This window comes from Salvelinus namaycush, chromosome 15 (genome assembly GCF_016432855.1).
Source record: "Salvelinus namaycush isolate Seneca chromosome 15, SaNama_1.0, whole genome shotgun sequence".
Classification (NCBI taxonomy): Eukaryota; Metazoa; Chordata; class Actinopteri; order Salmoniformes; family Salmonidae; genus Salvelinus; species Salvelinus namaycush.
The window spans coordinates 11,761,438-11,833,526 of NC_052321.1; the positions used below are offsets into that span (position 1 = coordinate 11,761,438).

Below are 72,089 nucleotides of genomic sequence, written 5' to 3' on the forward strand. Positions count from 1 at the left end.
AATATCAGAAATATTGCCAGAAAAAGGCAAATAATTAAAAACATTGTCTTACTGATGTGACAATGGAAAGATGACATAACATTAAAAAGGTCCAATGCAGTCATATTTATCTCAATATCAAATCATTTCTGGCTAACAATTAAAGCTGCAATATATTCGTTTTTTGGGCAACCCGTCCAAATTCACATAGAAATGTGTGTTACAAATCTGTCATAATTGAAAGCAAGTCTAAGAAGCAGTAGATCTGTCCTAGGTGCACCATTTCTATGCTTCCTGTTCTTAAGTTTCATTGTTGCGTCCTGCTTTCGGTTCTGTACACCAGCTTCAAATAAAATACTTTGGGCAGTGGTGTAAAGTAAAAAATACTTGAAAGTACTACTTAAGTTGTTTTTTGGGGTATTTGTACTCCACAATTTGACAACTTTTACTTTACTACATTCCTAAAGAAAAGTATGTACTTTTTTACTCCATTCACTTTCCCTGACACCCAAAAGTACTTGTTACATTTTGAATGCTTATCAAGAGAACATCTCTGATCATCCCTACTACCTCTGATCTGACGGACTCACTAAACACATGCTTCATTTGTAAGTGATGTGTGCACCTGGCTAGCCGTGTAAAAAAATGTAAATAATAAAAATAACAATCCTAAAAAACGGTGCCCTGTGGTTTGCTTAATATAAGGAATTTGAAACTATTTACTTTTAATACTTAACAATTTTGCTAGGACTGTCTGGGTGTGGTCTGAGTAGGGAGGGAAAAACTGAAAACTAGCTGTTGGCGGAGAGGCTTGGAACTCTTTCTTATTGGACTATTAACTAATTAACTGCCAGGCAGGACAAAACTCAATCCCACCAAAACAGGCTGACACTTCAGGCTGTCTTTTTAAACAGCTCTTACACTAAAAAGGATATCATAATTTTCAAAGTATTATTCCAACCTCAGTGTGGAAATACATATAAAACACAGGAATATCACATTGTTGACTGCACTGGGCCTTTAAAAACATTTAAAATAACACATTTCAGTTATTTGACCTTAGCATGATTCCTTTTAACACGGGCACTCTAACCCACCCACATGCCTAACCAATAGCCGTAAAGTCGCGGCAGTGGTAAATCAACTGGCCCAGCTGTCAATCAATCAACCCATTCTGACAGCTGTTAGTCAAGTCATTCAAAATAACACCTCCAAAGACTGTCTGGCCTGTATCGGAGTGAGTGGTGCCAAATAAAGCACTTGGCTTTGACTCTTGAAACGAACAAGGCACAAATGATTTCTTCCCCACAACACACACACAATCATTCAGTATCTAGGGTATTCTAAACTGCAGTCACTTGCATCAGAGCACTACTACTCATAAGCACCTACTGTTTTGGTTGTATGGGAGTCTTCAAAATTGACTTTATAAAATCTAGGATGTAGCCAACCCCACAGTGCTTTATTTAAGAGCTCTACTAGCAACGGTGTTGTTCTATGAACCCCAACCAGTGCTGTGTAACCAGTATTCCAGTCCCTTCTCTTCTAGGAGTGGATGTTTGTGTGTACTATAACAGTGTGTGTGTACTATAACAGTGTGTGTGTGTACTATAGTTTAGTCATGTATGCATGCCTCTTCTATATGTGGTGCGTGAATGCATGCATCTACCTACTCTAGACTATGTTCTCTCGTGTAAAATTGTGTGTGTGTACGTGTGTTTGCATGTACATGCCCGTAGCTGTGTGTATGCGAGTACATATACAAACATGTTCCCTCAGCACTGGGTCTCTTTACTGTTCACCATACAGGTTTGCTTCGAGACGGGGCTTGTCGTGGCGGTCCGATCGCGGCGTGCTCCGCTCTGCCGTCAGGTCCTCGTAAGACGACTTGGTGGCGTTGGAGCTTCCGGGTGGAGGGAAGTCGTCTTCATCCGGGTCGAGGTGAGAATCGCAGCTGGGATCCTCCTGGATAGTGGCCATCCGCAGGCCCTCCCCCACCACGACCACCCCGCTTCCCGGGGCAGGGCCAGAAGCCAAGCCTGGGGCACTGATGCTGCCTGAAGCAGGTGGGCCTGTTGGGGGTAGAGAAGGGAGGGAGTGGGGAAGGATCCGAGTGCCGGAGGTGGTTGGAGGCGTAGGTGGCTTGATGACGACAACAGAGGCCGTCTCGAAGCTGCTCAGCATCTCTGCTTTCTGAGGGGGACAGGAGGACAGCAGGGTCAGGTTTGTGTTTGACTAATCCACTGCCTGACTGTATCCTTTTCGAACTCAATTCAGTTGATCTTTAATGGTCTGGTCACACCATTACAACTGAATAGCCCAAAAACAAACAACTCAGACACTCTGGCTCCAAACAAGGTCTACACTCTGCCTTTTATAAAGACAACACGGCTCTTCTCCTCACATACATCGCGCATCCTTGTGACACGCCGGCAGCGTGCACCCTGGCCCCACCCCCCCAAAGCCTCACCCACTCCCCTAAAAGTTGGAGCTGTACCAAATACAGGTACCTTCACCATCCGCTGCAGTTCCGCGAGGGGCCAAGGCTTTGGGGGTGCAGAACAGGTCATTGTAAACGAATTATCCCAGTTTACTATTATTTATCCTTTATTTCATCAGGGAAGTCATATTGAGATTTATTTTTCAAGTGAGCCCATCAGACGTACTACAGTCTGAACTCATTCATGCCGCTTCTGGGCCAACTACAGCCCAGTTTCAAATTCATTCCTAAACTCTTGCCCCTAGGCACTTCGTGTAAATGTGAAAAGATTCAACGGGTAATAGCATATGGTTCTTACGCCAACTTGCCCTCTTACGGGCTTGGTGGAATCTTCACCCCATACTGCTTACAACTATGAAGTTCTTTCAGATCTAGGGGATCCGGGCTAGAGTCAGGCTCATCTATGGGATCCGGGTCAGGCTCATCTAGGGCATCCGGGTCAGGCTCATCTAGGGGATCCGGGATAGGGTCAGGCTCATCTAGGGGATCTGGGATAGGGTCAGGGTTAGGCTAGGGCTGTTGCGGTGACCATATTACCGCCACACCGGCAGTCATGAGTCATGACTGCAGTAAAATTTGACGTGACCGTTGAGTCATGGTGATATCCTCTTATCCACTCTGGACATGCATTGGTAGTACCCAACTCACTAATGATCATCAGGTCACTAATGGCCTGGTACTCAGGACTCTATTGTCCCTCTAACCACTGACATCAATGTAATACAATCGAAAGTCACAACAAACATCAAAACACTGCTTTTAAAACTCAACTTGATCAATTTGAAGAAAGTTCAACAGTTTGAAAACGAATGGAAAACATGGTCGTTGTGGATGTTGTTTTAAAGCCTAACAACTCAAATGGACAGCACTTTTTAAGGGGATGATTAAATCAAAACACACAAATGGAACAGGTCATTGTAACTCAAATATCCCAGTTTACTATTATTTATCCTTTATTTCAAAATGTAAAGTGTTGGTCCCATGTTTCATGAGCTGAAATAAAAGATCCTAGAAATGTTCCATACGCACATAAAGCGCATTTTTCTCCAATTTTGTGATCAAATTTGTTTACATCCCTGTTAGTGAGCATTTCTCCTTTGTCGAGATAATCCATCCACCTGACAGGTGGCATATCAAGAAGCTGATTAAATAGCGTGTTGGGGACAATAAAAAGCCACTCTAAACTGTGCAGTTTTGTCACAACGCCACATCTCAAGTTGAGGGAGAGTGCACTTGGCATGCTGACTGCAGGAATGTCCATAAGAGCTGTTTCCAGATAATGTAATGTTAATTTCTCTAAAATAAGCTGCCTCCAAAGCCGTTTTAGAGAATTTGGCAGTACGTACAACCTGCCTCACAACTGCAGACCATGTGTAACCACTCCAGCCCAGGACCTCCACATCCAGCTTCTTCACCTGCAGGATCGTCTGAGAACCAGCCACCTGGACAGCTGATGAAACTGAGGAGCATTTCTGTCTGTAATAAAGACCTTTTGTGGGTGGGCGTGGCTATCTCATGAATCTGATGTATTTAGGTGAGCGGACACCTGGGGCGATTGATTTGTGAGTTGCCTTTCGTGCCCGCTCCCATACCCTAGAATTGTTTATTTCTTAGTGACTTATTTGTATACAGGTAGACCAGAAAAGCCACATCCCTGATTGGCAGATGAGTGGCAACCCTGATTAGAAGCACCTGCTGCCCATCTGTTGTTCTTTACAAATGCTGTTTTTAATTTTGAAATTATACCTACACACTGAAAAAAGCTGTAAAGCAAAACGTCTGTGTACGTTATCCTTGATGCAGTGAAAATAACTTACAAAATTTAATTGGTCAGGGAGGTGACCAAGAACCCAATGGTCCCTTTGACAGAGCACCAGAGTTCCTCTGTGGAGATGAGAGAACCTTCCAGAAGGACAACCATCTCTGCAGCACTACACCAATCAGGCCTTTATGGTAGAGTGGCCAGACAGAAGCCACTCCTCAGTAAAAGGCACATGACAGCCCGCTTGGAGTTTGCCTAAAGGCACTTGAAGACTCTCAGACCATGAGAAACAAGATTCTCTGGTCTGACGAAACCAAGACTAGGAAACTAGTCAGGATCGAGGCAAAGATGAACAGAGCAAAGTACAGAGAGATCCTTAATGAAGTCCTGAGCGCTCTGGAGCAGGTTCTTAGACTGGGGTGAAGGTTCACCTTCCAACAGGTCAACAAGCCTAAGCACACAACCAAGACAACGCAGGAGTGGCTTCGGGACAAGTCTCTGAATGTCCTTGAGTGGCCCAGCCAGAGCCCGGACTTGAACCCGATCGAACATCTCTGGAGACCTGAAAATAGCTGTGCAGCAACACTCCCCATCCAACCTGACAGAGCTTGAGAGGATCTGCAGAGAAGAATGGGAGAAACTCCCCAAATACAGGTGTGCCAAGCTTGTAGTGTTATTTCGTCACTATGGCCTATTTATTGCCTTACCTCCCGAATCTTACGTCATTCGCACACACTGTATATAGACTTTTCTATTGTGGTATTGACTGTACGTTTGTTTATCCCATGTGTAACTGTGTTGTTGTTTGTGTCGCACTGCTTTGCTTTATCTTTGCCAGGTCGCAGTTGTAAATGAGAACTTGTTCTCAACTGGCCTACCTGATTAAATAAAGATGAAATAAATAAAATAAAAATACCCAGAAGACTCGAGGCTGTAATCACTGCCAAAGGTGCTTCAATAAAGTACTTAGTAAAGGGTCTGAATACTTATGTAAATGTAATATTTCCATTTTTTTATTAAAAAAATAAATAATGTTTGTGCTTTGACATTATGGGGTATTGTGTGTAAATCGATGAGGGGAAAAAAATATTTTATCAATTTTAGAATAAGACTAACGTAACAAATTGTGGAAAAAGTCAAGGGATCTAAATACTTTCCAAATGCACTGTAGAAAAGAGGATAATATCTTCTTTCTAATGATGTCAACTTTCTCAACTTCTAATATTGAGCAAATTACACACTCACTGGCGTTTGACATAGGCTTTGAAAAAGCACCCACGAGTACTAGGCATGGCAAATTCCACTGGCTGATGGTAAGCTTTCTTGACTTAGGACTCTAATGCGTTTCGCGCCAGTTCAGCTTTACAGCATGATTGAAAGGCAATGTTCCTTCGTTAGCGGAGACTGGATTCACGGTAAACGCTGCATATGTTGGCTCAAATCGGAAATTACATTTCTGTCATGCAATCTGTAGTCCTTAATAACATCTTGCCAACACATGGCCAACCTTTGACTAACCAGCTAAATGGCTGCTATTAGAGAAAATGTTTTCAGTTACCTATCTAGATAAAAAGGCTGTTAGTTTACAATTACTTTTCCAATTATAATGTGGGGAGGTCAAAATAATAAATCTATTAATTACTTCTCCTTGCCGTTCACCTGAAAAGACCTGCAAACATTTTTTTTTTTTGCTTACATGATGGTGGTCTCCGGTTTGCCTGGACAGGGGTCCCTGGGCAAGAAAAGACAACATGCTCTGTAGTAGTCTGAGTTCTCTAAAAGGGATAGCGTGTTTTAGTGAGTGCGACTTCAAAGTTCAAACCTAGAACATGTGGACAGTGGTGAACATGGGAGGGCATAGGACTTATGTTGGTGAAGTACATGGCATAGTCATGATGTGACAGACCTACGCTGGTGAAGTACATGGCATAGTCATGATGTGACAGACCTACGCTGGGGAAGGTCATGTTTTAGTCATGACGTGACAGACCTACGCTGGGGAAGGTCATGTTTTAGTCATGACGTGACAGACCTACGCTGGGGAAGGTCATGTTTTAGTCATGACGTGACAGACCTATGCTGGGGAAGGTCATGTTTTAGTCATGACGTGACAGACTTACGCTGGACTTGGTGTTCTCCTCCTCCAGATTTTTATCCTACAGAAACGAAACAGAAAGCATGCCGTTAGTGTATCAGCAATAGACATTAATATGTCTTAAAATCAACCATGTGGTGGGCTTCAAATATTATTATACAACATGCCAATATGAAGACACTTTTATCCAAAGCGACTTAGTGTCATCCGTGAATACATTTCACTTATGGGTGGTCCTGGGAATCGAACCCACTATCCTGTCGTTGCAAAGCGCCATGCTCCACCAACTGAGCAACAGAGGACAACATGTATAGACAGACATGCTCAGTAAGGTGTCTCACCACACAGTGCACCAGGATACTGAGAGGGATCCAGAAGATCAGAGAGAACACCACCACTGAGCCCACGATGTTGTCTGCCAGGAACTTCCCTACAAGAGGGAGACAGAGAGAAAAAGACAAACTCCAACCAGCCTTTCAAATAACCTCCAAGCTAGTCCAACTGGACCTCCAAGCTAGTCCAACTGGACCTCCAAGCTAGTCCAACTGGACCTCCAAGCTAGTCCAACTGGACCTCCAAGCTAGTCCAACTGGACCTCCAAGCTAGTCCAACTGGACCTCCAAGCTAGTCTAACGCCAACACTGCATCCCAACTCACCGAATGTGTTGATGTCCAGCTTGTCGATGAAATCCCACAACCTCTCGATCACATCCTGGACTTGCTTCATACATTTGCCCTGAAACAAACAGACAAATCAATATATCATAATTGTCAGCCAATTTAAATAGAACGTGGTAACTCTCCCTGTAGGACCAATACCATCTATTCAAAACATTCTTTGTGTAAAAATATATTTTATTATTTTAAAATGGATTTATTGACGTGAAATGTGTTGAAACTCTGAATACAGGCCGAGTCCATTCAGTGTGAGTAGAGGTGACAGGTCAATGCTAATAGTAGAGGTCAGTCACTCACGCCCTCGTCACAGAAGCCCACGGTGCAGGGTTTCCCCTTGCGCAGGTACAGGAAGTTCTGGTCCTTTTTGACGAAGGGAGTGCAGGTGCCATGTTGGTCCCGGCAGCAGACCTTACACGAGTTGACCATCTCTGGGAGAGTAAAGGGAGGTCAGTTAGGTTCAAGACAACCTGGTGTAATACTATTATCTGTATCTTTCTCCAAATGTCCTTTACAGTGCCTTAATATCCCTTGACTTATTCCACATGTTGTGTTACCGCCTGAATTCAACATTTAATAAACAATTTTTTCCTTAACCATCTACACACAATACCCCATAATGAAATGTTAGCACATGTATTGAAAATTAAATACATAAATCTCATTTACATAAGTATTCACAACCCTACAAATTGAGCTCTGGTGCATCCAATTTCCTTTGATCATCCTTGATATGTCACTACAACTTGATAGGCCAATTCATTTGTTTGGACATGATTTAGAAAGAAACACCTGTCTATCTATACAAGGTGTCAGAGCAGAAACTGTACCATGCAGTCCAAGGAACTGTTCTTAGATCTCCGAGATAGAATTGTGATGAGGCATATATCTGAGGAAGGGTATAAAACAACTTCTAGAATGTTGAACGTTTCCAAGAGCACAGTGGTCTCCATCATTGGGAAAGTAAAACATATGGAACTACCCAGACTGATTAGAGCTGGCCATCTGACCAAACAGAGCCTCCGGGCAAGAAGGACCTTGGTCATGGAGGTGACCAAGAACCCAATGAACACTCTGACAGTACTACAGAGTTCATTGACTGAGATGGGAGAACCTGCCAGAAGGACAACAGTCTCTACAGCACTCCACCAATCTGGAAGAGTGGCCAGACGGAAGCCAGTCCTAAAAAAAGAAGCACATGACAGCACGCCTGGAGCTTGCAAAACGTCACGTGAAAGACTCAAAGCACAAGGCAAAATGGTCTGATGGAAAAATGTAATTCTCTGGCCTGAATGCAAAGCCAGGCACTGCTCATCGCATGTCTAAAACCATCCCTACCATGAAGCATGGTGCTGGCAGCATCATGCTATGGGGATGCTTTTCAGTGGCAGAGACTGGGAGACTGGTAAGGATAGAACAACCTTAGACTGTGGCAAATATTTACATTCCAACAGGACATTGACCCCAAGCATACAGCCAAAGCAAAGCTGGAATGACTTCAGAACAAGAAATGTGAAAGTCCTTAAGAGGCACAGCCAAAGGCCAGACTTGTATCCCATTGAAAATATGTGGAAAGACTTGAAGATTGCTGTTCACTGCCACTCTCTATCTAACATAACAGAGCTTGAGAAAATCTGCCAGGAATAAATGGGAGAGAAGACCCAAATCCAGATGTGCAAAGCCGATACAGACATACCCAAGATGACTCAAAGCTGTAACCACCGCTAAAGGTGCTTCTACAAAGTATTAACTCAGGGGTGTTCAGAAACTCAAATATCCAGACATTTCTTTAAACATGTTTTCACTTTGTCATTATGGGGTATTGTGTGAGGGTGGGTGAGAAAAAATAAATGGAATCCATTTTGAATTCTGGCTGTAACACTACAAAATGTGGAATAAGTCAAGTGTTAATTAAGAACACTTTCTGAAGGCACTGTACAGTATATTGGCAGAAATCAAATTTAAGGCTTTGGGTTTCGAACATTAATTTAAACTTGAAGCCTCAAATCAAATAAAGAACAAAACTTTTAATGCAAAGATATTGAGATAGAGCCTCTCTATAGTTATATTTCTATGGGTACACCATGGTACTGTACAGTGATGTCAATCTAGATTGTAGCAGTGTGTATGTGAGAGGGTTGTACCATTACAAGCACAGGGCTGCAGGTTCTGCACAGCCTCACAGAAGGTCATGCACTCCCCGTCGCTGCACCTCCCACTGTCCACACAGATGGTATTGTCCGGAGCGTTGTCTGGGGTTGGGCACTCACTGCTGTTACCTAAGGTTTTGAGAAGGCGGCGGGGAGAGAGGACATCAAAGAAATTGAGATTCTCCCTCAGGAAGTCAGTCAAATACACAAACTGATGTCTCAACTAGAGGTCGACCGATTAATCGGAATGGCCGATTAATTAGGGCCGATTTCAAGTTTTCATAACAATCGGAAATTGGTATTTTTGGGCGCCGATTTTCCGCTTATTTTTTATACCTTTATTTAATCTTTGTTTAACTAGGCAAGTCAGTTAAGAACACATTCTTATTTTCAATGACGGCCTAGGAACGTTCTGCCTCAGATTTTTAACAGATTTTTAACCTTGTCAGCTCGGGGGATCCAATCTTGCAACCTTACAGTTAACTAGTCCAATGCTCTAACACCTGATTACATTGCACTCCACGAGGAGCCTGCCTGTTACGCGAATGCAGTAAGCTAAGGTAAGTTGCTAGCTAGCATTAAACTTATCTTATAAAAATACAATCAATCAATGACTGGCATTGCTCCAATGTGTACTTAACCATAAACATCAATGCCTTTCTTAAAATCAATACACAAGTATATATTTTTAAACCTGCATATTTAGCTAAAAGAAATCCAGGTTAGCAGGCAATATTAACCAGGTGAAATTGTGTCATTTCTCTTGCGTTCATTGCACGCAGAGTCAGGGTATATGCAACAGTTTGGGACGCCTGGCTCTTTGCAAATTAATTTGCCTGAATTTTACGTAATTATGACATAACATTGAAGGTTGTGCAATGTAACAGGAATATTTAGACTCATGGATGCCACCCGTTAGATAAAATACGGAACGGAATAAACGTTTTGTTTTCGAGGTGATAGTTTCCGGATTAGTCAAAGGTATATGGTTTAGAGAGAAATAGTCGACGCGTTATAATTCCTGTAATAACTTGCGGCTGAACTTGAAAGGTGTTCCTTCGTTATTTTACCGTTCATGTCTTCTATAGAGAATGTCTTGATCTACTTCAAATAAGGTCTCTGTTTCGCGGAGCAGCAGACTGACAGGGGACCATGCAGACAAGCTCTGCTTTCTGCACTACAACCTAAAACTTAACTGGGAATATTGAAGACCCATGGAAGCTGGTGATTCGTTTTAACATATGTTCTCATGTTATTTGATTTTATTTATGTATTATATTAAGTTAAAATAAAAGTGTTCATTGTTCATTCAGTATTGTTGCAATTGTCATTATTACAAAAATGTGTGTGTGTGTGTGTGTGTGTGTGTGTATGATATATATACAAAAAATATATATATTAAAAAAAAGCCGGTATCGGCTTTTTTTTGTCCTCCAATAATCGGTATCGGCGTTGAAAAATCATAATCGGTCGACCTCTAGTCTCAACAGCATGACCTGGAGACCTAGCCAGCTAGAGGATGTTGGTCCAAAATATCACTTACATAGCAGATAATGATTAGTTGTCCGGTTAAGAGTATATTTATTTTTCTTTAAACAGGGGTGAGTCCCATTGAGAACATATTTTACTAGGGAGCCCTGTATTACAGAGCATCAATGATCAATAAAAAAATCAATCACATCGGTCTGTTTAGTCGTGGCTATCCTGTGTATGACCAGTAGGGGAGGCTTACCTGTGCAGAGGGACATGCCCTTACAGGTGGCGTTGATTGGCTCCTGGCACGGCTTGCCTGCCTGCTGAAACTTGCAGTTCTTACAGCATGGACTGTTCCTGTCACTGGATGTACCCGGATGTAGAAAACGATAACTTCAGTTTCCATATTGGGAATGTCACTAAGCATCATAGTAGTGTGTATGCACTGGCATGGTGATGATAGAGAGGAAGGTTACTGGATAGTATGTTCAAGGTCCAATGCAGCCATTTTTATCTCAATATCAAATCCTTTCTGGGTAACAATAAAGTACCTTACTGTGTTAATTTTCAATTAAAATGAAAAAAAAAAAAAATAATGTAAATAGCTTTTACATTTTTTTTAAACATTTTTAAGTCATTTAGCAGACGCTCTTATCCAGAGCGACTTACAAGTACATACATTCATACTTTTTTTGTACTGGCCCCCCGTGGGAAACGAACCCACAACCCTGGCGTTGCAAGCGCCATGGTCTACCAACTGAGCCACACGGGACCAGCTTCTTAGCAAAGTGCAATTTCTCAAGCAAGAATTTTGCTAGGACTGTCTGGGAGTGGTCTGAGTAGGGAGGGGAAAACTGAAAACAACCTGTAATTGGCAGAGCGGTTTGGAACTCTCTTATTGGTCTATTAACTCATTTACCGCCTGGTGATGTCACCAGGCAGGCCAAAACTGCCAAAAGAGGCTGAAATTTCAGGCTGTCTTTTCAAACAGCTTTTACACTAAAACGGCTTCATGGTCATTTTCACAGTATTATTCCAACCAGTGTGAAAATGTATATAAAAATACAGGAGGAGAAAAAGAAAAGAAAAAAAAGAAATAAAAATAACACGTTTTTGACAGCACTGGGCCTTTAAACACACACAAAATAACTGCAATGTCAGTAGGGTATCAATGTCAGTTTACTTTATATTATGAAATTGACATGATTCTGTATGTAACCATGTTGTAACTTCTACATGACACTGCAAACTAAATTTCCCCAAGGGGACAATAAAGTCAGCCAGTAAGTAAAGAAAGGCAGGAATTCACTGAAGCCCTTGTAAATGTCATCCTACCATATGAATTACTGCACTCAGAGGTGGCCATTTTGGGCCGTGTTTGGCGGGTTTCTACCTGCACTGGGACTCGGGCCGGAACTTGCAGTCGGCGGAGCAGCACTGGTCGTCGTTGAGGTGCAGCAGGCCCGGGTCGCACTCCTCCCCTTCCTCAACGCGCAAGTTCCCACACACCTTGCTGTTCCTCTCCTTGAAGCAGATAGGAGCCTTGAGGCGCAGCGTCTTCCCTATGGAGATCTTACTGCAGTTGGAGAAACGCTGTGGGGAGAAGACAAATATAAAGGAAGGGAGGAAGGAAAGAAAGAATATAAGGTAAATGTCATGTGAGCATATACGAGTCATTTGACAGAAGATTTGAAGCACACAAGAGCATTACCTTGTTATTGTAGTGGTCCCCGCTCACAGCGATGGGGTACATGACAAACTTGCCCCCGTGGTCGTCGCTAGGGGCGCAGTAGTGCATGCTGTCAGGGTCGTGCTCAGCTCCAAAGTTGTGGCCCAGCTCATGTGTTGTCACCAAATCTGCTTCCTGGTGATGGGGGAAAAAACAAAACAAAAAAACACTTAATGCTTGGAAACCATACATTGACTTGCAACAATTAATAAAATAATAAAGAAATAATGACATAACTATTATCTTTGGGATATAAAAGCATGTAGAATATCTGAGGAGCAGTGACTTGAAGAGGGTCTTGTAAGGTCTAAGTCATTAATATTAGTCACATGATGCATACTGCTGCCTACTCAACCCATGACCCAAAACAATGTGCCCCACAGATTATTCTATCCATCACGAGTGTCATTAGACAACACCTCAAACCATCATCTTGACTGAGTACTGCCTTGGGGCCCATCATCTGACCTATGACCCAGAAAGATGTCATGAATTATGCAATACAGGGAGTTGTTCAGTCCTGGTTCTAGTTTGTTCGATAGAGGGTGTAGACGCCATAGAAATAGCATGGCTGGATTCAGATACTCAATGAGGAACCTACCTTGGTTAGAATGGTTTTGCCATAATTCTTAGTGCTGGTTAAACCAGTGTTGAGGAAACTGGGGTTCTTCACAGAACTAGATGGAAAGAAAGCTGCAGAAAACAAAAAGAGAAATCAGACTAGAAATATAGGAGCAATCTCTTGAGAATCTATCACACCATTATCAAAACACTAATCATAGTTATTTGATCAGAATTGAGAGGACCTTTGTGAGAGGCTAAGCCTTACGTTCAGGGCAGAGGCCCCCCAGAGCCTGGGCTTTAGAAGGGGCCACGTAAGCCAAGCCCAGTGTCCCCTCGTCAAAGTCCTGATAGGTGAACAGGTGGGCCAGGCACACAGTGCTAGCATTGTCCGCTATGTCCGTGCTAAATTGCTGCAGAGAAAGAGAGGTATTGAAAAATTAATGAGAAGAAAATAGTAGTCATTACAAGCCAAAAGTATCCCCCATTGGTGAGGGTGTTTGTTGTCAATCATGTTTAGGCCCTTTCAAGTAAATGTTATTGAAGATTCTACAACGTAAAGTTCATACAGTGACCCCCCCAAAAAATGTGTCTTCATGTACTCCCTACATTACAGGCTACACTCTGTAATGGCATCTGAGTAGATTAGTCATTAGCAGTGTCTCACTTCCAGCAGTTTCTTGACGTCCCACACCTCCTTGCCTTGGATAGGGCTTCCCTTCATGTTGTAGTGGGTCCAGTCCGGCCCAGCCTGGCCAAGCGGCGCTCTGGTCGGCTCCTTGTTGATGATGATCTACAACCAGGACATTACAACTTCTTAAACCCAATAAAGGTTACAGCACGTACTACAGTCCCCATAATGCTCTGCACAAGATATTATGGTCTGGAGAAGATATGAATCATAGACCGCCACATTTATTCAGTGAGACAGCGGTGGTTTCGTAGTAGACACAGTGTTGCCATTCATTCCCACACAAAGAGTTTCCACGGTCTGCTTCAAAAATGCTTTTCCATATTCAATTAGGGTACTACAGTTATGCTCAGCTTCATTTCTCAACCCAGCACTGACACATAACACACTCAGCTGTGTTGTCACTAGTGATATGGAATGATTGGCATGGAAATGACAACACCAAATGACAACATGCCAAATATTTGCTTACAACTACTACAACAATACAACTACTACCAACTCACACACACAGCTAGCAAATAGTCCCACCTGTTGGATCTGAACACCGTATCCTGTAAACTCGTCATCCCAGGTTGTGTTCCTGTACATGTCATCCACTCTGTCAATCAACTCAATCTGGGGGAAACAGACAGTATTAGTACAAACCCAGATAATGCCTGTTCCTGGACAGTGGTTTGTTGCAGCACTACACAATTCCAAATGGACCTCATGGCTCTACTTTCAGGTACTTCATGAAGGTCTAAAACACATCTCAAACTCATTCCACGGACGGTCTGAGTGTCTGCGGGTTTTCACTCCTCCCTTGTACTTGATTGGTGAATTAAAAGGTCACTAATTAGTATAGAACTCCTCTCACCTGCTTGTTTAAGTCTTAATTGAAAGGAAAAAACAAAAACTAGCAGACACTAGAGCTGTGTTCGACTACTCATACTAACCCCACTAAGCATACTATTTGTGATGTAAATTAAGTCTGTAATATGCTTATTTGTCATAAACTCAGCAAAAAAAGAAACGTCCTCTCACTGTCAACTGTGTTTATTTTGAGCAAACTTAACATGTGTAAATATTTGTATGAACATAACAAGATTCAACAACAGACAAACTGAACAAATTCCACAGACATGTGACTAACAGAAATGTAATAATGTGTCCCTGAACAAGAGGGGGATCAAAATCAAAAGTAACAGTCAGTATCTGGTGTGGCCACCAGCTGCATTAAGTACTGCAGTGCATCTCCTCCTCATGGACTGGACTAGATTTGCCAGTTCTTGCTGTGAGATGTTACCCCACTCTTCCACCAAGGCACCTGCAAGTTCACTGACATTTCTGGGGGGAGGGATGGCCCTAGCCCTAGCCCTCCGATCCAACAGGTCCCAGACGTGCTCAATGGGACTGAGATCCAGGCTCTTCGCTGGCCATGGCAGAACACTGACATTCTGTCTTGCAGGAAATCACGCACTGAACGAGCAATATGGCTGGTGGCATTGTCATGCTGGAGGGTCATGTCAGGATGAGCCTGCAGGAAAGGTACCACATGAGGGAGGATGTCGTTTTCCCTGTAACGCACAGCGTTGAGATTGCCTGCAATGACAACAAGCTCAGTCTGATGATGCTGTGACACACCGCCCCAGACCATGACAGACCCTTCACCACCAAATCGATCCCGCTCCAGAGTACAGGCCTCGGTGTAACGCTCATTCCTTCGACGATAAACACAAATCCGACCATCACCCGTTGAGACAAAACCGCGATTCGTCAGTGAAGAGCACTTTTTGCCAGTCCTGTCTGGTCCAGCAACAGTGGGTTTGTGCCCATAGGCAACGTTGTTGCCGGTGATGTCTGGTGAGGACCTGCCTTACAACAGGCCTACAAGCCCTCAGTCCAGCCTCTCTCAGCCTATTGCGGACAGTCTGAGCACTGATGAAAGGATTGTGCGTTCCTGGTGTAACTCGGGCAGTTGTTGTTGCCATCCTGTACCTGCCCCGCAGGTGTGATGTTCGAATGTACCGATCCTGTGCAGGTGTTGTTACACATGGTCTGCCACTGCGAGGATGATCAGCTGTCCGCCTTGTCTCCCTGTAGCGCTGTCTTTGGCATCTCACAGTACGGACATTGCAATTTATTGCCCTGGCCACATCTGCAGTCCTCATGCCTCCTCGCAGCATGCCTAAGGCACATTCACACAGATGAGCAGGGTCCCTGGGCATCTTTCTTTTGGTGTTTTTCTGAGTCAGTAGAAAGGCCTCTTTCGTGTCCTAAATTTTCATAACTGTGACCTTAATTGCCTACCATCTGTAAGCTGTTCATGTCTTAATGACTGTTCCACAGGTGCATGTTCATTAATTGTTTATGGTTCATTGAACAAGCATGGGAAACAGTGTTTAAATGAAGATATTTGGATTTTTATGAATTATCTTTGAAAGACAGGGTCCTGAAAAGGGGACTTTTCTTTTTCTGCTGAGTTTAGTATAGATATAGTTAGTATGCCAAAACAGTTCCCGCATGTCATACTAAAATACGAAGTATACAAGCAGTGGACACTATTTCTGTGCTTTTAGGGCCAATAATGCAATTGCTCAGAAAATGAGTGTAGCTTCACAACATTTTCAGATTTTAAGAAAATATGCAGCCGAAGACCGACGAGAGCGGGTACAAATTCATTGCTTTAAAGAATTATGGCAAATGTTAAGAAAATGTTGTTATTTGACTTTTCAAATAACTTACGTTACACCTTATGTTAGCTGACAATTTGTTAGCTACTCTAGCCTTACGAACTGCATAGCATTACAGCAGTAGCTTGTATGTACCGGTATGTTAGCTAGCTACTTAAAGTTAGTTGGCTACTAATAAATCAAACTTGCCAGTATACAGTATTAACTATATGCTATCTAACTACTCAATGTTTCTTGACTTGATTATTCACATCATTCTTAGCCGTATAGTTGTTGTGCATTCTCAATGGATATGGTTGATGAAGTCGTAAGATGTCTAGCTAGTAATTTGTTATGCTAACAAGATGTTGCATAGCAACAGCATCAACTTCCAGTAGGCAGACAAAGCGCTAGTACACTCAACTGAAAGGATATTGTTTGTTTACAGTATACTAAAATGCACAAATAGTATATACTCATTAAGTACGTAGTATACAGTATGTGTATTAGAACACAGTTTAGGACTTCCATGGAATGAGTTTGAAACCCCTGGTCTAAAAGCATTGAGTAGGTATAGCACAGGTTGTTGGCACCTTAATTGGGGAAACAGGCTCGTGTAAGGAGCGGAATTAGTGGAATGGTATCAAGTACATCAAACATGGTTTCCAGGTATTTGATGCTGTTCCATTTGCGTGGTTCCGGCCATTATAATGAGCCATCCTGTGAGGCATAATGATAGATTGCTAATAGCTCCACCTTAGGCTCGATGAAAATCTGACTACAACCTATAGGATCTCCTCAGATTTACCAACCATACACCCGAGTGTACAAAAGATTAGGAACACCATCATAATGTTGAGTTGCACCCCCTTTTGCCCTCAGAACATCCTCAATTCGTAGGGACATTGACACTACAAGGTGTTGAAAGCATTCAACGGGGATGCTGGCCCATGTTGACTCCAATGCTTTCCACAGTTGTGTCAAGTTGGCTGGATGTCCTTTGACCATTTTACACACACGGGAAACTGTTGAGCGTGAAAAACCCAGCAGAGTTGCAGTTCTTGACACACTCAAACCGGTGCGCCTGGCACCTACTACCATACCTCATTGAAAAGGCACTTAAATCTTTTGTCTTGCCCATTCACCCTCTGAATAGCACACACACACAATCCATGTCTCAACTGTCTCAAGGCTTAAACATCTAATTGAAATAAATTAAGTAGGCCCAAATCTATGGATTCCACGACTGGGAATACAGATATGCATCTTTTGGTCACAGATACCTTAAAAATAAATAAATAGGCCTCAGGATCTCGTCACGGTATCTTTGTGCATTCAAATTGCCATCAATAAAATGCAATTGTGTTTGTTTTCCGTAGCTTATGTTTTCCGTAGCTTATGTTTTCCGTAGCTTATGCCTGCCCATATCATAACCCCACCGCTCTGTTCAATACGTTGACACCAGAAAACCGCTCACCCACACAACGCCAATCACATGGTCTGCGGTTGTAAGGGCCTGTTGGATGTACTGGCAAATTCTCAAAAACAACTTACGGCGGCTTACGGTAGAGAAATTAAGAATTTTATCTGGCAACAGCTCTGGTGGACATTCCTCTAGTCAGCATGCCAATAGCACGCTCCCTCAAAACTTGAGACATCTGTGGCATTTTATTGTGGGATAAAATTGCAATTTTTAGAGTGGCATTTTATTGTCCCCAGCACAAGGTGCACCTGTAATGATCATGCTGTTTAATCAGCTTCTTGATATGCCACACCTATCAGGTGGATGGATTATCTTGGACTAACACTTTACATGTTGTGTTTATATTTTTGTTAAGTATATATTTTTTCCAATATAATTTTCATTCTTTAGAATTTTCCCTTAACACTACCACCCCTTCCCTAATTGGAGTAAACTAACAGGCAACAATACTTAGGCGTCTATTTCCTGCTTATACATACATTTTACGGACACAGTTTATTTTACAATAGTGCTACCAAATACTAATTGAGTGTATGTAAACTTCTGACCAACTGGGAATGTGATGAAAGAAATAAAAGCTGAAATAAATCTCTACTATTATTCTGACATTTCACATTATTAAAATAAAGTGGTGATCCTAACTGACCTAAAACAGGGAATTTTTACTTGGATTAAATGTCAGGAATTGTGAACAAATGAGTTTAAATATATTTGACTAAGGTGTATGTAAACTTCCGACTTCAACTGTGTGTATGTATGTATATATAAGTTATTACATTATATTGGTTGCAAGAATTATGTATAATAATTTAAATTAAAAACTACATTTTGAATCCGCCTTCGTTTTGTGTATCAGCTCATAAATCATGTGCCATTGAATCGGTACATCAAAAATCTCCTCCCAACTATTTTGCAACCTGTATGGTGCAGCTGTATTTCCACACTATGAGGTTGGAATAATACTGTGACTTTTTTGAAAATTCTGATAAACTAACAGGGCATTAAGAGCATTTTGAAAAGAACGCCTGAAATTTCAACCTGTTTTGGTGACATCACCAGGCAATAACTTAGTTAATAGACCAATAAGAAAGAGTTCCCAACATTGATGTTAAGTCATAATATTAGGATTCAGATGGACCTGCAAACTATATTGTTAGGGGATCTGAAAAACCATGATCAGTCAATGGGAAATATCATTGTAGTCTTGGGTAAAGTATTTATTTTCAGGGCAATAGCGGTAGAAATGTTACAAATAGGGAAGTTCAGGAGCCTCGTAAGACATCACAGTAAAATGGAGGGATGTATTGCAAAAGGAAATTGCTAAATGGCGTTATACTGGGAAAGATGGGTTAATCTGTGGACACCGGAGGGCTGGAGTTAAAATCACAATGAATGGTGGATTGGCCGCTGTGGGTGAAAATCCAGCACTTGCAGTAAGAGGAAAATAGGAATATATGTATAATTATTTAACTACATATAATGTGTACATGAAGTATTGTTGTCCCTTAGTTTACTATAAATCAGGGTAGGGATGGTAGGGGGAAAGAATAAATAAATAAAAAGGGGATTAGAAATTATACAAAACAATTAAATTGATAGAACTCACAATCTGCAATATGAAATCTTTATTTGGTACATAATAGGCACTTACTATAGTCATTTTTTAAATTTAACCTCTTGAGATGGGAATACCTGTTCTTTATTACTTTGTTCTCATCATGACAGAATGTTAAAATTAGGTGAAATAAAACTTATTTTTTTCTCCATCAAATTACACTACCCAAAAGGGACAAATTTCGTGGAATGCAGATTTTTTGGGGGCACTGATCATTTAGACAATTCACGATGTAACAGGTGCTCGCATCTTTCGAATTTCAGAAGAGGAAAGGACATTTGGCCCATAGACTTGCCCAGAAACTGGCTGCGAGTTTCCCTTTATAGGGGTAAATACTTCGCTAGTCTCGTTAGTATCGTTTCTAACACGTCGCCCCGGAGAACTTAAATCGAACATCCGACACAATTATGCAAGATTTTAGATCTGGGTATCTGAGATTAGTTTGGGACTCTCACCAGGTAGTTGAGTGTAATGCTCTCCTCTCCGCGGCCCATGTGTTTGAAGAAGCGGTAGTCGGCCACCAGGGCTAGAGGACAGGTGTTCTTCTTGTGGTTGTGGGTCACTCTCTTCTCTCTGTGGAGGGAATCTATGATGGGAGGAAGGAATGAGAGGAGAGAAACACTGTAAGAAGTCACAGGTGGGAGAATGAGTGAATGAGGCAAGCACTTAAGTTCCAACTGTTCGGTGCCCTTGTATTCACATTTAGTTTGCCTATGAACTGATTTCATGCAGTATACTATACAGTGGCAAGAAAAGGTATGTGAACCCTTTGGAATTACCTGGATTTCTGAATAAATTAGTTTAAAAAAAAATTGATTTGATCTTCATCTAAGTCACAACAATAGACAAACAGTGTGCTTAAACTACTAACACACAAATTCTTGTATTTTTCTTGTCTATATTGAATACATCATTTAAACATTCACAGTGTAGTTTGGAAAAAGTATGTGAACCCCTAGGCTAACGACTTTTCCAAAAGCTAATTGGAGACAGGAGTCAGCTAACCTGGAGTCCAATCAATGAGACAAGATTGGAGATGTTGTCAGAGCTGTTAGAGCTGCCCTGCACTACAAAAGAAAATGAAAAAAAAAAAGAGAAGCATTGCCTGATGTACACCATGCCTCGTACAAAAGAGATCTCAGAATAATTTTTGTTGACTTGCATAAAGCTGGAAAGGGTTATGAAGCGGGAGAGGCTATATGAGTTAAAGGATGTCTTAGACACTTTGTAGAACCTGGGGAGAGCCATCATATACTGTACTCTGTACCAACTTCTGCCTACAATTGTATTACTAAAGGATAATTTTAATACTTAAACAAAGAGTGTGTTTCCTTTCTACTACCAATATATACGTTTGATAATTATATAGACCTGATCATCTGTTGAAGAAATTGACCAATAGTTACAAAAGTATCTCTAAAAGCCTTGATGTTCATCAGTCCATGGTAAGACAAATTGTCTATAAATGGAGAAAGTTCAGCCCTGTTGCTACTCTCCTTAGGAGTGGCCGTCCTGTAAAGATGACTGCAGGAGCACAGTGCAGAATGCTCAATAAGGTTAAGAAGAATCCTTGAGAGTCAGCTAAAGACTTACAGAAATCTCTGGAACATGCTAACATCTCTGACGAGTCTACAATACGTAAAACACTAAACAAGAATGGTGTTCATGGGAGGACACCACGGAAGAAGCCACTGCGGTCCAAAAAAAAACATTGCTGCACGTCTGAAGTTCGCAAAAGAGCACCTGGATGTTCCATATCGCTTCCGGCAAAATATTCTGTGGACAGATTAAACTAAAGTTGAGTTGTTTGGAAGGAACACACAACACAATGCGTAAAAAAAAAAAAAAAGGCACAGCACACCAACATCAAAACCTAATCCCAACTGTAAAGTATGGTAGAGGGAGCATCATCGTTTGGGGCTGCTTTACTACCTCAGGGCCTGGACAGCTTGCTATTGTCGACGGAAAAATGTATTCCCAAGTTTATCAAGACATTTTGAAGGAGAATGTTTGGCTATCTGTCCACAAATTGATGCTCAACAGAAGTTGGGTGATGCAACAGGACAATGACCCAAAACAGAAGTAAATAAACAACAGAATCGCTTCAACAGAAGAAAATACGCCTTCTGGAGTGGCTCAGTCAGAGTCCTGACCTCAATTTAAAATGCGGTGGCATGACCTCGAGAGAGGTTCACACCAGACATCCTAAGAATATTGCTGACCTGAAACAGTTTTGTAAAGATGAATGGACCAAAATTCCTCCTAACCATTGTGCAGGTCTGATCCGCAACTACAGAAAACATTTGGTTGAGTTTATTGCTGCCAAAGGAGGGTCAACCAGTTATTAAATCCAAGGGTTCATATACTTTTTCCAACCTACACTGTGAATGTTTACACGGTGTGTTCAATAAAAACAAGAAAACGTCAAATAGTTTGTGTTATTAGTTTAAGCAGACTGTTTGTCTTTTGTTGTAACTTTAAGATCATATCAAATTTTATGACCAATTTATGCAGAAATCCACTTTTTCTTGACACCATTTGTTCATAAGAGTAAAATTAAAAATTAAAGATATAGGCCTAGCTGATGAATCCTTTACTATAGAGTAATTTTCAGAACTTTCAGATTTCCAACTTTGTGTTTAGTAAAATGAATCAACACCACTTATTCTATGAGGAGGAAGACTGTGGCTTGTAGGATTCATCATTACAAGAATCTGTAATCAAAATAGCAAAGCACTACTTTCGGAATAAATGTTTTTATTAACCCTTATTTGAAATTCACAGGTTATTCCATCTGTAGAATAATAGCTTCTGCTCAGCTCAGAAACCACACTGTACAGCATGTGTCAATTCAAACTAACTATGTTAATTCCCTTCCGACTACATCCATTTGGAGTGGGCCTGGTGTATCATAGTACCTGGCTACACACCACAGTCAGCAGCAGCCCCCCCCCCCCCCCCCCCCACACAAAGACAAGTCAATCATGTACTCTTCTTCCCTCCACAAAGACCTCAGATTCTTCCGTAGCGAACCACAGCATGTGGGTGTACTCACTATGGCTTCCCCTCCGTGTATTACATACAACAGCTCTCATGAATTCTAATGTTTCTGTGGAGATCATTCACATCATTTTCCACAGTTTTTTTGAAGAGGACATTGTCTTGAGCACCTTCAGATTTCCCCCAGGTCATTGTCATTCTTTACATTTTACAGGCAGCACAAAGGAATCAGAGCTTTATATAACACCCTGTTGCCAGCCTATGGAACATAGGTTTTAGACATTAAAGGGTTTTTATTAATTGTGAGGCTGTGTGGGGACGAGATAGAATGGGCGCCCACCTACCTACTACCTCCTCTCCTCCAGGAATCATCTTCCTCCATTTCCCTACCTCCTCACACTAAGGTTGTATAAAGTAGCTTCTAATGTTTGACTCCTACACACTTTTGCACACCACACACACAAGCACTCGGTCTATGCGTATGCAACATACATAAATGGTGTGTCTCCTACTCTGTATGTAGGCCTATACTGTCAAACACACACCCACACTCCATCTTACTCTCCTGTGCCTCTCCACCTCTGGCGGCCTCTGGTAGCAGGTCCTGGGCCCCAGCGTGGATGTATCCACACACCTTGGGCGAGGCCAGGCGACTGAGGTTCCGGATGTCCTCAGAGCGATATACCAACAGACGGCCATCGGGGGGCACCTCGGTGAACCTCCAAAGGGGCTGAGGAGAGAGGGGAAGGGGATGGAGAGAAAGAGGAATAAGAGAGAATAGTGAAGAAGAAAGAGAGAGCGAGAGAGGACGAAGGAGAAGTAGGATTGGTTAGATAAAGTATTCTACCAAGCTGATAGTTTTATCTCTTTCCCCAGCAACTGTTTTAAGACACTTTTTCTGGCCTAATTTAAACCAAGGGTTTGGAACCGGAACTATTTTCCAATTGTTTCATTCTGAACAGAACCACTTTTTTCCCCCCGTTCCACTGTTCCTACCAGCAAAATAAAGTTCTGAACCTGTTGGATCTAAAAAAAAAGTACTGGTTTATATCATTCCTTTTTTAACCTGTGAAATCAACCGTTTTTTACATTTAGCTCATTATATTACTTCACCAATCAGTGCAGATAGAGAAGGCAAGCTAGTTGTTTACATGCGTGATGGACATGCGTGCAGCCAATGTATGACATTTTTCGGGTGGGGAGAGAGGGTTGAGGAGTAGGATGGAAGTGCTGGGCATCTTATGACATGCATTATCTGAATTAGGTCCACAGAATTATACCTAGGAGTGGCTTCTATGGAGGAATTTTGAATGTCCTTTGAGCTAGCTCGCTAACAAGCTTGAGCTAGCTAGCTAAAAAGCTTGTATGTGCAGAGCGGCACCAGAATTAAAAAACACGTCTTACCTTTTTGTAGTTGATAAATCCAACGTGAAACGTGATAACTAGGCCTATAGTATCCTTAACTAGCATTAAACAAGTTAATCCATTCTTCTCTAGCTATTTAAAAATATCTCTCCCTATCTTCTGAATGACGGTTGCAATGTCAGTACAGTAGCCTGTTTTGGAGGGGGGACGGGCAGGTAGCCTAAACACACATAGACATTGGCAAAGATTTTCAGCCTGCAGGTGGACACTGGAATACGTTTTTGAGTGACAGAGCTTTGCATAGGAACTTCGTTGCTTTTTTTGTGGGACAAAAAAAAATGCCTGGAATGTAAAATAACATTACTAACCGGTTCCCATGCTTTTAAATAATGGTTCCATTCCGGAACAGTATGGATCACTCTCGTTCCAGGTTCCGTTTCAGTTCCTTAAATTATTATTTTTCTGTTCTGTTCCCTGAACCAGTTCCAACCCCTGCTTTAAAAACTTTAAAGCAGTCCTCCCATTTTGGGATTTACCTCTACGTTGTACTCTGTCTCCTCTGTCAGGATGTGGGCCGAGAACTCGTCCCCGTCTATGTGTGCCTGAACACGGGAGTGCTCCTCGCCTACACACACACAATGTTAAGGTATTCTTCTCAGTACTCACTCACACACACACACACACTGAAATGGAAGCACACACACACAAACTGACACACAAGCGCAAAAACCTCCATATCAATATTCCATGTAAAACCAACAAAACAAATACCCTCCAGACTCACCTACAAGATGTCCAGTAAAGTAGTTCTGCAGCTGAACATCATAGCGGTCTTCCTTCCCTTGCTTATCTACAAACACAGCTTTGAAGTCCTCAGTGAACAAGTCTGTGTTAGTTGTCAAGTAAAGCTTAAAATGTCTGCAGAAGAAATAAATTACAGTTTGATGGAGAGAAACATGAGGAATGTACATATTCTGGTTTATGGGGGTACAGATAACATTTTAACTTCGCCAATGGTCTGTTTCAATTGCACTGAAAATCCATGCACTCTAGTCATTAGGCCACGGCAATGATAAAAAGCCATTCCAGTAACAATGTAAAAACACATAGGAGTAGGACTTAGCAGGGAGGACTAGAACCTCTGAGAAAAGTGACAGATAATTGAGACAGTGCTAGTCTATTTCTCCAACCCCTAATGTCATATGATCTTTCCTAAGCACTGGGCGGCATCAGAATGATACAAAACCATTGAACATCAACTTTTTTTGCTTGCTTTGAACTTTACATGAGTGGGTGGAAGTGCCTCATTGAGTAGAATGGAGTCTTGGCTGTTTTTCCCTTACATTTTAGTAATTTAGCAGATGCTCTTATCCAGAGCTCACAATGTATAAGTCCCATATAAGAGAGTTTGTGCCACCTACCTCTTGAGGGCACTGAAGCTGACAATGCGCTCCAGCTGGGACTCTGTGTGGACGTCCCTCTTCCTGAGTGAGTGCTGCTGGAGGCCGGACACGGGCAGCACCTCAAAGTCGGACAGCAATGAGCTCAGAGCCTCTGGAATAAGGGAAGAGTCATATGAGGAGAGTGAGAGGGCCAGTCCTATGTAGCTCAGTTGGTAGAGCATGGCGTTTGCAACGGTAGGATAGTAGGTTCAATTTCCGGGACCACTTGTACATAAAATTGATGCATGCATGACTGTATGTCGCTTTGGATAAAAGCATCTGCTAAATGGCATGTTCTCTCTATATCAGTACCAGAAAAAAGTTTGGACACACCTACTCATTCAAGGGTTTTTCTTTATTTTTACTATTTTCTACATTGTAGAATGATCGTGAAGACATCAAAACTATAAAATAAAATATATGGAATCATATAGTAACCAAAAAACGTATAAAATATATTTTGATTTGTTTAAAACCTCTACGGACCCCCCATCCCGGATCCGGGATCATCCTCATCAAAAAAGCTGACTAGCATAGCCTAGCCTAGCGCCACAGGGATATCATATAATATAATTTCATGAAATCACAAGTCCAATACAGCAAATGAAAGATAAACATCTTGTGAATCCAGCCAATATTTCCGATTTTTTAAGTGTTTTACAGCGAAAACACAATATATATTTATATTAGCTCACCACAATAGCCAAACACACAACGCCATGTTTCCACCGCAAAGGTAGCTTTCACAAAACCCACAAATAGAGATAAAATTAATCACTAACCTTTGAACAACTTCATCAGATGACAGTCTTATAACATCATGTTATACAATACATTTATGTTTTGTTCGAAAATGTGCATATTTATAGCTACAAATCCTGGTTTTACATTGTGAATACGTCGCCATAATGCACCAAATTGTCCGGAGAAATTTTGGACAGTCACGTAATCTAACCAAAAAACTCATCATAAACTTTACTAAAAAATACATGTTGTACAGCAAATGAAAGATACACTGGTTCTTAATGCAACCGCTGTGTTAGATTAAAAAAAATAACTTTAGTACAAAGTACAGCATGCAATATTGTGAGACAGCGCCCACAAATTCTCTGCCTTGTTGGAGCCAACATATACCACAAAAATACGAAATAACATCATAAATATTCTCTTACCTTTGATGATCTTCTATCAGAATGTAGTGCAAGGAGTCCTAGTTCCACAATAAATCGTTGTTTTGTTTTAGAATGTCCATTTCTTCTGTCGAATTAGCAACTTTGGCTAGCCATGTGGAGCGCACATGTCCAAGAACTCTTCGCGCATGGAACGAAAAATTCCAAAATTCACAATAAACGTCGAATAAACTGGTCAAACTCGGTTGAAAATCCATCTTTATGATGTTTTTCTCATATGTATCCAATAAAGTCAGAGCCGGAGCATTTCGTCGTGTATACCTAACGCATTTCAGAAGACAATGTGGGGTTCCCTGGTGCGCAGTTGAATACTGCCAATAGGGCGGACCTGTCACTCCAAAAGCTCTCATTCGGTCTCACATCAAGCTAGACACCCCATTCAACATTCTACTGCCTGTTGACATCTAGTGGAAGGCGTATGAAGTGCATACAGATCCATAAATATAAGGCAATTGAATAGGTAAGCCCTGACACAGAGCCCCACTTTCAGAATTTTCACTTCCTATTTGGAAGTTTGCTGCCAAATGAGTTCTGTTTTACTCACAGATATAATTCAAACAGTTTTAGAAACTTCAGAGTGTTTTCTATCCAATAGTAATAATAATATGCATATTGTATGATCTAGAACAGAGTACGAGGCCGTTTAATTTGGGCACGATTTTTCCCCAAAGTGAAAACAGCGCCCCCTATTAAGAAGAAGTTATTAACATTTGAGATTATTCAAAGGTTGCCACCCTTTGTGTAACCGATGTGAAATGGCTAGCTAGTTAGCGGGGTGGCGGCTAATAGCATTTCAATCGGTGACGTCACTCGCTCTGAGACCTTGAAGTAGTTGTTCCCTTTGCTCTGCTCGATAGGTAACGATGCTTTGAGGGTGGCTGTTGTCGATGTGTGCAGAGGGTCCCTGGTTCGAGCCCAGGTAGGGGCGAGGAGAGGGACGGAAGCTATACTGTTACATTTGCACACTCTTGGCATTCTCTCAACCAGCTTCATAAGGTAGTCACCTGAAATGCATTTCAATTAACAGGTGTGCCTTGTTAAAAGTTCATTTGTGGAATTTCTTACCTTAATGCGTTTGAGCCAATCAGTTGTGTTGTGACAAGGTAGGGGTGGTATACAGAAGATAGCCCTATTTGGTAAAAGACCAAGTCCATATTATGGCAAGAACAGGTCAAATAAACAATGAGAAACAACAGTCCATCATTACTTGAATGATGAATGTCAGTCAATTCTGAAAAGTTCAAGAACTTTGAAAAAGTTTCTTGAAGTATAGTCATAAAAACCATCAAGCGCTATGATGAAACTGTCTCTCATGAGGACCACCACAGGAAAGGAAGACCCAGAGTTACCTCTGCTGCAGAGGACAAGTTCAGAGTTAGAAGCCCAAATAAATACTTCAGAGTTCAAATAACAGACACATCTTAACATTAACTGTTCAGAGGAGCCTGCATGAAATCAGGCCTTCATTGTTGAATTGCTGAAAAGAAACCACTACTAAAGGACACCAATAATAAGAAGAGACTTGCTTGGGCCAAGAAACACGAGCAATGGACATTAGAAATCTGTCCTTTGGTCTGATGAGTCAAATTTGTAGATTTTTGGTTCCACCACCGAGGCTTAGTGAGACGCAGAGTAGGTGAACGGAAGATCTCCGCATGTGTGGTTCCCACAGTGAAGCATGGAGGAAGAGATGTGATGGTGCTTTGCTGGTTACACTGTCTGGGATTTGTTTAGAATTCAAGGCACACTTAACCAGCATGGTTACCACAGCATTCTGCAGCAATACGCCATCCCATCTGGTTTGCGCTTAGTCGGACTATCATTTGTTTTTCAACAGGACAATGCCCCAACACACCTCTAGGCTGTGTAAGGGCTATTTGACCAAGGAGGAGAGTGATGGAGTGTTGCATCAGATGACCTGACCTCCACAATCACCCGACCTCAACCCAATTGAGATAGTTTGGGATTAGTTGGACCGCAGAGTGAAGGAAAAGCAGCCAACAATTGCTCAGCATATTTGGAAACGCTGTCAAGACTGGTGGAAAAGTATTCCAGGTGAAGCTGGTTGAGAGAATGCCAAGTGTGCAAAGCTGTCATCAAGGCAAAGGGTGGCTACTTTGAAGAATCTCAAATATATTTTGATTTATTTAACACTTTTTTGGTTACACATTGATTCCATGTGTGTTATTTCATAGTTTTGATGTCTTCACTATTATTGTACTGATATACACTGCTCAAAAAAATAAAGGGAACACTTAAACAACACAATGTAACTCCAAGTCAATCACACTTCTGTGAAATCAAACTGTCCACTTAGGAAGCAACACTGATTGACAATACATTTCACATGCTGTTGTGCAAATGGAATAGACAAATGGTGGAAATTATAGGCTGTTAGCAAGACACCCCCAATAAAGGAGTGGTTCTGCAGGTGGTGACCACAGACCACTTCTCAGTTCCTATGCTTCCTGGCTTGCTAACTGCCTATAATTTCCACCATTTGTCTATTCCATTTGCACAACAGCATGTGAAATTTATTGTCAATCAGTGTTGCTTCCTAAGTGGACAGTTTGATTTCACAGAAGTGTGATTGACTTGGAGTTACATTGTGTTGTTTAAGTGTTCCCTTTATTTTTTTGAGCAGTGTATATATATATATATCAGTATCAGTCAAAAGTTTGGACACACCTACTCATTCAAGGGTTTTTCTTTATTTTTACTATTTCTACATTGTACAATAATAATGATGACAAACTATGAAATAACACATATGGAATGATGTAGTAACCAACAACAAAAAAAAAGTGTTAAATAAATCAAAATGTATTTTATATTTGACATTCTTCAAAGTAGTTTACTTTTACTTTTACTTTGATGACAGCTTTGCACACTCTTGGCATTCTCTCAAACAGCTTCACCTGGAATGCTTTTCCAATAGTCTTGAAGGAGTTCCCACGTATGCTGAGCACTTGTAGGCTGCTTTTCCAACCTGACAGGTTGCATCACTGACTGGTATGGCAACTGCTCAGCCTACGTCCGCAAGGCACTACAGAGGGTAGCGAGTACGGCCCAGTACATCACTGGGGCCAAGCTTCCTGCCACCCAGGACCTCTATACCAGGCGGTGTTAGAGGAAGGCCCTAAAAATTGTCAAACTCCAGCCACCCTAATCATGTTCTCTCTGCTACAGCACGGCAAGCGGTACCGGAGTGCCAAGTCTAGGTTCAAGAGGCTTCTAAACAGATTCTACCCCCAAGCCATAAGACTCCTGAACACCCAATCAAATTGTTACCCAGACTATTTGCATTGCCCCCCCCCCCCTCCTCTTTTACCCTGCTGCTACTACTCTCTGTTATTATCTATGCATAGTCACTTTAATAACTCTACCTACATGTACATATTACCACAATTACCTCGACTAACATATTGCAGCAATACGACCATGAAGGCCTGATTCACGCAGTCTCCTCTAAACAGTTGATGTTGAGATGTGTCTGTTACTTGAACTCGGTGAATAATTTATTTGTTCTGCAATTCTATTTGGGCAGTTAACTCTAATGAACTTATCCTCTGCAGCAGAGGTAACTCTGGGTCTTCCTTTCCTCTGGTGGTCCTCATGAGAGCCAATGTAATTGTGGTGCTTGATGGTTTTTACTAGAGGTCGACCGATTATAATTTTTCAACGCCGATACCGATTATTGGAGGACCAAAAAAATCCGATACCGATTAATCGGCCGATTATTATTATTATTTTTTTTATTTGTAATAATGACAATTACAACAATACTGAATGAACACTTATTTTAACTTAATACATCAATAAAATCAATTTAGCCTCAAATAAATAATGAAACATGTTCAATTTGGTTTAAATAATGCAAAAACAAAGTGTTGGAGAAGAAAGTAAAAGTACAATATGTGCCATGTAAGAAAGCTAACATTTAAGTTCCTTGCTCAGAACATGAGAATATATGAAAGCTGGTGGTTCCTTTTAACATGAGTCTTCAATATTCCCAGGTAAAAAGTTTTAGGTTGTAGTTATTATAGGAATTATAGGACTATTTCTCTCTATACCATTTGTATTTCATATACCTTTGACTATTGGATGTTCTTATAGGCACTTTAGTATTGCCAGTGTAACAGTATAGCTTCCGTCCCTCTCCTCGCTCCTACCTGGGCTCGAACCAGGAACACATCGACAACAGCCACCCTCGAAGCAGCGTTACCCATGCAGAGCAAGGGGAACAACTACTCCAAGTCTCAGAGTGAGTGACGTTTGAAACGCTATTAGCGTGCACTCCGCTAACTAGCTAGCCATTTCACATCGGTTACACCAGCCTCATCTGAGGAGTTGATAGGCTTGAAGTCATAAACAGCAGAGCTGCTGGCAAAACGCACGAAAGTGCTGTTTGAATGAATGCTTACGAGCCTGCTGGTGCCTACCATCGCTCAGTCAGACTGCTCTATCAAATCATAGACATAATTATAACACACAGAAATACGAGCCTTAGGTCATTAATATGGTCGAATCCGGAAACTATCATCTCGAAAACAAAACATTTATTCTTTCAGTGAAATACGGAACCGTTCCGTATTTTATCTAACGGGTGGCATCTATAAGTCTAAATATTCCTGTTACATTGCACAACCTTCAATGTTATGTCATAAAATTTGTTCGCAACGAGCCAGGTGTCCCAAACTGTTGCATATACCCTGACTCTGCGTGCAATGAACGCAAGAGAAGTGACACAATTTCACCTGGTTAATATTGCCTGCTAACCTGGATTTCTTTCAGCTAAATATGCAGGTTTAAAAATATATACTTCTGTGTATTGATTTTAAGAAAGGCATTGATGTTTATGGTTAGGTCCAGTCGTGCAACGATTGTGCTTTTTTCGCAAAAGCGCTTTTGTTAAATCATCCCCCGTTTGGCGAAGTTGGCTGTCTTTGTTAGGAAGAAATAGTCTTCACACAGTTTGCAATGAGCTAGGTGGCCCAAACTGCTGCATATACCCTGACTCTGTTGCAAGAGAAGTGCAACAAAGAAATTCAGGCAATATTAACTAAATATGCAGGTTTAAAAATATATACTTGTGTATTGATTTTAAGAAAGGCATTGATGTTTAGGTACCTTTTTCGCGAATGCGCACCGCATCGATTATATGCAACGCAGGACACGCTAGATAAACTAGTAATATCATCAACCATGTGTAGTTAACTAGTGATTATGATTGATTGATTGTTTTTTATAAGATAAGTTTAATGCTAGCTAGCAACTTACCGTGGCTTCTTACTGCATTCGCGTAACAGGCAGGCACCTCGTGGAGTGCAATGAGAGGCAGGTGGTTAGAGCGTTGGACTAGTTAACTGTAAGGTTGCAAGATTGAATCCCCTAGCTGACAAGGCAAAAATCTGTCGTTCTACCCCTGAACAAGGTAGTTAACCCACCGTTCCTAGGCCGTCATTGAAAATAAGAATGTATTCTCAACTGACTTGCTTAGTTAAATAAAAGGTGTAAAAAATATATAAATAAAAATGGCCAAATCGATGTCCAAAAATACCGATTTCCAATTGTTCTGAAAACGGCCCTAATTAATCGGCCATTCCGATTAATCGGTCGACCTCTAGTTTTTACGACTGCACTTGAAGAAACTTTCAAAGTTCTTGAACATTTCCAGATTGACTGACCTTCATGTCTTAAAGTAATGATGGACTGTCATTTCTCTTTGCTTATTTGAGCTGTTCTTGCCATAATATGGACTTGGTCTTTTACCAAATAGGGCTATCTTTGTATACCACCCCTACCTTGTCACAACACAACTGATTGGCTCAAATGCATTAAGGAAAGAACTTCCACAAATTAACTTAACAAGGCACACCTGTTAATTGAAATGCATTCAAGCTGGTTGAGAAAATGCCAAAAGTTTCCAATCCTGTCATCGAGGCAATGGATGGCTACTTTGAACAATCTCAAAAATAAAATATATTTTCATTTGTTTAACACTAATTTGGTAACTACATGATTCCACATGTGTCATTTCATAGTTTTGATGTCTTCACTATTATTCTACAATGTAGAAAATAGTAAAAATAAAGAAAAGCCCTGGAATGAGTAGGTGTTTCCAAACTTTTGACTGGTACTACACACACACACACACACACACACAACTGAACTCCCTCAATGTAACTCCAATAAAGTGAAAATGGTAACATTCGATATCATTGGTACAGTAAGCGTACAGTGGTCACCAACCCTTGTCCCAATGAGCGTCAAATGTGCAGCCTTTGGTTCTAACCCAGCAGTAACACACCGGATTCATGTATTAATCATGATCTTCCTGATTAGCTGAATCAGATGTGTTAGTGCTAGAACAAAACCCTGGTTTATTTTTAGTGACCTCTGCAATAGCCTATACTCTACTCGCTCTGTGGCAAATAATATTGGATTGATGCAGCACTGAGTAACAGTTAGTAGTCTAAAATACATTTTTACCATGAATCTTTCAGAGGATTCAGCCAAAATGGAACCACCAAAATGGAAGTTTCTCACTTCCTCTTGAAAGCTGTCATGTAGCTAGTTCCTTCCTGTCTAAAGGGCTCTACAGAGTCTAAGAAACAGATCCAACAGAGTTTAGTTTGTGTAGCTCTCTACGTAGTTCTACATAATTTTGCGAGGCTGAATTTTGTGTAGGCTGTGAAATCACTGTGGAGAGCCCTTAATGCCACACAGCCTACAAATAGATTGTCAACACTGTCTTTGTGGGGTTAGTCAGAGCATTCCACTTTCCCAATTAAAACAAATTGAGCATGGTTGAAATTTTAACTAGGTACTTAATTGACATCCTCAGCCTGTGACAATTTCAAGCTATGGGCCTATATAGGTGGCAGGTAGCCTAGTGGTTAGAGCGTTAGGCCAGTAACCGAAATGTTGCTTGATCGAATACCTGAGCTGACAAGGTAAACATATGTCATTCTGAACAAGGCAGTTAACCCACTGTTCCTAGGCCGTCATTGTAAATAAGAATTTGTTCTTAACTGACTTGCCTAGTTAAATAAAAAAAGACCTAAATACCAATCTTGATTTATCAAATTATTTCAGGGGTGGCCAACACTGGAAAGCTATGCGTACACGTTTGTTGTTTCAGCACATCACTACAGGTTATGTAAAACATTGAATTGCGATCTTCATAATTATCTAGCTAGACTGGGAACAAATGCATTCCTCAATCCTGGTCCTGAGGACCCACAGGTTGCGCAGGTATTTGTTCCAGCCCTATACATCTGTAGCTAGTTAACTCAGCTAACTAACATACAATATTTCAGTTGAATCACAAGATGTGATGAGACTAGGATTGAAGAACACTGCTCTGGCACCACTGAAAAAGAAATAGCCACGCTGTCTTGATTCATTTGAACGCACACAGCATGATGCACGTTACTATGATGCTGAATACCAGACATTCCATCTAGCTAGATAGCGAGTAAGATTTTCTTCAGGACTTGCTAACCTAACAACATTAAAAAGTTAACTCGTTTGTTAGTTAACTAGACAGCTATCTAGCGAACACTATCGTCAAACTTTAGCAATTGAAGATGTAGCTAACTAACAGCCTAATTTGCATACATTTGACTGACAGCTTGCTACTCTAGAACATGTCTGCGAGCTAGCTAGCCACTAGCTAGGTTAACGTTACTCACCGAACTCTGTGTCATTTTCCCGTGTTTCTTCCTCAGTGGCCCTTGATTTAATCGCACAATTGACCCAACAAGGAGCCAAAAAGGCCACAAGTACCAGATACTTCATCATGACGTTAAAAGAGCTTACTCCACCTGTGTCATTATTGCAAGTCAACACAGGAACCGTTAACCAGGCTAGGCAGAGCAGGTGTAGCACCCAGGTAAAATTAGTTTTATATTGGATATTCTGGTTTTCTCTCGTCAATAACTGTTGAACCAATCATGCCATCACTGGTGTAGTTTAGGATATAGGCAGATATACCCACTTACTATTCCCTTGGGCATTTGCGTGTGCTCACTTCTTAATCCCCACTGATACGTACCAATGTAGTGTAGTTGAGGTATCCTCCGTTTCAATTAATAAGGCTGATTGAACAGATCAGAACGTTTAGCTTAAATGTTGATAAACTATTATTTCTTCGCATTTTAGGCGCAGCAATATACAGACGGCGGTGGGCTTTTGCGTGAATGTTCCAAAATGCAATTTGCGGGAAAACGCTGTTTTAAAATGTGCACTGGGTTTCATGGACAGAGATGGAAATATATGTTAGAAATTTTGAAAGAGGGCGGATTTAAATATGCAATTACTATCATGGGTTGCTAAAATTACTATGATAATGCCTTTGGCTGCTAGACAATGAAAAAAGTTGAAAGAAAATCAATAGAATAGGAGAAAGCATATGAGTAAGTCTTTCTACAAATAATTTCCTCCATGTTTCTATGGTGGGATTTTGTCTATAGGCTACTTTCAAGTAAGGTAAGACATGCCTCATATGAAGTAAAATGTTCAGGTTTCAAACAATTAAGGAATATAAAAATATAGCAATGCCAATGATAGGCCCAACCATTTTCTGGTAGATGGAAAGGCTTTCCCAAAAACCTTTTCTATTAAATGTTAACTACCATAGCTACAAAGTAGTCTACGCCAATCTGTCAGTGACATGATTATTTGCATCAATTCGGTAGCCTAGCCATTTATTTTGCAAACTCCATCTCATGTGCTACTGAAACACTGCTAACCAAACAACAGTGCTAGATGCCTACACACTTCAATTAACTACACAAAAAAATCTAAATTTCTTAGATTTTTCCAGACATCAAAAGTGGTCTCCTGATGTGGTTTAAAACTTCTTATGGATGAGGTGCAGTATTGAGTAGCTTGGATGAATAAGGTGCCCAGAGTAAACTGCCTGCTACTCAGGCCCAGAAGCTAAGATATGCATATTATTAGTGGATTTGGATAGAAAACACTCTGACGTTTCTAAAAGTGTTTGAATGATATCTGTGAGTATAACAGAACTCATATGGCAGGCAAAAACCTGAGAAAAAATCCAACCAGGAAGTGGGAAATCTGTGGTTTGTAGGTTTTAAAGTCTTTGCCTATCTAATATACAGTGGAAATTTGGTCCGGTTGCACTTCCTAAGGCTTCCACTACATGTCAACAGTCTTTAGAACCTTGTTTCAGGCTTCTACTGTGAAGGAGGAGAGAATAAGAGCTGATTGCGTAAGAGGTCTTGCAGATTGCCATGAGCTCAGTCAGGTGCGCACCCTTGAGAGGTAGCTGCGTTCCATTGCATTTCTAAAGACAAAGGAATTCTCCGGTTGAAACATTATTGAAGATTTATGTTAAAAGCATCCTAAAGATTGATTCTATACATCGTTTGACATGTTTCTACAAACTGTAATGGAATTTTTTGACTTTTCGTCTGGCCTGCGCATCGTGAATTTGGATTTGTGAACTAAACACGTGAACAAAAAGGAGGTATTTGGACATAAATTATGGACTTTATCGAACAAAACAAACATTTATTGTGGAACTGGGATTCCTGGGAGTGCATTCTGATTTAGATCATCAAAGGTAAGTGAATATTTATAATGCTATTTCTGACTTCTGTTGACTCCACAACATGGCGGGTATCTGTATGGCTTGTTTTGGTCTCTGAGCGCTGTACTCAGATTATTGCATGGTGTGTTTTTTCCGTAAAGCTTTTTTGAAATCTGACAAAGCAGTTGCATTAAGAAGTTTATCTAAAGTTCCATGCATAACACTTGTATCTTTTATCAATGTTTATTATGAGTATTTCAGTAAATTGATGTGGCTCTCTGCAAAATCACCGGATGTTTTGGAAGCAAAACATTACTGAACATAACGCGCCAATGTAAACTGAGATTTTTGGATATAAATATGAACTTTATCGAACAAAACATACATGTATTGTGTAACATGAAACCCTATGAGTGTCCTCTGATGAAGATCATCAAAGGTTAGTGATTAATTTTATCTCTATTTCTGCTTTTTGTGACTCTTTGGCTGGAAAAATGACTGTGTTTTTCTGTGACTAGGTGCTGACCTAACATAATCGCATGTTATGCTTTCGTCATAAAGCCTTTTTGAAATCGGACACTGTGGTGGGATTAACAACAAGTTTATCTTTAAAATGGTGTAAAATACTTGTATGTTTGAGGAATTTTAATTATGAGATTTCTGTTGTTTTAATTTGGCGCCCTGCACTTTCACTGGCTGTTGTCATATTGATCCTGTTAACGGGATCTCAGCTGTAAGAAGTTTTAAGCATTGTCATGGACTTAAAACATACAATTTTGTTGTTTTTTCAGTTAAAAAAAGTGTGACTTTAAGAGTGAAAGCCTTTTTACATTTATCTGCTTCAATGGTAGGCCTACTATTAGCTTAGTTGCACAGTACAGCTTGGGTTGGCCTGACTGTGAAAGACCACTATGGGATGTATAATTTTAGGTAATTCAGAGTGTACGTCGCTGTTTCCCATAGAATTTTTCACCCCGGGCGCGTTTCCTTCGCTGGGCGTTTTGTAAATGTTTTAGAAAAAAATTGAGGGTACCCACTTCCCCAGGCACTACTACACACATCACTGAATGCCATGACTATGAAGATGGTATATTCTGAATCAGGGGTGGATGGAGAACAACCCACACCTTTTTTTGTGTGAAAAATAAATACGATTTCTGATTTCAATCTTCAATAGCTCTTACACAACGCGTGCCATGACTATGAAAATGATTAATTCTGAATCAGGGGAGGAAGGACACAAATCCACTGTTTTTTTGTGTTGACATGTTGATTCTTTTATTTATTCTGATTTCAATCTTCAATAGCTCTTACACACAGCATGTCATGACTATGAACATTATATATTCTGAATCAGGGGATGATGGTGAAAAATCCACAGGTTTTTTCGTTAAAATTTAGAAGAATAAAACCTTTAAGCTTTCAATCTTCAATAGCTTTTTTTTGTAGAAATGTTTATATTTTTCTTGTGGGGGGCTTTCAATCTTCAATAGCTATTATACAAAGTGTACCTTGACTATGAAAATGATACTGTACTTAATGGCTCTGTCCTTATTGAGCTGCTGGGATTCTGCCTATTGGACATCCATCACTTCAGCTTGACAACAGTCTAGTAGGCTTCTCCACATCGCAAAATAATTTGTTAAAAGGTATGTCCTTTGTGAAGATAATACCCAAGGCCAGGTTATGACCCCAGTCACAAGATCCAGGGCCTTTTGTTCTAAAGCAAACAGATCACGACCATTTCGAATCCCACCGTACCTTCTCCACTATGCAATCTGGTTTCCGAGCTGGTCATGGGTGCACCTCTGCTACGCTCAAGGCCCTAAACGATATCATAACCGCCATCGATAAAAGACAGTACTGTGCAGCCGTCTTCATCGACCTGGCCAAGGCTTTCGACTCTGTCAATCACCACATTCTTATCGGCAGACTCAATAGCCTTGGTTTCTCAAATGACTGCCTCGCCTGGTTCACCAACTACTTCTCAGATAGAGTTCAGTGTGTCAAATTGGAGGGCCTGTTGTCCGGACCTCTGGCAGTCTCTATGGGGGTGCCACAGGGTTCAATTCTCGGGCCAACTTTTTTCTCTGTATATATATCAATGATGTCGCTCTTGCTGCTGATGATTCTCTGACCCACCTCTACGCAGACGACACCAGTCTGTATACATCTGGCCCTTCTTTGGACACTGTGCTAACAAACCTCCAAACGAGCTTCAACGCCATACAACACTCCTTCCGTGGCCTCCAACTGCTCTTAAATGCTAATAAAACTAAGTGCATGCTCTTCAGCCGATTGCTGCCCGCACCCTTCTGCCCGACTAGCATCACTACACTGGACGGTGCTGACCTAGAATATTTGGATAACTACAAATACCTAGGTGTCTAGTTAGACTGTAAACTCTCCTTCCAGACTCACATTAAGCATCTCCAATCCAAAATTAAATCTAGAATCGGCTTCCTATTTCGCAACAAAGCCTCCTTCACTCATGCTGCCAAACATACCCTCGTAAAACTGACTATCCGACCGATCCTTGACTTCGGTGATGTCATTTACAAATTAGCCCCCAACACTCTACTCAGCAAACTGGATGTGGTCTATCACAGTGCCATCCGTTTTGTCACCAAAGCCCCATATACTACCCACCACTGCGACCTGTATACTCTCGTTGGCTGGCCCTCACTACATATCCGTCGCCAAACCCACTGGCTCCAAGTCTTTACTAGGTAAAGCCTCACCTTATCTCAGCTCACTGGTCACCATAGCAACACCCACCCGTAGCACGTGCTGCAGCAGGTATATTGCACTGCTCATCCCCAAAGCCAACACTTACTTTGGCCGCCTTTCCTTCCAGTTCTCTGCTGCCAATGACTGGAACGAATTGCAAAAATCTCTGAAGTTTGGAATCTGTACCCTTCCTCTACACATAGCTAATGGAGTGTAGTGCAACTGGGGAACACACGCATTCAAGCACGCACACACACACACACACACAGTTTACTGTATTTATACTTAGGATATCACTTTCCAACAGTAAAAGTTCAAAAAGCACTGGCGGATGTCTTAAGTCTGAAAAAGACAATTTTAGAACAAAAACAAAGATGAAGATTGAAACAAAACAAATCGGTGGATTTTTCTCTATCCTCCCGTGATTCAGAATATATGCTTGTCATAGTCATTGCTCGCTTTGTGTAAGAGCTATTGAAGATTGAAAGGAATAAACATAAAAATTAAATAAATTGTATTTTCTCCACCCTCCCGATTCAGAATATATCATTTTCCTAGTCATGGCCCGCTTTGTGTGAGGGCTTTTGAAGATTGAAAGCCGTGGAATTTTCTCCACCCTCCCGATTCAGAATATATCATCTTCATAGGCATGGCTTGCTTGGTTCAATAGCTAATGTCGAGAGAAGCCGAACATCCAGTATAAAACTAATTTTACCTAGGTCAAGCAAGTTTGCTTAGCGGTCCTTGTTCGCGCTTGACTTTTTAACCAAAATTATTCCGATTGCGACTTAAGTTATATTCGCAAGCCTTAGATATATAGCTCAAACGTTTAAATGTCTAATAATATATTGTAGATTAACACATTTGAAGTTACACTCAGTCATTTAATTAGCAATTTCTGCTTCCTACACCCGGAAGTTTAAAAAAAAAGCAACATACTGCATCTGAGAAAAATATACAAAATATTTTTGGGGAACAAATATTTAATATTGAACAAAATGTAATATTTACAAAATTATGCTGATAGACTTTTAGGACAGGGAATAACTGCATACCATACTCATTAATTTAAATGCGGTAGGTCTATAGCCTGCAGATTTTCTCCTTTCCACTAGTGGAATGGGTGTCTTCACTCTTCTCAAAATGAATCAATCACGTGATATTTGCCCCCGCTCCCACCCACATGAACGCTGGTCCAGGGTTATATGTCTGGCCGTGTCAGCAAATCTTTTCTATACAATTTGATAAAGGGTTGAAAGCAGCACACATTAAAAAGAAACAGCGCAAGCCTAAATTCCCTTTAAGAAAGACCCTCTCTCGAGCTGGGTTTATAAAATTTCATTTTTATTCATGTTACATAGCTGATACATTGGGCATTTCCACGAGGCTTTTGGGAACTACAATCGATGATTAGCAAAAAAATAGTGGTCCAAATCTCTAATGACAATCACTGGACTAACCACACACCCTTGTTAATTAACATGTGCACAAACCTGCATTGAAAAGTACTAAATTGGACATTTGGACTTGGTGTGTATAGAGCATTGGTTCCCATTCCAGTGTACTATTAAATTACATGCATGTAGGAGTATTTCTTTTTGTTTTGGTCTTCAGAAAGCCCCCACCTCTTCTCTTCAACCAGACCTGCTTTATTGTGAATGTCATAACCAGGGGGGAGCGAGGAAAAACGTTGTCAGAACCAATGGAAATCACCTGGCTGCGATACTTGGTGCCAGCTCATTGACTGGCCCTCCCTGCAGCAAGGAACAATTACACTTGTTCACATTGGACGTCAGCAGCTGTACCATACAAGATAACCGTGTGGAGGACGTCAGCAGCTGTAACCATACAAGATAACCGTGTGGAGGACGTCAGCAGCTGTAACCATACAAGATAACCGTGTGGAGGACGTCAGCAGCTGTAACCATACAAGATAACCGTGTGGAGGACGTCAGCAGCTGTAACCATACAAGATAACCGTGTGGGGGACGTCAGCAGCTGTAACCATACAAGATAACCGTGTGGGGGACGTCAGCAGCTGTAACCATACAAGATAACCGTGTGGAGGACGTCAGCAGCTGTAACCATACAAGATAACCGTGTGGAGGACGTCAGCAGCTGTAACCATACAAGATAACCGTGTGGAGGACGTCAGCAGCTGTAACCATACAAGATAACCGTGTGGGGGACGTCAGCAGCTGTAACCATACAAGATAACCGTGTGGGGGACGTCAGCAGCTGTAACCATACAAGATAACCGTGTGGAGGACGTCAGCAGCTGTAACCATACAAGATAACCGTGTGGAGGACGTCAGCAGCTGTAACCATACAAGATAACCGTGTGGAGGACGTCAGCAGCTGTAACCATACAAGATAACCGTGTGGAGGACGTCAGCAGCTGTAACCATACAAGATAACCGTGTGGAGGACGTCAGCAGCTGTAACCATACAAGATAACCGTGTGGAGAAATAGAGAACAAGCCTATGGAGGGTGAGGGAACAATTCATCGAATTTGTTTAACAAACACCCCTGTTCTAACAACATCTTAACTCCCCTTGTGTTTTGATGGGACTAAGATTCTGTAGCTCAGCAAAAAGCCCTAGAATGTCTTATTTTTCCTCTAATTTGGACTAAAACATTGATAAAAAGAAGCTATTAACACTTTTCTAACAGGAGAAACTGCACATATGGAAGGTCAGGACAAACAAACCAAGGAATGGAGGTTTCATTCCCCCCCTCAATCAATATTTTTCTTTCTTTTATTTGCACAAAACCTGCAGTGTGAAAAGTCAAATTATTTTGGAATTTCCACATGCAGCTTTTGTTCAGTAATGGGTTTCATTGCTAAAAGACTTTAAGTGGAGCAATAAAGGAATGGAGATGTGTAAAAAGGTTCTTTTTTTTTTTTTTGGAGAGATGACCCTGTGAGTTTCAGTTCTCGTTCTCTCCAGCTTCGCCGGCTTCTCCAGCTTCTCCAGCCTCGCCTTCCTCAGGCGCGTTATCGGATGTCCATAACTGGAGAGAGACACATTGACGTTAAACACCTCTATACACCCACCATCTTAGTTTACTTCCTCTACTAACAACTCATTACCCACGCAGACAGTCTTCCTCCAACTATACATTATCATTATTGTAGAGTCTTGATTTTTAACAAAATTAAACTTGTAACAGTCTAAGCATTGTTTGACTAAAATGAGGAACATGGGGAGAGCAGAGAGGGAAGGGTACTAACTGTCAGGTTGTCTCTGAGCAGCTGCATGATGAGAGTGCTGTCTTTGTATGACTCCTCGTTCAGTTTGTCCAGCTCTGCAATGGCGTCATCAAATGCCTGGAGACACAAAAAGCACACACTTATTACACGGCAAGCTTAAATGAAGAATCGCTGTACAAAATCCAAGCTACCATCAAGTAAACCCCCTGCTTGTCCAGCACAGATATAAAGCCATGTACTTAAGATCTCCCATTGTAATAACTTTCCCAGAAGAAACATATTACTATCCACCCATTCACATACTTGATAGCAATTCAATCAAACACAACACTTAATATTTCCTTTCATTTGTTCTGACATGGAACAAGCAGATAACATCTGTAACAAAGTCCCCATACCTAAAGCAAACAGGGGAGAGGCACAGGACTGACCTGTTTGGCCAGTGAGCAGGCTTTCTCTGGAGAGTTGAGGATCTCATAGAAGAAGACTGAGAAGTTGAGGGCCAGGCCCAGGCGGATGGGATGCGTGGGGTCCATCTCCTTCTTGCTGATGTCAAACGCCTGCTGGTACGCCTCCTGAGAGTGCTCTATGGTTGCTGGGGGAGCAAAAAGATCAGAATGGACTTTATTGGAGGCAATGATACAGTATGGCACCCTACCTGCAATCAAGTGTAACAATGACAGAAGCCTGATAACCTCGTTAGCTAAATTCACTCTGTAGTGATTAAGATGCATGAGAGAGGACTTTGACAGCTAGTGGCTGCTAGGGTGAAGACTACAAATGCAGTATTGGACGATTCTGACTGGGGTACATTCTTAGCAATAAGCAACTCGCAGTCGAGCGGCACATTTATTTCCTTTTTCCTGGACCCATTTGAATTGCACATGCTAATAACAAGCTAAAATAGGGCATAGAGCTCTCTTTAGTGTGTCACACAATGGGTACAAGTGGGAGTCTCAGAGGCCAATAAAGTCAGTCAGTAAAACCTGCTTAGATGTCATTCCCCCCCAAAAAGTATTTTATTCTGTATATTTAAAAAATATATATATTTTTGTACCGATATCAATCTTGAGTATCACTTGGCTACGCTTAAAATGTAGGACTATTGCTTGAAAATAGCAACATGGCAAAAACCTTTGCCGCATTCAGTTCAAGGGCCCATTTCATTGCAATCTCACCTGTTTTGTCATTCCCAGAGGCAACTTCGGCAAGGTATCTATAGTAGTCGCCCTTCATCTTAAGATAGAAGACTTTGCTTTCAGCATTTGTGGAGTTCTCAATTAAATATTTATTCAGCAGTTCCTGTGGGAAGGAAACACAGATTCATAATTTGCTCACACTGCATAAACCTTCCATTTGACAGTCAATGTTTCCTTTCAAAGTTGTGTTTGTGTAATTGAAATACTGTTAACCCCATTTCAAAATCTTCTTTAGCCAGTCAGTAGGTTTGAAGAAAGGTTGCTTATGATTGGCTGAGACAACATCCACCCAAACATGACCATGCGAGTGGAGTTCATCATATCCAGAGTTCCTAACCAAAACCCTCCCACACCAGTGGTGGGCAGATAAGTGAAGTCACAAACAGCAACTAGCCTCAATCTTTCCATTACAACTGAGATGAAACCAACAACAACTGGATTAGCAGCAGCATTAGTGACTGTACTGGACCAAGGTGGTGTATCAATGAGGACCACAGGATTCAAAGTTAAATATAAACAATTATATAAAAATGTGGTTGAAAAATCCTGACCAGGCTAGTTGCGTCACGTGATCATGAACAAGCAGGTATATATAATGACAACATGTGATGTCCATGCAGCGATGTGCCCACACAAGGGCAGGCAGACATATGAGACTGCCGTGGTCACACCGAGTGGAGTGGACAGCCTGGACACCTCTACATCATTAATCAAGCCCGTTCTGTCCCCATCAAGAGCCTAGCTGTGCATATGGGCACGCAGCAGTGGGTCAAGTACAAGCAGGGGAGGGAGCCAGCATGTTGCACTGCGTCAAGTCATTCCAACTTGTCCACAATGAGGCCATCCCTACTACGGGTTCCAGACCATCTTTTGCCCTAGATTCATCCATGCTTCTTTCGTACCAACGTCCCTCACTGCTCTGTCTTAGTGGCACAGCGACTCTCAGAAGCAAAACCAACGGCTGAATGCACGTAGTAGTGTAAGCTGCATCTTCGATAGCACTCACAGGGTCTCCAAAGCACATGCACCAATATTTAAACCCCACAGCAGCAGAAACTCCACTATTACTGCAGACCAGTTCCTATGCAACGCAATAAATAGACTGAAGAGGGTACAGGTAAGACGGTAGGTGCCACACACACGCCATGTGGGATTCAATCCGATGCATGTTTCCTTCTGTAAGAGAAAACTATCAGCTCCTGACATTGAGTTCTGGAATGCTAAATCCCCAGTTAGCTAGGGTGAAGGAGCTTAACCATCCAGTGGCCAACTCATAAGGATCTAGAAGGGCCGGATTGCTGCCTGATTACAGCTTTACTGCTAATCTGTGTCAGTGAGACCAAGTGTTTAAGGTCACCGTAACTGGTTTCAAATACCAGATTAAACAAGTTCACCAAAGATGAGGCTGTCCACCCAGCCCAGCCACCACTTACTCCAACCACTCCCACCCGGCCCCCACTTACTCCAACCACTCCCACCCGGCCCAACTCCAACCACTCCCACTCGGCCTACTTACAGACAGATTAGTCGAGACGATACACGGCACGCTCAAATGTCAAGCATTCCTTCCCATACGTCGCCCTGGCTGCAAACGAGTGGAGGGGAAGCAGCTTGGATTTTCACAATGTGTTCAGTTTCTCTCAGACCACAGAGTAGTCTATTAAAAGGTACCAAACGGAAGGAAACGGGGATGAATTACCTGAACATGTCCAATAAGAAATGCTTGTTCTCGGTTTTCGTTGTAAAACGTTTTGCTACGGTGTGCCTTAATGGATAGGACCCAGGCAAGAGCACTGTTCTCCATAAAACCCAGTGCCCCATCTCCCCTGTGTGGTCATGATATAGGCATAGGCCTACCAAGAGCTGGTGGCGAAATTCTCCAGGGTTTGACTAATTGCATTATTGCACTCCTCAAACCAATGGATTGCAATTTGCGGCTGTGCTCTTCTGTTGGAGGTGAGTGTATCGTGAACATCCGGATAAGCATATTTGTGTGTGATTCTGTCAAGACTACTATGTGAATCTGGCTGGGTTTTCAATTATCTTCACGAAAATGTGGGCCATCGCCATGACAACCTAAATGGTTTGACTTTGAAAAATGTGTCTTGCCAAGGTTATATCCACAGGCGAAGAGACGACCAGCCTTGATGGTTTTGTAATTGGGCCCTGTTCGGTCTTACCTATGGCTGAAACTGGAGCGCTGAAAACAGCCTGCGCCATTCTCTGCACTATTCTCAGTCAACATTGCTTAATCAACAATAAGTAAACAGATTCTGACCACGATCGCCTGTAGTCGCATACAAACTACAGTTGCCAACAGATTGAGGCGGTTATTGGGGGCAACTATCGAATTGCGACTACTCAGTGCTAGTACTATAAAGTATGACTAGGCCAGGGGTTTCGTTAGGAAAATGTGGCACCGGACAATTGACCCTATGTCAATCTATCCCCCATTGTAGAAAGGTACCTATTCTATTGGTCAGCTTGTCGTTCTGTGCAAGAAAGAAACAGCCTATTCCAAACAGACTCTAGGACAATAGATCCCAAATGCATACAACCAGTACATCAAAATAACTTTAAAAACAATACTATTTACCAAGAGAGTTTCTATATTTTTCGTAGCTGTCCATTTACCACCACAAACCAATGCTGGCACTAAGACAGCACTCAACGAGAGGTGGTAGGCATGATCACCAATGATGACAGCCTATAGGGAGGTCGTCAGAGACCTGGCAGTGTGGTGCCAGGACAACAACCTCTCCCTCAACGTCAGCAAGACAAAAGAGCTGGAAACGGAGGGCCGAGCATGCCCCCATTCACGTCGACGGGGCTGTAGTGGAGCGAGTCGAGACCTTCAAGTTCCTCTGTGTCCCCACATCACTAAGGATCTATCATGGTCCACACACACCACCAGTCGTGAGGAGTGCACAACCACGCCTCTTTCCCTCAGGAGGCTGAAAAGATTTGGTATGGGCCCTCAGATCCTCTAAAAGTGAATACAGCTGAACCCCTTTTATGTAGTCAAGTTATCATTACTGTGTATCTATTAAAACATGTTTTACTTCATTATTTAACTATTGTCTTTCTCTCTCTCCATTGATGGGAAATTAGCATTTCACCATTTGTCCACACCTGTTGTTTTAGCATGTGACAAATAAAATGTTATTTGGATTTAAGAAAGTTGATTTGAAGCAAGACATGCCTCGTAATATGAAGTAAAAAGTTAAGGTTGCACACAATTAAGTACATGTTTTCAAAATGCATACTGCCTCCAGCTTACAATGCAAAGTGGTGTGACACACTGATGCCTGCCTACCGTTGCCTAAGCACTTGAATGCCGAATGGGAAGCGCACTTCAATTACCAGTTGAGAAATAGTATTTCTTAAATCGTGGCCTTAAACTGATTTTAAACCCAAGATTGCATTCAGAATTTTTTGCGCAATGATTGGGCATATAAAAGCACATTTCACTCCAGCAGCAACAGGAGTTGTGGCAGCAGCACTCGCTTGTCTGACAGATTTTACACTCAAACTAGGCTCTGTATCCGTCTGCTGTGAGGTAAATAAGAATCATAATGACTAACGAAAATATGCACAATCATTTTAATTTCACTAAATTATGCAAAGGTAACCTATAGACCGATAAGCATGACCGGTCTAATGCGTTTCCATCGATGAATAGACTAAAAAGTATTAATTTTGCAATGGGATTTATTTATTCTACCTCCCGATGCCAATTTATTGGCTTAACATTTATTCATTTTTGTCCAAAAGCCAGCGGCTTACGGAAAGCCTGGTTAGGGTTGGACGATATGGTTTAAAAGTCATATCACTATTATTTTAAACTTATGGGCAATTCACATATATAAATATACACATACAGTACCAGTCAAAAGTAGAAACATACCTACTCATTCAAGGGTTTTTATTTTTACTATTTTCTACATTGTACAATAGTGAAGACATCAAAGACGACATCAAAACTATGAAAGAACACACATGGAATCATCTAGTAACCAAAAGTGTTAGAAAATTTTCATTTGTGTATTTGACATTCTTCAAAGTAGCCACCCTTTGCCTTGATGACAGCTTTCACACCTTTGGCATTCTCTCAACCAGCTTCACCTGGAATGCTTTTCCAACAGTCTTGAAGGAGTTCCCACATATGCTGAGCACTTGTTGGCTGCTTTTCCTTCACTCTGCGGTATGTATGTATGTATGTATGTATGTATGTATGTATGTATGTATGTATGTATGTATGAATGAATACACTTTTTAAAATGTCCTCTAAATAACCTTTGTTATACAATTAAAGGTCAAATACACTGCATTTCAAACAGTCAGAAATAAATCAAATGAACTCATGCTCGTGAAATTATACCAAAGCTAAATATAAGCCTCCCACAACCATAAGACCCACTAATAAGGTAATTATTTTTGCAAAATAATTTAAGGTGCTTTTTTGCAATAATCACTGTCTTGGCTTTCAAGTTGGTCTATGAAAATGCCCTTGTTACAAATTGAACCAGAACCATGCATAATGCACATTCACTAATGACAAACTTCTTTAAGCAGGCGTTATAGAAAATTAACACAGGTCTCAAACAATTTCTCAAGCACAAGCCCACATGCTAGTGAGTATCCAGCTAATCTTGACAGGAATCTTTATATAGTTCAAGTTGAGCAAACATGGATCTATTAGCCAGCTAACAAGGAAGAAAAGTTGAAATGTTATGAACACACCCTTCTGTCCGTCTTCAACTGTTTGAACAGCACGCTAGCCTGTCCACATGTTGAAATCAAGTGGCCTACCTTATTTCTCAGAATGAGAAAGAGTTGCCAATTCCTTCTATAAATTGTATTTTATGCTTATTGTACATTTATAAAAACTCACACTAGACAGCTAGTATAACGCCGCGTGACAAACTGAGTATTCATTTTCCAGAATCAATGTTTATTGATACTCCCGTGTTGGTAGTGTCTGCTCTGCTCTCAATGTGAGCAGTTGAGCCATAAAAAGGGTATTGTTAGAAAAGGTAACTTCTCTATTAGAGATAATAAAAGATAGTAAAATAATGTCTCTGATTCTGTTGGACCAAACCTCAAATGCAAATAGCGAGTTTGAAACTGCTTGTCAGAGGAAGAAGTGATCTCTCATCTTTGTTGTGTGAGTGGCAGGGGCTTGGTGGTGTGTGTAAACAGAGAGGAAGAGGTGAAGCCCAATGCATTTCTATTGGCTTATTTTGGACCTAAGCTTGTCGCCTGCCTTCCCGCCTTTGGGACAAATTCTATTTGGATTTTTTTATTTTATTTTTTAGAGCCGAGACATGTGCATCTCGTCATTATAAACAGATCTCAGATCTCATGGGAAGGTGCACACAGCACCAAAGGAGATGAGACCAAAATGACAACCAATTTGTTTTTTTATAGAATAACATTTCTGCAATCTAGGCATTTGGAATATTGCACAAAAAATAATTTGAATTAATTTGATATATCACCCAGCCCTAACCCTGGTCTAGGCCAACACAGTGCAAGCAGACAGAGTGGGTAAGGCCACAGCAGAGGGCAGCACAGTGTCTGCATGGCTGTGGGCAGCAGAGCAGAGCGGTTCCACCGTGTCCCTGTCCGGTCTGGCATGATGTCACCTTAGTGGAAAGTGAGTATCATGTTATCCAGTCCTGTCTCTGCCACCAGGCTCACTTCAGCGCAGTGCAGACCAAGCCTGTCAGCTGAAAGTAGACATAGGACTCCCATCCCATAGTGGTTACTTGCATCAGTAGCCAGCCGCTGAGCAGAGGAAACAAGTTGGGGCAAGCGGCATGAAACACCTTCTAGGCTGACTCCACCACGCCCTCAGTCAACATTGGCAAGCGGCTGAGTCAGTCTAGAAGGGTGTGTTTCACACACACACACACACACACACACAGACAGTGACGTGTGCAAAGAAGTGGGGTAGCTGTAAGGTGGGGTCTGAAAGTGTGGCCATCTGTACAGTTTACAACATGACTCATACAGGAAAGGAGAGGGCAGTAAATCAACCTGAAGTAAACCAACCATATCCTACAGTTATCTGCTTATCAATTATGCCTAGCTACATACGTAGGATTATCCATTGTTTGCTTGCTCCCATGTATAGAGAACCACTATGCATATATGCCACCCAATCTCTGTTGGTGTCCATTCAGATTGGTCAAAGTAAATGACATCAACCCAATTAGAATGGCAGCGGCAATGGAATGCGGTTTCATAGTTTTGAATATCTCCCTGGCTAGACGTTCTAACAGACAATGGATCCTTCGTCACTCTGCTGCCTTCATAAACTTTTTTAAATTTTTAATAAGTATAGACGTATGACCTTTCATTGTCGTAGCCATAACCTCTAATATGTATAGATAACTGCTGGATTGTGCTCCAGTGTGCTTACAAATGCTGCCCACCTCCCCAAACCACCTCATCCCAGACCTTGTGTCTAAGGTCAGAGGCTCAGGGAAATGCTCAACCTCCCAGCTAAGCCGCCACAGAGATCCTCACTTAATCCACCATCAACACCAGATAGAAATAACGGACAGAGCTATTCACTTGTAAAGCCTTGGATTTAACTGAAAACAATTGTCCCAAAGGAAACAATAACAGATGTAGAAAGTTGTTAGTAGAAAGTCCAGTCAATGAAAGTCAAGTAATTTGACTGAAAGCCAATTAAAAATATATTTTCCTGCATGTTTCATGTTTAATCAACCACAGAGCGCCATAGCAATTTGGAGCATCAAATGGGTAACTAGCTAGGTTAGTGGGGTTGAGAGACGTAGCCTTTTGAGCAAACTGGCTATGAACTTCTTCACTTGGCTAGCTTCATTACAACTCATGTGTCAGATGAGACCGATTATGAAAAAAGGAGGACACACTCCTCGTTTCAGGCCTGTAACAGCATGGCTCTCGAACAGCCACCACTGGTGCTCTGCCAGAGCCTACCTCTCTGATTCTGACACACCTTGCTTTGCAGACACTGGATTGTGACCTTTGTCAGTATGCTCCGTCACGTGGTTAAATCCCATTGTGACAGAATCCCAACAGGAAGGAACCGGGGTAATGGGGTGAAAATACAATACTTCCTTCTCATCACGAGGCCAGGGGAGATCCCCTTTTTAGACCGGAGGAACTCATTGAGGTAACCTGATATGATATTTGACCCATATTGCATTGAAACAATCTAATGTTAGTCTCTATTTTACAGTAATAGAAAAGGGATGTGTGGTGTGCTAAATGTTTCAAAATAAATTAATGGTTGGAACTTGGAAGCACTCACTGCTGATAATGAGACCAGAGTTGGGGTCACTTCCATTCAGGAATTAAAAAGTCCAAAGAAAAACAATTGCCTACATGTGCAATTCTACCTGAATTGAGAGATTTAAACCCAATCATGGTAGACTGGTCAAAAATGAGAGGAAAAAGTTGAATAGCTATGCTTTTGTGAAGAAATGGACATCTTTCATCATACAGAATGTATTGTTCACTGTTCAGAGAAGGCATTGCTCTTAATTTAAAAAGACTCCCTTTTCTAAAGGCACATTTATCCAGACATCATAGAGACAAGATTCCTGTAGCACTAGGGCTGGGTGAATTACTGATGCCTCGTGCTTTGCACTGATGCACTCAAATATGCCCCTGGAGGAGCATGAGGTGTGCAGTCGGAAGACCAACAACAAAACACTTCCCAGACCTAGAGAGACATGACTAATCAACTCCCTACAATATGGACTAGAATTACTGAAATTGTATTTCAAATTAGCTATATGTTTGTTGTCCATGTAATTACTTTTCATCCAAATAAATTGCCCCATATAATGATACAATACAAATCTGACCAATTGTCTGACCAGTGACCACACTTTCCCAGTAGCAAGCTGTGAGAGGCAGTGAGAGGGAGAAAAAGGTGTATTCAATATCCCGGGTCAGGGTTTCAAACGTTTTTTTTACCAGATAAGTTGACTGAGACATTTCCATTTACAGCAACAACCTGGGGAATAGTTACAGGGGTGGGGGGAAGAGCCAATTGGAAGCTGGGGATGTTTAGATGGCCATGATGGTATGAGGGTCAGATTGGGAATTTAGCCAGAACACCGAGGTTAACACCCTTACTTATTATTTGAATCAGCTGTATAGTGCTTGGGCAAAAAACAAACATGCACCCTGGGGGGCAGCACCGAGTGTGGGAAACCATGTCTTAGGCTACCATACATTAAAACCCACGCCCATTTTATACAGTCAACATTTCCATTCAAATGATTTCTACTAGTACTACATACCAGTACGTCGTTGCAGATATCTCTCAGCTCGCCCTCCACCTTCTCCCGGTATTCGTTGACCATTGCGAGCTTCTTGTCGCTTCCCTCCGTCTTCTGTCCGATGCTGGAGATCACCCTCCATGCCGACCGCCGTGCTCCGACCACGTTCTTGTATGCGACAGATAGCAGGTTCCTCTCCTCGTTTGACAGCTCGCCCCCCTGTTCCGTTACCTCCTTCATCGAGGCGGCCATGTCATCGTAGCGCTCGGCTTGCTCCGCCAACTTGGCCTTCTGAATAAGCTCCGCTTTATCCATAGTTTTTTATTCTTTAGTGTGTAACCTTAGCTTGATACGTCACGGAAGGGTTAAAAACAATAGGAGTCCAGGAATGCAAGAGGGACTTGAAGATGGCGCTAAACGATAGAGTAGCGGATGCTGCGTAGTATTCCACCAAAAACCTGCAAATGTAAAACAGAAGGTTTATGTCAGTCACTAAGTCATTTTATTATAGAAGACAGAATGTGACCAGAATGTACTGTACCTAGAACCAACATATTATACACTACAGCTTTTAGAAAATAACCAGATACAGTAGTAATCCATCTCGCAGAGGTTACACGCGCTGGCAACATACAGATGGTGTGTGCGCGTCCTGCGTGCGTTGACGTGGTATCTGTCAAAATCGATGGGTCGCTAACTAGTGAAAACGTAACCAGCTAACGCAGAAAGACTCGATGTACTTAGCGTTCTAGTTATCTATAAACTAACCAGTGGTCAGGGTTGCTGACTAACGTTAGTCTTACACTAGAGATAATCAGTTAACAAGCTAACTTACATCCCTGTTAGGTGGACATTTATTTACCACAAAAACGATGCATCGGTCTTGCTACGGCCAAACAAGTCAGCGGGGCATATTAGCCAACAACTAGCCATATAATTAACGTTAGTTAACCACCTACGGTAACGTTAGCACACATATTTAACGTTAGTGTAGCTAAAAGCTACTGTAGCTAGCTACTAGCGTTGGGCCACTCCTTTCATTGAGAATGGATTGCTACAAAATAACATTACCATGCCATAAGCTTGACTACAACAGAACAATAATTTACAAATAGCAAACTAAAAATATTTTGAACTGATTTCTGAATATTCTAACCTTCTAAGGTCCCGATTTGTTCCTCCGAATTGATCCGCTGTGAGATTGGTATGAAGCAGAGCGAAAAACAGCAGCCGTGAAATTCAACCAGACATGCTAGATGGAGCGGGTCTATGTGAGAATGATTCTCCAATCACAAATAGACTTTGCTTCCTGTCAACAATGATTGCTAGTAATATTAGCCAGTAGCTATTTTGCGCGGGGAAAGGGGGAGGGAGTTCAGAAATGGGTTCGACTGGCGTGTAGGCTGCGGCTGGGGCCACGGGGTTTCCTCCAATTAGAGCAAGGGAGAAGACGTCACCATTGCCATGGTTATCCTCCATTCCTACCCGCTTTCACAAGTTCTAGCAGCATCAGGGAGGCCCGAGGCGGGCGTGGCACCCACTCATTATAGTGACCGAGATATTCCTATTTTCTCCTCTTGATACCCCTTTCCTTTTCCTAAACTTTGCTATTGTGGGTGATCAGCCATCCAACCTTGACCAGATGACCTCTGCTTAGTGCTCACTTTAAGAATATTTTCACTACACAGAACACATTATCCTGGTGATAGGGCACACAGACAGCATATAGCCAGTTTTATTAAATTCTTTGTTACATAGGCCAGAGTATATCAAATATTAATTTGCCTTTAACAATAATGTTTGTACCATGTTTTGTGCTGCTACCATGTTGTGTTGCCACCATGTTGTTGTCATGTTGTGTTGCTGCATTGCTATGTTGTTGTCTTAGGTCTATCTTTATGTAGTGTTGTGTTGTCTCGCTTGTTGTGATGTGTGTTTTGTCCTATATTTATATATATCTTTTTATTTTATTTGTAATCCCCTGTCCCCGCAGGAGGCCATTTGCCTTTTGGTAGGCCGTCATTGTAAATAAGAATTTGTTCTTAACTGACTTGCCTAGTTAAATAAAGGTTAAATAAAAATAAATAAAATTAACTCCATATTTCATTTCACCCATGGGGAAATGTCCCTGAATCTTGATGGTGATAATTTGTATTCCTTGGATGATCAACTGGCTGGGTCCTCGGCAACCCTTGTGTTCGTGTTGTATCCCAGCTATGACACATTGTAGCCCCTAGGTGAAAAGAAGACATCTGCATCATAATTTGCGGTGATTGCGTAATACTATGTGGCTTGGTTTGTAAAAATAGCATCACAATTGCAAAAGAGGTCTGCCGATGGGCAAGCAGGGCTCAGCGCCCTAACTCCCTCTTATCTCTGGGGTCACATCTCTAGGTCACATGGGAGATCCACCTGTCTCCTCAAGTCCTACATCTAGATGCATTCTGATAGCAGATGTCCACAGCTGGATATGCTATTGATAAATATTTCACCCGAGACCAGCTGAACAGGGGGTGTAATCGGGAGAATCCTTTTTCAAATTCAGACCTCATCCTGTGATTTATATTGATCGTATGTTCTTTCCGCGAGGTCGGAGATCAACTGATATTCTCTCTATCTAAAGCTTATCTTCAAAACTAATTCCCTCGCTGTGTACTCAGAAATATAATCAGAATTAGTTTTCCATTGCGACTACTTTCAGCAGCCATTGTGTTTGTCTCCGTTGAGTCTGTCTGCCCTGTGGTTTTATTGTCAGATAATTGGCAGGATGCATTAGCTGGACTGAAAGGCTCACAGTCTCTCAGGAGGGTACTGAATGCTCTCACACAGCGTCATGGGAACAGCTCTACAGTGGAAAAGAAAGCATCAAAGCCATGTCCGTTCATCATAAAACCTGTGAATTTGTTGACTTTAAAGGGGCAGTGCAGTCAGAGCTAATATTCTCTCTATCTTACAAGCAAAAATTTAACCATGAAGCACCAGTGACTCAGTCAATAAAAAAGTGGTCAGATGAAGCAGATGCTAAGCTACAGGACTGTTTTGCTAGCACAGACTGGAACATGTTCCGGGATTCTTCCTATGACATTGAGGAGTACACCACATCAGTCATTGGCTTCATCAAAAAGTGAAATCGATGACGTCGTCCCCACAGTGACGATACATACATAACCCATACAGAAGCCATGGATTACAGGCAACATCCGCACTGAGCTAAAGGCTAGAGCTGCCGCTTTCAAGGAGCGGGACTACAGGACCAAGATCGAATCGTACTACACCGGCTCCAACGCTTGTCGGATGTGGCAGGGCTTGCAAACCATTACAGACTACAAAGGGAATCACAGCCGAGAGCTGTCCAGTGACACGAGCCTACCAGACGAGCTAAACTACTTCTATGCTCGCTTCGAGGCAAATAACACTGAAACGTGCATGAGCACAGCAGCTGTTCCGGACAACTGTGTGATCACGCTCTCCGCAGCCAATGTGAGTAAGACCTTTAAAATGGTCAACATTCACAAGGCCGCAGGGCCAGACGGATTACCAGGATGTGTACTGTGAGGATGCGCTGACCAACTGTCTTCACTGACATTTTCAACCTCACCCTGTCCGAGTTTGTAATACCAACATGTTTTAAGCAGACCACCATAGTCCCTGTGCACAAGAACACTAAGGTAACCTGCCTAAATGACTACCAACCCATAGCACTCACGTCTGTAGCCATGAAGTGCTTTGAAAGGCTGGTCATGGCTCACATCAACACCATTATCCCAGAAACCCTAGACCCACTCAAATTTGCATATCACCCTAACAGATCCATTTGCAATCCACACTGCCCTTTCACACCTGGACAAAAGGAACACCTATGTGAGAATGCTATTCATTGACTACAGCTCAGTGTTCAACACCATAGTGCCCTCAAAGCTCATCAATAAGCTAAGGACCCTGGGACTAAACACCTCCCTCTGCAACTGGATCCTGGACTTCCTGACGGGCCGCCCCCAGGTGGTAAGGGTAGGTAACAACACTTCCGCCACGCTGATCCTCAACACAGGGGCCCCTCAGGGGTGAATGCTCAGTCCCCTCCTGTACTCCCTGTTCACTCATGACTGCACGGCCAGGCACAACTACAACGCCATCATTAAGTTTGCTGATGACACAACAGTGGTAGGCCTGATCACCGACAATGACGAGACAGTCTACAGGGAGGCGGCCAGACCTGGCCGTGTGGTGCCAGGACAACAACCTCTCCCTCAACATGATCAAGACAAAGGAGATGATTGTGGACTACAGGAAAAGGAGTACCGAGCATGCCCCCATTCTCATCAACGGGGCTGTAGCTGAGCAGGTTGAGAGCTTCAAGTTCCTTGGTGTCCAAATCACCAACAAACGAACATGGACCAAGCACACCAAGACAGTCGTGAAGAGGGCACGACAAAACCTACTCCCTCTAAGGAGACTGAAAAGATTTGGCATGGGTCCTCAGATCCTCAAAAGGTTCTACAGCTGGACAATCAAGAATATCCTGACTGGTTGCATCACTGCCTGGTATGGCAACTGCTCGGCCTCCGACCGCACGGCAAGCGGTACCGGAGCACCAAGTCTCAGTCCAAGTGGCTTTTAAACAGCTTCTACCCCCAAGCCATAAGACTCCTGAAAATCTAATCAAATAGCTACCTGTTTTACACAGCGGCTACTCTCTGTTATTATCTATGCATAGTCACTTTAATAACTCTACCTACATGTACATATTACCTCAATTACCTCGACTAACCGGTGCCCCCGCACATTGACTCTGTACCGGTACCCCCTGTATATAGTCTCGCTATTGTTATTTTACTGCTGCTCTTTAACTACTTGTTACTTTTATTTCTTATTCTTATTTGTATTTTTTAAACTGCATTGTTGGTTAGGGTCTTGTAAGTAAGCATTTCACTGTAAGGTCTACACCTGTTGAATTCGGCGCATGTGACTAATCAAATTTGATTTAATGAAGCTATTTCCACACTATGTGTCACGCCCTGACCTTAGTTAGCTATGTTTTCTTTATTATTTTGGTTAGGTCAGGGTGTGACGAGGGTGGGTATGCTTGTTTTGTATTGTCTAGGGTTTTTTGTATGTCTAGGGGTGTTGGTAAGTCTAGGCATATGTATGTCTATGGTGGTCTGAATTGGTTCCCAATCAGAGGCAGCTGTTTATCGTTGTCTCTGATTGGGGATCATATTTAGGTTGCCATTCCCTTCTGGTTTTGTGGGTTCTTGTCTATGTGTAGTTGCCTGTTCAGCACTCTTTGTATAGCGTCACGGTTCGCGGTGTTATTTTGTTAGTTTTGTTCAGTGTTCATTCTTAGATTAAAGAAGAATGTATGCATACCACGCTGCACCTTGGTCTTCTCCTTTTGACGGCCGTGACACTATGAGGTCGAAATAACACTCTGAAATTGTGAAAATTATGATAATGCCCTTTTAGTGTGAGAGTTTGTGGAAAAAAATGACTGGAATTTTAGACTGTTCAGGTGGGATGGAGTTTTTGACCCACAGCATGACATTTGATTATTCTGACCAATGACCAGTCATTTTTTATTTGCATCTGTATTCTCCAACTTTGAAGGGGTAAGCAGGGTAGACTTTAGAGTCTAGACAATCCGATCCGTCAATCATTGCTGTGTATGTAAGTATATTTAAATTTGTGTCAAAATGCCCACACAATCAGACTGAGCATTTTATTGGCAAAATGAGGCTCAGGGAAATAAATGAAATTATTTTACTGAAATTAACACACACAGTGATTTGACATACAGCAATGATTTAAAAATACAATTAAAAATACTGCATGGGGGCTTTAAAGTACACTACTGTGATTTTGTTAGACTGAGACAAGTCTTAGATAGATGTTGAAAGTTTTCTGTGTGTCAGTTCTTTCATCATGCTCTACTCAGTCCTGACACTTTCGTTGTGATGGATCCTGCAGCAGTCCCTAGGAATTCAGCAGGTTTGGATGTGCTTGATTGTTAGAGGGAGAATGGTCTATAGGCTATGCATCAGGGTGATTTTTTTTTTTTACAGTGGCCTCACATTTTTACAGTGACCTCACATACGGATAAGTCTAATAAATATATATAAAGGTCTGTAATGTCCCCTCACAAGCCCTGTAACTCTAGAACCCCAATGGCTATGACTGAACAAACAAGGAAGGATAGTTATGGTATACCTTAATCTCTTTTTGCCTTGAATCTTGACTCATTTTCCTGTAGATTTGTCTTCGCTTCAAGGGGGTTAATCTATCCACTGAATGCAGACTTATTCACAACCTATGTGATATTGCAGAGATATGACAGATTTGAGGATGAGTTCATAGACAGTGTAAGGATTACACTTGAATTTGGGCATTTCTGCCTTTCTGGCCCATTTGAACAAATGGTTATCAAACACCTTTACATTCCACTCTGTGAGGAAGCTACCCAAAGGCCATTGAGGGAATAAATAGGAATCAGAGAAGCAGCAGCAATGGTTTCTAAAAGCTTATTGGCTTAAGCACAAAAACCAGCTTTTTGTGAGGCACAAGGTATGATGGTCAACGGACAATATTCATCTTCAATTTCCCCTTCTTGCATACATTTCCCCTATCCACCCTCAGCACTTAGTGTGACTGCCACCCCGTCTCACCTCCAGTATGTAAAGTAGATCCCAGGCTGCTCAGTAAGTGAACAGGCATGTGTAGGCTTACGTAACTCAGAGTCCCTGGGTCTTGTTTGTCTCTACAGAAACCTACCTGCCCTGCAACAGTTCTACTGACTCTCATTCATTACCAGGCCTGCACAGATAGACGGGACGGATATGAATCTAATAAATGGCTAGGCTTGATTGGACCCTGAAAGTGCTGAGTCATAAATGTCCAAGGTAACTTCCATTATTTAGGCCGCTAGAAGCAGTCAGCCTAATAGGGTCTTAGTCATGGCAACCAGTCTCCAATGGCCTGTCCAAAGTGACAGAGAGAGATGGAGGGAGGCAGAAAGAGAGAGAGAGCTCTACGATGCCAGGAATATTAAGAGCATCTTTTCAAAAAATCCCGATCTTTGGTTTAAGAAGGCGCCGTACTGGATGGCCGTCGTTTTGCCAGCTCTGACCCAATTTTGCTATTTTGTGATTCTTTTGCCATTTATTTTTACTATATTTTCACTAAATGTATCCGCTATAATATCTTATAACCGACAAGAACTTTTGAACATCAGATCAGCAGTTACTTACCCCAATTTCGGCTTCAACATTGACTTTTACTCAACTGGCCTGGGCTCTTTATGGTATTGGAACTAACCCTGTATATAGCTTCTTGCTTTCTTGTGTTCTTCTTATTTCTTATTTTTATTTCTCATGTAACGTCCTGACCAGAGTTCTTATGTGTTTTGCTTGTTTAGTGTTGGTCAGGACGTGACCTGGGTGGGAATTCTATGTTGTGTGTCTAGTTCGTCTGTTTCTGTGTTCAGCCTAATATGGTTCTCAATCAGAGACAGCTGTCAATCGTTGTCCCTGATTGAGAATCATATATAGGTGGCTTGTTTTGTGTTGGGGATTGTGGGTGGTTGTTTCCTGTGTCAGTGTTTGTGCCACACAGGACTGTGATGGTTAGTTTGTTTGTTATTTTGTATCGTGTCTATGTCTACGTTAGTAGCTTGTGTATTGCACTTTCGTTTGTAGCTTCACGGTCGTTTGTTGTTTTGTATTAGTTTGTCAGTATCTTGTCTGTGTTTATTAAATTCATGGAAAATTACCACGCTGCACATTGGTCCTCCGATCCTTCTCTCCTCTCCTCGTCCGAGGAGGAGGAAGAGCTAGACTGCCGTTACAGAACCACCCACCTAACTCGGACCAAGCAGCGTGAGTACGAGCAGCAGCAGCCCACTACACAGGAATCCTGGACATGGGAGGAAATTCTGGAGGGTAAAGGACACTGGGCTCACATTGGAGAATATCGCCGCTCTCGGGAAGAGATGGAGGCAGCTAAAGCCCAGGAGCGGTGGTATGAGGAGGCAGCACGTAAGCGAGGCTGGAAACCCGAGAGGAAATCCCAAAAATTTCTTGGGGGGGGGGGATAAAGGGTAGTGTGGCGAAGTCAGGTAGGAGACCTGCGCCCACTTCCCATGCTTACCGTGGAGAGCGGGAGTACGGGCAGACACCGTGTTATGCGGAAGAGCGCACGGTGTCTCCTGTACGTGTGCATAGCCCGGTGCGGGTTATTCCACCTCCCCGCACTGGGCGGGCTAGATTGAGCATTGAGCCAAGTGCCATGAAGCCGGCTCAACATATCTGGCCTCCAGTACGTCTCCTCGGGCCGGTGTACATGGCACCAGCCTTACGTATGGTGTCCCCGGTTCGCCAACACAGCCCAGTGCGGGTTATTCCACCTCCCCGCACTGGACGGGCTACGGGGAGCATTCAACCAGGTAAGGTTGGGCAGGCTCGGTGCTCAAGGGAGCCAGTACGCCTGCACGGTCCGGTATATCCGGCGCCACTTTCCCGCCCCAGCCCAGTACCACCAGTGCCTACACCACGCACCAGGCTTCTAGTGCGTCTCCAGAGCCCTGTTCCTCCTCCACGCACTCTCCCTGTGGTGCGTGTCTCCAGCCCAGTGCCTCCAGTTCCGGCACCACGCATCAAGCCTCCTGTGCGTCTCCAGAGCCCTGTACGCACTGTTCCTTCTCCCCGCACTCGCCCTGAGGTGCGTGCCCTCAGTCCGGTACCACCAGTTCCGGCACCACGCACCAGGCCTATAGTGCGCTTTGAGAAACCAGTGTGCCCTGTTCCTGCTCCCCGCACTAGCCTTGAGGTGCATGTCTCCAGTCCGGTACCACCAGTTCCGGCACCACGCACCAGGCCTACTGTGCGCCTCAGCAGGTCAGAGTCGGCCATCTGCCCAACGCCGCCTGCACTGCTCGTCTGCTCAACGCCGCCTGCACTGCTCGTCTGCCCAGCGCCGTCTGAGCCATCTGTCTGCCCAGCGCCGTCTGAGCCATCTGTCTGCCCAGCGCCGTCTGAGCCATCTGTCTGCCCAGCGCCGTCTGAGCCATCTGTCTGCCCAGCGCCGTCTGAGCCATCTGTCTGCCCAGCGCCGTCTGAGCCATCCGTCTGTCAGGAGCCGCCAGAGCCGCCAGCCAGTCAGGAGCCGCCAGAGCCGCCAGCCAGTCAGGCGCCGCCAGAGCCGCCAGCCAGTCAGGCGCCGCCAGAGCCGCCAGCCAGTCAGGCGCCGCCAGAGCCGCCAGCCAGTCAGGAGCCGCCAGAGCCGCCAGCCAGTCAGGAGCCGCCAGAGCCGCCAGCCAGTCAGGAGCCGCCAGAGCCGCCAGCCAGTCAGGAGCCGCCAGAGCCGCCAGCCAGTCAGGAGCCGCCAGAGCCGCCAGCCAGTCAGGAGCCGCCAGAGCCGCCAGCCAGTCAGGAGCTGCCAGAGCTGCCCTCCAGTCATGAGCTGCCCTCCAGTCATGAGCTGCCCTTCAGTCATGAGCTGCCCTACAGTCATGAGCTGCCCTACAGTCATGAGCTGCCTTCCAGTCATGAGCTGCCTTCCAGTCATGAGCTGCCTTCCAGTCATGAGCTGCCTTCCAGTCATGAGCTGCCTTCCAGTCATGAGCTGCCCTACAGTCATGAGCTGCCCTCCAGTCATGAGCTGCCCTCCAGTCATGAGCTGCCCTCCAGTCATGAGCTGCCCTCCAGTCATGAGCTGCCACTCAGTCCGGAGCGGCCACTCAGTCCGGAGCGGCCATTCAGTCCGGAGCTGCCATTCAGTCCGGAGCTGCCATTCAGTCCGGAGCTGCCATTCGTCCTGAGCTGCCTCTCTGTCCGGAGTTGCCTCTCTGTCCTGAGCTACCTCTCTGTCCTGAGCTACCTCTCTGTCCTGAGCTACCTCTCTGTCCTGAGCTACCTCTCTGTCCTGAGCTACCTCTCTGTCCTGAGCTACCTCCTAAATCATGTGGGGGCCTTGGGGAGGATTCTTAGGCCAAGGTCGTGGGCGAGGGTCGCCACTCAAAGGACGCTAAGGAGGGGGACAAAGACAGTGGTGGAGTGGTGTCCTCGTCCACCGCCGGAGCCGCCACCGCGGACAGATGCCCACCCAGACCCTCCCCTTGAGTTTTAGGGGTGCGTTCGGAGTCCGCACCTCGGGGGGGGGGGGGGGGGTACTGTAACGTCCTGACCAGAGTTCTTATGTGTTTTGCTTGTTTAGTGTTGGTCAGGACGTGACCTGGGTGGGAATTCTATGTTGTGTGTCTAGTTCGTCTGTTTCTGTGTTCAGCCTAATATGGTTCTCAATCAGAGACAGCTGTCAATCGTTGTCCCTGATTGAGAATCATATATAGGTGGCTTGTTTTGTGTTGGGGATTGTGGGTGGTTGTTTCCTGTGTCAGTGTTTGTGCCACACAGGACTGTGATGGTTAGTTTGTTTGTTATTTTGTATCGTGTCTATGTCTACGTTAGTAGCTTGTGTATTGCACTTTCGTTTGTAGCTTCACGGTCGTTTGTTGTTTTGTATTAGTTTGTCAGTATCTTGTCTGTGTTTATTAAATTCATGGAAAATTACCACGCTGCACATTGGTCCTCCGATCCTTCTCTCCTCTCCTCGTCCGAGGAGGAGGAAGAGCTAGACTGCCGTTACATCTCATGTGTTTTTGTTCTACCTTACGTAATTGTTTTGTACTACATTGATATTAATCACTGCATTGTTGGGTTTAACGCTTGCTGTAAGAAATACTCAGGGAGAAAAAGGTGTAGATTCACGCATTCAAGAGAACAAAGAAACAGGGCTACGTTCAAGAACACAAGGTGACTAAGAAAATAAATACAGGACCTTACAGTACCCCCCCCCCCCCCCCAAGGGAGGCTCCTGACAACCCAACGGCACCAGAGGGTGGAGCGGGCAGTTGGGAGAGCAGAGGCGGCCGGGGACGAGGTCCGGCAGGCTGGTCCGACACGGTCGTGGACTGACCCGACGTTCTGCTTCGAGGCTGATGTCCAGTGGGTCTGTTCGGGGGTTGTCCCTGAGGTCAGGGAGCGGGACGACGATCTGGACGGTTACGGGGGAATGCCTGAATCATCTCTGGGTTGAGGATGTCCTGTTCGGGGACCCAGGACCGGTCTTCAGGCCCATAACCTTTCCAGTCCACTAGATAGTGGATGCGACCTCTCAGGCGTTTGGAATCAAGGATGCCCTGAATGGCGTAGGCAGGTTCTCCGCCGATGTCCAACAGCTGGGGCGCACTGCGGGTTGAGACTAGAGGATGAAGAGGACTGTAGGTGACACATGGAAGGACCAGAGACACATGGAAGGACCAGGAGATTTTATACTGATGGGGTAACTGGAGGTGATACGTGACAGGGTTGATGCGATGGGTTATCTTGAAGGGACCAATGAAGCGAGGACAGAACTTTTTGCAGTGGAGGCGGAGCCGGATGTCTCTGGTAGAGACATCCGGGGTGAAAGAGTGGCGATGGTCGGCAACGTCTGTCGGCAAAGCGTTTCTGGGTATTAGAGGCTTTCTGCAGATGCGGGTGAGCGGTCTCCCATACCCGCTCACTACGCCGAAACCAGTCATCGACAGCTGGAACAGTACCAGGCTCCGCCTCCCAGGGAAACATGGGGGGTTGGTAACCAAGTACACACTGAAATGGAGTAAGGCGGAGGGATTAATGCATGAGTGAGTTCTGAGCCTATTCAGCCAAGTCCATATACCAACTCCAGTCGTGTGGAGAGGCAGAACATTGTTGGCGGAGGTACTTCCCTATTTCTTGGTTCAGGCGTTCCGTCTGCCCGTTGGTCTGGGTTTGGTAACCGGAGGAGAGGCTGAGGGCGACCCCCAGTCTGTCACAGAAGGCTCGCCACACCCGGGAGACAAACTGGGGTCAGAGACGATGTCCTCCGGAATCCCATACAGACAGAACACCTGCTGGAACATACACTCAGCCAATTCCATGGCGTTAGGTAAATGAGGAAGAGGAACCAGATGACACATTTTTGAAGAACAGTCTACTATGACAAGGATGGTGATGTTACCAGAGGATTCAGGAAGGTGAAGTCAACAGCTATGTGGGACCAGGGTCTGTGAGGGATTGGCAAAGGTTGAAGCTTACCGGAAGGGAGATGACGAGGGCTTTTGGTTTGGGCACAGACTAGACAGGAGAGTACGTAATCCCTTACGTCGGATGTCAGTGAGGACCACCAGAACTTACGAGCTAGAAGTTTGGTGGTTCGTGTAATGCCCGGATGTCCTGACCCGAAGGACGTGTGACACCATTGCATCAGTTGGGGGTCTAACAGCTGCTGGTACGTAACTCCTCCCAGCTGGTGTCTCAGGAGGAGCCGGGTCTGAGGTTAGGGATTCTTGTATGGTAGAGTGAACCTCCCACTGTACCCGGTCCCATAATGCAAGAGGAAGAAAAAATGGGTCTAGGATCTGAGTTACTGGTCTGAAGGTCAAACTGTCGGGAGAGAGTATCAGCTTCTATGTTTTTCTTTCCAGGGATGTAAGTAACATGAAAATGGAAGCGTGTGAAGAAGAGAGCCCAGCGGGCTTGTCTGGAGTTTAACCTCTTGGCCCCTCTGATATATAGCAGATTATGATGATCTGTTAAGACGAGAAAGGGATGTTGTGCGCCCTCCAACCAATGGTGTCACTCCTCAAGGGCCAGCTTGATGACGAGGAGTGCTCTGTTCCCCACATCGTAATTCCTCTCAGTGGAGGATAACTTCCTGGAGAAGAAGGCACAGGGATGTGATTTTGGAGGTCTTCCCACCCGCTGAGAGAGTATGGCTCCTACTCCTACTTCGGAGGCAGCCACCTCCAGGGTGAAAGGAAGGGTCGGATCAGCTTGGCGAAGGACAGGAGCTGAAGTGAAGAGGTGTTTCAAGTTGTTGAAAGCAGTCAGGGCGGTATCAGTCCATTGAAGGTTCCGGGTCTTTTGGCTGGAAAGGGCAGTGAGGGGAGTGGCAGTAGAACTGAAGTTCTGAATGAACCGGCGATAGTTGTTGGAGAACCCAATGAAACGTAGGAGTTCCTTAACGGTGGTGGGTTTGGGCCAGTTACTGACGGCGGTGACTTTGTTCTCATCCATGCTGACCCCTCCAGGTGTCAGTATGAAACCGAGGAAGTTTACGGAGTTTACATCGAAGGTGTTCTTTTCAGTTTTCACGCAAAGGTTATGGTCAAGGAGCCGTTGAAGAACCTTTTGCACATGCTGTATGTGTTCCTTCAGGGAGTGAGAGTAAATCAGGATGTCATCAATGTAGACGATGAGGAAGAGGTTGATCATATCCTAGAAAACCTCGTTCATGAAGGATTGGAAGACGGCGGGGGCGTTAGTAAGGCCATAGGGCATAACAAGGTATTCGTAGTGCCCTCGTGCGGTGATAAAGGCCGTCTTCCATTTGTCGCCTTCATGTATACGGACAAGGTTATATGCACTTCACAGGTCGAGTTTTGTATAGATGTTGGCGCGGCCCACTTGTTCAAGGGTCGCTGGGATCAGAGGAAGAGGGAAACTGTTCTTGACCGTAACGTCATTCAGGGAACGGTAATCAATACATGGACGGAGACCTTCATCCTTTTTTCCAACGAAGAAGAAGCTGGACGCAGCCGGGGAAGAAGGACAAATGAAACTGTTTGAGTGTTTCATCAATATAGTTCTCCATTGCCTCATTTTCCGGGATAGATAGGTGGTAGACACGGCCCTTCGGTGGGGACACTCCTGGGAGTAAGTCAATAGCACAGTCCCCTGGGCGATGTGGTGGCAGAGTGGAGGGCTTGATTTTGCTGAAGACATTGCTGTACTGGGCGTATTCAGATGGTATGATGGGTGGCACTGCAGAGGCAGAGTCCTCAATGGTGGTGGCTCTGCAGGGTAGGCTGAGAACTGGTGAAGCAGGTAAAAGTCCAACAATCCAACAAGCCCTCTACACACTTAGTAACCCCCTTCACGGTTATCAGTACTGGGATATAGATTTGCTTCTGGGAGATATTTAGAAATAAGGACACGCCTACCTGCATGGCAGCAGAGGGACCCTTCTCATCTCTCCGTGGGGGGGGGCGAACAGGGCAATGGCTGAGTAGATGATCTTTCCCTCCACAGTATAGGCAGAGCCCTTTTTGGATCCACCTTTGACGTTCGATACACTGGAGAGGAGCATGGGCTCTGGAAGACTTGGACGGGATGACGGAATCATGGAAAGAGAAGGTTTCGGGTTCCTGGGTGGCAGAGTTCTTCGGCGGTCGGCGATGTGATGGTCGATGGAGATGGACATACGAATGCATTGATTTAAATCCTGAAGGTACCCTCTACAGGCTAGCTCCGACTGAAGTTCCCTGCTGATCCCTCTTCGGTAAACGGTAAAGTAAAGCAGCCTCACTCCATCCACTCCTTGCAGTCATGGTGCGGAACTCAGGGGCATACTCGGCAGCTGAATTGCGTCCTTGTTGAAGTTCTATGAGGAGGTCTCCTATAGGACGACCGGAAGGAGAGTGATCAAATACCTCTTTGAAGAGGGTGTGGAAATGGGTCTTGGATCCGAGTTCTGTGCTGTTGGCAGTCCATATGGCAGTGGCCCAATCCAAGGCTTTGCCTGTGAGTAGAGACACAACAAAATCCACCCTGGTCTTGTCAGTGGCGAAGTTAGTGGGGTGGTGCTCAATGTATTTGCTGCATTGCATCAGAAATCCCTGACGTTTCCCAGGTGAACCGTCATATTTTCCAGGCATGGATATGAACGAAGGAGTGCTATGGGTTACGATACCTGGCATCGGAGGAGTAGGGATAGGCTGGCGGAGAAGATTGCAGATTTCCTCCATCCTCCATCCATAAAAGTTTTTTTGAGTGAGGTTTTCTGTAATGAATACTCAGGGAGAAAAAGGTGTGCAGTTGAAGTCGAAAGTTTACATACACTTAGGTTGGAGTCATTAAAACTTGGAGTCACTCCACAAATTTCTTGTTAACAAACTATAGTTTTGGCAAGTCAGTTAGCACATCTAATTTGTGCATGACACAATAAATTTTTCCAACAATTGTTTACAGACAGATTATTTCACTTATGTATCACAATTCCAGTGGGTCAGAAGTTTACATACACTAGGTTGACTGTGCCTTTAAACAGCTTGGAAATTCCAGAAAATGATGTCATGGCTTTAGAAACTTCTGATAGGCTAATTGACATCATTTGAGTCAATTGGAGGTGTACCTGTGGATGTATTTCAAGGCCTACCTTCAAACTTAGTGCCTCTTTGCTTGACATCATGGGAAAATCTAAACACATGAGCCAAGACCTCAGAAAAAAAATTGTAGACCTCCACAAGTCTATTTCATCCTTGGGAGCAATTTCCAAACACCTGAAGGTACCACGTTCATCTGTAACAAACAATAGTACGCAAGTATAAACACCATGGGACCACGCAGCCGTCATACCGCTCAGGATGGAGACAGGTACTGTCTCCTAGAGATGAACGTACTTTGGTGCTAAAAGCGCAAATCATTCCCAGAACAACAGCAAAGGACCTTGTGAAGATGCTGGAGGAAACAGGTACAAAAGTATCTATATCCACAGTAAAACGAGTCCTATATCAAGCCACTGCTCCAAAACCACCATAAAAAAAGCCAGACTATGGTTTGCAACTGCACATGGGGACAAAGATCGTACTTTTTGTAGAAATGTCCTCTGGTCTGATGAAACAAAAATAGAACTGTTTGGCCATAATGACCATCATTATGTTTGGAGGGAGAAGGGGGCGACTTGCAACCCGAAGAACACCATCCCAACCGTGAAGCATGGGGGTGGCAACATCATGTTGTGGGGGTGCTTTGCTGCATGAGGGACTGGTGCACTTCACAAAATAGATGGCATCATGAGGGAGGAAAACTATGTGGATATATTGAAGCAGCATCTGAAGACATCACCCAGGAAGTTAAAGCTTGGTCGCAAATGGGTCTTCCAAATGGACAATGACCCCAAGCATACTTCCAAAGTTGTGGCAAAATGGCTTAAGGACAACAAAGTCAAGGTATTGGAGTGGCCATCACAAAGCCCTGACCACAATCCTATAGAAAATATGTGGGCTGAACTGAAAAAGTGTGTGCGAGCAAGGAGGCCTACAAACGTGACTCAGTTACACCAGCTCTGTCAGGAGGAATTGGCCAAAATTCCCCCAACTTAATGTGGGAAGCTGTTGAAAGGCTACCTGAAACGTTTGACCCAAGTTAATCAATTTAAAAGCAATGCTACCAAATACTAATTGAGTGTGTGTAAACTTCTGACCCACTGGGAATGTGATGAAAGAAATAAAAGCTGAAATAAATCATTCTCTCTACTATTATTCTGACATTTCCCATTCTTAAAATAAAGTGGTGATCCTAACTGAGGTAAGACAGGGAATGTTTACTTGGATTAAATGTCAGGAATTGTGGAAAACTGAGTTTAAATGTATTTGGCTAAGGTGTTTGTAAACTTCCGACTTCAACTGTAGATTCACACGCAGAGCGCGGCAGGAGAAATCAATTAACAAAAATGAAAGACAGGGCTATGTTCAAGAACACAAAGAAACAGGGCTACGTTCAAGAAGACAACGAAACAGAACACAAGGTGAATAAGAAAATAAATACAGAACCTTACACTTGCAAGAAAGGCATTTCACTGTGCTTGTGCGCGCATGACATTAAATCTTGAAACTTGGCTCCTGTTGGAATTGGCTTTAAAACCCCAAAGAACTCCCAATCCTTTACCTCAGATGCAACAAAGGCGGAAAGGTTTGTGAGAATAATGAATAAGGGAAATAATGGAGACTCTGTTGCTCTCAGACTACGTCCATCGTGTTTTATTTTGACTATTTTCCTCTTCACGGTTGACTGCAGCCTAGTGCTTCTACCTACTGCTTCTAATGACTGGGCAGACTGACTCAGACTGTCTAGAGGCTGGCTGGATTCTCTCCTGAAGCCTTTTGGCTCTGAGTGAAGCCTGATGTGGTTTGGGAGTGTCTGATAAGTGAAAAGGCAAAAAAAAAATTTTTTTTTAAATAATAACAATAACATTAACCCAAACACCTCTATATTGTATTTGTTTATTTATTTATCTTGAAAACTTTTGTCATTTTTAAAGAAATTACTGAACAGGTGATATACTGTAGCATGATGTGAGAATCGAGGAGAAACCCAGGCTGTAACGTGTGTCGTCGTCGGATGAAGAGGAATCGGACCAAAGCGAAGCGTGGTAAGTGTTCATGAATTTTTATTTAAACTGAACACTAAACAAAAATAACAAAGTGAATAACCGAAACCGAAACAGTTCTGTCAGGTGAAAAACACTAAACAGAAAGCAACTACCCACAAAACACAGGTGGGAAAATGCAACCTAAGTATGGTTCCCAATCAGAGACAACGATAGACAGCTGTCCCTGATTGAGAACCACACCCGGCCAAAACAAAGAAATACAAAACATAAAAAAATGAACATAGAATGCCCACCCAAATCACACCCTGACCAAACCAAAATAGAGACATAAAAAGCTCTCTAAGGTCAGGGCGTGACACAGGCCAAAGTAAACTCTGAGTACTGAGTATAGGTTATATTCAGTAGCTGCAGTATGGATTCATACTGTATGTGTGGGAGTAGGCATAGTATGCCAGGACCATTGTCAAAAGACAGTGACGAGATTTTATGAGGCGCGGACCTTTAGTATGTTATTTACATAGCGCATAAGCCAAAGTCTATCACACTGTTCATGCTTTGATTAATAACTTGAAAATCCAGGTGCAGGTTTACTGAAGATAGATAAGAAGATAAACACCAGCTCAACCCAATGTACACTGAACTAAAATATAAATGCTACATGTAAAGTGTTGGTTCCATGTTTCATAAGCTGAAATTTAAAAAAATCCAGATTTGTTTTTCTCCATACGCACAAAAAGCTTATTTCTCTACATTTTCAAGTCAAATCAAAGTTTTTTTGTAAATTTGTTTACATCCCTGTTAGTGAGCATTTCTCCTTTGCCAAAATAATCCATCCACCTGACTGGTTTGCCATATCAAGAAGCTGATTAAAGAGCATGATCATTACACAGGTGCTCCTTGTGTCACGACTTCTGCCGAAGTCGTTGCCTCTCCTTGTTCGGGCGGTGTTCGGCGGTCGACGTCACCGGCCTTCTAGCCATCATCGATCCATTTTTCATTTTCCATTGGTTTTGTCTTGTCTTCCCACACACCTGTTTTCAATCCCATTCATTACCTATTGTGTATTTAACCCTCTGTTTCCCCTCATGTGTTTGTCAGAGATTGTTTTATGTCAAATATTGTTTTCTTGTTGTATAGGTGTGCGACGGGTCCTCATACCCATGTTTATTTGATATATGTATATTTTCGTGCTTGGAGCATATTGAGTGGACATTTAGTAAAAGTCTACATTTACACTCCGTCTTACTCTCCTGCGTCTGACTTCCATGCCACCTATACACACTATTATGACACCTTGTGCTGGGGACAATAAAAGGCCACTTTAAAATGTGCAGTTTTGTCACACAACACAATGCCACAGATGTCTCAAGCTTTGAGGGAGGGTGCAATTGGCATGCTGACTGCAGGAGTGGGCCCGGCTGCCAAGTGAGTGGGCCTATGCCCTCTCATGGCTGCACCCCTGCCCAGTCATGTGAAATCCATAGATTAGGGCCTAATTTATTTATTTCAATTGGTTGATTTCCTTATATGAACTGTAACTCAGTAAAATCTTTGAAATTGTTGCATGTTGCGTTTGTATTTTTGTTCAGTATACCTAAGGTTTTCAGTGTCAGTGAGAAAGACAAGGGTCGTTTTCGAACACTGGGGGTGGAGTTAGGTGCTGGGCAGGCCTACTGTAGTTTAGTTTCAGTGAATGATGATTGATACGAGATTGGTCTATAGAGAAGTATAAAGTAGTGGGAGGCCTAAAATCTTGACCATTGGTTGTAAATGTTGTATCTTGCCTGAATAAATGGATACAAACATACTGTTGGCAGTGTGCCTAATGTGCAAATTGGCTATGTGTAAGCTAGGGTCCTGCAATCAGGGGTGGAATTAGGAAAAATTACACTGAGAAGAACTCTACACTGTCGCAATTTTGAAAAATAAAGTACATGCCTGAGATTTTCAAGTTGGGAATTCTGTTCCCAAACATTCCATTCCCAATTCCACCTCAGACTATAAATCATGAAATCATAGTTGTACTTTGTATAAACAAAGCATTATTTTGTGGACTGCTGTTTCATATCAAAAGTATTCAATGCTTAATGTACAGTGTGAGTGTTACTCCCCTTCAGGTTAACGACTGGGTAAAGGTGTGGCAGGACAAGTAAGGATATGAGAAAGGGCAATAGGTTTGCTGTAACATGCAAATACAGCAGAGTAAGCAAGTTGATTCGTGTACAGATGAATGACCAGAAACCAGACAAAAATCAAAGTACAAAACTCTTGTGAAGAAAATGCCTGGGATGGTGTAGGAAAGAGGCCTAGGACCTCACTCTTGAAAGAATGGTATTGTCAACAAGAAGGTGTAGGTGGAGTGGAAGGAGGAAGTCGTGGCACCAGGAATATAGGTTTAGGGTTACTCATTTACATTTAAGTCATTTAGCAGACGCTCTTATCCAGAGCGACTTACAAATTGGTGCATTCACCTTATGATATCCAGTGGAACAGCCACTTTACAATAGTGCATCTAAATCTTTTAAGGGGGGGGGGGGGGGGTTAGAAGGATTACTTTATCCTATCCTAGGTATTCCTTAAAGAGGTGGGGTTTCAGGTGTCTCCGGAAGGTGGTGATTGACTCCGCTGACCTGGCGTCGTGAGGGAGTTTGTTCCACCATTGGGGTGCCAGAGCAGCGAACAGTTTTGACTGGGCTGAGCGGGAACTGTACTTCCTCAGAGGTAGGGAGGCGAGCAGGCCAGAGGTGGATGAACGCAGTGCCCTTGTTTGGGTGTAGGGCCTGATCAGAGCCTGAAGGTACGGAGGTGCCGTTCCCCTCAGCTCCGTAGGCAAGCACCATGGTCTTGTAGCGGATGCGAGCTTCAACTGGAAGCCAGTGGAGAGAGCGGAGGAGCGGGGTGACGTGAGAGAACTTGGGAAGGTTGAACACCAGACGGGCTGCGGCGTTCTGGATGAGTTGTAGGGGTTTAATGGCACAGGCAGGGAGCCCAGCCAACAGCGAGTTGCAGTAATCCAGACGGGAGATTACTCATTTTCTTGTAGGGCTCAAAGAGCGAAAGGTCAAAATCTTGCAGCAACTTTGTATAGAAAGAGGCTAGTTCCAAACCCCTTTGCCAATAACAGCTCGTTTTCAGTTTCCCCTTCCCACTCAGACCACTCCCAGAGAGCCCTAACAAAATTATTGTTTGCTAAAAAGCAATTTTTGCCCATTTGAATGGAAATCTAGGTCACACTTTATTTGCATAGTCCAGATACTCCATCTGTAGATGCTCTACAGAAGGTCATACTATCAACAAGCTATCTGTTGATAAGCAACTGCTTGCTAAGGTTATGGTTATGGCTAGGGTTATGGTTAGCAGATAGTTAGTTGAAATCTTACTGTACCCTTACAGAAAAAAACAAATTATTTCACACGTGGAAAACACATGACGTCACATCATGTGATCACATCGGATCACATCGGATCACATGAAAACACAAGGGTAGAGCATCTACAGATGGACTAACCAAATAGTGTTACAGAAATGTATTACAGTAAGGTACTTTATTGTT

The 72,089-nt window shown here is 43.0% G+C and overlaps 2 protein-coding genes across 2 annotated transcripts; both read right to left on the reverse strand.

The window, feature by feature from the left end:
- Nucleotides 1-513: 513 nt before the first annotated feature.
- Nucleotides 514-34,233, reverse strand: LOC120060189 (disintegrin and metalloproteinase domain-containing protein 17-like). The gene is made up of 19 exons (XM_039009324.1): nucleotides 34,062-34,233; nucleotides 25,154-25,286; nucleotides 24,517-24,650; nucleotides 24,269-24,357; nucleotides 22,929-23,097; nucleotides 19,823-19,953; nucleotides 14,147-14,233; nucleotides 13,592-13,717; nucleotides 13,193-13,337; nucleotides 12,965-13,056; nucleotides 12,346-12,498; nucleotides 12,028-12,227; nucleotides 10,894-10,997; nucleotides 9,156-9,290; nucleotides 7,312-7,442; nucleotides 6,994-7,072; nucleotides 6,678-6,766; nucleotides 6,362-6,397; nucleotides 514-2,172 (listed from the first exon to the last, which is right to left on the reverse strand). The coding sequence occupies exons 1-19, from the start codon at nucleotides 34,168-34,170 to the stop codon at nucleotides 1,771-1,773; spliced, it is 2,544 nt and encodes an 847-aa protein (XP_038865252.1). The 5' UTR covers nucleotides 34,171-34,233; the 3' UTR covers nucleotides 514-1,770.
- A 5,746-nt stretch (nucleotides 34,234-39,979) lies between these two features.
- On the reverse strand, nucleotides 39,980-52,628 carry LOC120060191 (14-3-3 protein zeta-like). Its single transcript, XM_039009325.1, has 6 exons — nucleotides 52,512-52,628; nucleotides 51,377-51,813; nucleotides 43,050-43,173; nucleotides 42,303-42,466; nucleotides 41,893-41,988; nucleotides 39,980-41,672 (listed from the first exon to the last, which is right to left on the reverse strand). The coding sequence occupies exons 2-6, from the start codon at nucleotides 51,668-51,670 to the stop codon at nucleotides 41,589-41,591; spliced, it is 762 nt and encodes a 253-aa protein (XP_038865253.1). The 5' UTR covers nucleotides 51,671-51,813; nucleotides 52,512-52,628; the 3' UTR covers nucleotides 39,980-41,588.
- Between the last annotated feature and the right edge of the window lie 19,461 nt (nucleotides 52,629-72,089).

Bases quoted from the DNA above. Each gene is read 5' to 3' on its own strand.
- LOC120060191 (XM_039009325.1), bottom strand. From the start codon at position 51,670: ATGGATAAAGCGGAGCTTATTCAGAAGGCCAAGTTGGCGGAGCAAGCC. The intron at 43,174-51,376 runs GTATGTAGTACT...TCCTTCCCACAG, and splicing joins ATATCTGCAACGACGTACTG to GAACTGCTGAATAAATATTT. The intron at 41,673-41,892 runs GTTAGTACCCTT...GTCTCTCTCCAG, and splicing joins TGCTCAGAGACAACCTGACA to TTATGGACATCCGATAACGC.
- LOC120060189 (XM_039009324.1), bottom strand. From the start codon at position 34,170: ATGATGAAGTATCTGGTACTTGTGGCCTTTTTGGCTCCTTGTTGGGTC. The intron at 25,287-34,061 runs GTGAGTAACGTT...CCCTTATTCCAG, and splicing joins GGAAAATGACACAGAGTTCG to AGGCTCTGAGCTCATTGCTG. The intron at 13,718-14,146 runs GTGGGACTATTT...TCCTGGTTGTAG, and splicing joins ACGGTGTTCAGATCCAACAG to ATCATCATCAACAAGGAGCC.